At 36.1% G+C, this 72,089-nt stretch overlaps 2 non-coding genes across 2 annotated transcripts; both read left to right on the forward strand.

The window, feature by feature from the left end:
- The first annotated feature begins 70,087 nt into the window (after positions 1-70,087).
- Positions 70,088-70,161, forward strand: TRNAP-UGG (transfer RNA proline (anticodon UGG)). Its single transcript has one exon. It is a non-coding gene; the product is annotated as a tRNA-Pro (tRNA).
- Positions 70,162-70,311: 150 nt separating this feature from the next.
- On the forward strand, positions 70,312-70,385 carry TRNAW-CCA (transfer RNA tryptophan (anticodon CCA)). The gene has a single exon. It is a non-coding gene; the product is annotated as a tRNA-Trp (tRNA).
- Positions 70,386-72,089: the final 1,704 nt, after the last annotated feature.

Genomic DNA, 72,089 nt, shown 5'->3' on the forward strand with positions numbered 1-72,089 from the left:
CAAACTTACATGGGTCTGACAATTACAATGGCGCTGAAGCAAGATTTTAGATTTTTCACTAGCCATGTCTTCAATTTAAGAGATCACAATGATTTAGAGCAATCTATTAAGCGTATGAGATATAGTAATCAAAAGATGTTGGTACCAAGATACGATAAGTGATTCTTTTCTAGACAATTACAATGGCGCTGAAGCAAGATTTTAGATTTTTCACTAGCCATGTCTTCAATTTAAGAGATCACAATGATTTAGAGCAATCTATTAAGCTTATGAGATATAGTAATCAAAAGATGTTGGTACCAAGATACGATAAGTGATTCTTTTCTAGATTGAGTGTGTATCCCAACCAAAAGAAAATGTTAAAGAGGAACAACCTCGGATTCTAAAGCATTTAATGAATAGATATCTAGGAAAAGGACTGAACATGAGATTTGAGCATAGGAAAGCATGTGACAAAATGACACAAATGCCCATTTTACAGATGAAAGATTTATGCAAAGGATTGAATGATAGGGATTGAAGGATAGAAAAGAGGTGTTGGATAATAGATAGAATGTTTGAAGATTTGTGTGAGGATAGATGGAAATGTATTCAGGATGAGAGTTGGTACACAACTCAAGAAGTGATGAAGAGATAGAGGAAAATCAAATTTTGGGACATAAGGACCCAAAATAGATAGAGGAAATGATGGAAGAATGGTTTTGGAAAGATGTTTAGATAAAGGGTTGAAAGAAGTTCAAAGATGTGTTCCTTTGTTGATCTTTCTTATGGATCATTTGAGGTGATGGATTGGTGATGGAGGGAGGTAAGGACCCAAGATGGTTGGAAGGGATGAAGAGTTTGATTGTGGAATGAAAGGACCTAAGATACATTTAGAAGAAGAAGAGTTTGACTTTGGAATGAAAGGACCTAAGATAGATTTGGAGGAAGAAGGGTCTGACTTTGGAATTCAAGGACCTAAGATGGATTTGGAGGATGAATAGATTGATTTTTGAATGAAAGGACCTAAGATAGATTTGGAGGATGAAAGGACTCCTTGATCTTGACTTGGAGTAGGATCATTTGTGTTTTTTTCTTGATTTTCAATTAGATCGATGAAGGAGATGGAAGGGATATCATGCTTTTGCTTAGAAGAAGGATGTTGAATGGGAATCTGCTCTTGAGAAGAAAGGGATTCATCATGTATGGAATACCAAAAGATTAGGGGATCATCATAAGATTCTTGATAGGTGGGATCTTCATAAAAAATGGGATTAGATTGGAGAGCCATAATATCTTGATCTTGATTTACGCTAGGAGTCATTTCCTTTGACTGAGTTTCCTTTTTCTTGGTGTGATAATGAATGGTCATATGAATGATCAAAGTTGATGTTTTTGATAGGTTTACGTAGAGAAATTTACTCCTTTTGATAAGGGCCCTAGGACTAGGTTGTCTCTTCTTCAACGTAGTTTTGTGATGAAGACTTGTTCTTCTCAAAATATGAGGAGTGGTCATACACGAATGATCAATGGTTTCCTTCGATGTTTGGATTGAGATACTTCATTTGAAATACTCAAGCTCACTTTATCAAGTAGAGGTTTAGATTCGCCCCCACGACAAAGTGTGTCAAATGATATGGATAAAGTCTTATGATATGGAAACTTGATTTGACAACTTAAGGTTTAAACTTAGTATGTTGTTTGTTTGATAGAATCCATTTAGATGGTGGACCTTTTGATTAATGTGATGGTACTACCTGATTTTGGTTGGATGAAGTCTTACCTTTAGCTAGTTTAAGATTGACAAATTTATTTTCAGGATGCTTTCTTGATTTGGAATTGTTTTCTCTGATAATTGGATTCGGATTCTGACTGTTAAGTTTGACAGAAGACCTAAAAGGGTACTCAAGACTATTGATGAAAATTTCCTTAAAGACCTGATTTGCTCTCTAGTTTTCTTGGTTTTTACCATGCGCTAAAACAGAGACTGGATGTGCTAACGAATGTTCCAGATGCACCACAGAAGGCTCTCTATGCGCTAACGAATGTTCCAGATGCACCACAGAAGGCTCTCTATGCGCTAAGCTACCTCTCCTATGCACTGACTTAGATTGTTTGAAAATGACTGCTCTGGATGGGTTATGCGCTAATATGTCCTAATTACACACTTTTGTTTGGACTGAAAGCGTTATGATATGTCTCGAATGTGCTATACTGATGTCTAAATGTGCTAGACTGGTGTTGACAAGCGTTACCTAAAATTTTACCAGTATGATACTGGTTATGCGCTATTTTAACTGATGAAAGTGCTAAGATTTAGCTCGTATGTGCTAGATAATGTTCCAGAGGTGCTAGGAAGTTGCTCCTACGCGCTAAACTGCCATGATTGCTCTATTTTTTTTTGTTTTTGAATTTTAACACTTGTGATTTTGATGGATGATTTTGTTTTGGACACTCAAGCTTACTAAGTCGAATAGATAAACTCTTGATCACTTGGTTTGATATTCCCCTAATCTTGCTGGATGAAAGTCTTTCCTAAAGATAATTGAAATGTTGATAACCATCTCAAAAGATGCTTTGTTGGATTTGGAAATCTTCTCCACTTTATGATTTTTCCTAGTTTGAACTGACTTTTGAGTTTGATTGTTGGATACTTTGCAAGATATTTTAACATTTGTGACAAGAATACATAGCACACATGAAGACAATGGTCATCCTAATGCTAAACATTGAGTGTATGTTCTGTTGAGGATGTGTTCGAATCCCCGATGTTATCACTAGTTTGATTTACAACAAAAGACACATCAGATAGACTCTTTATTCAAGGTCATTGACAATATCATAGCCCACTAGTCTCGATACTCCGTCAGCTCAAATAGCCTTGTCACCCCCTAGGGGGCGCCCATTTTTTTGCCTTTTCCCAGAAATTAACCCAAAGTGAATTACTTCACAATTGAGTAGTTATCTTGGGAGATATATGGCGAGTAATCTTGGGGGTGAATTCTTCCCCACCCTTGCACTATGATATTGCTAATGTTTGGCGACTGACTCAGCTCAAAGTTTCTAATACTAAGATTCGTAATCAGGCTTCATGTTTGATCGTCAATGATAAACTCCCTTAGGAGGCTTCCCAACCTTTAGAACAAAGGATTTACATATCGTAAAGATATTGGGGGAAGGCTAATCGCTGCACGAAACCATTGAAAAGGACTTTCGTCACTTTCCACTTTTAATTATAGTGGGTTGGAACACTTGGCGTCAAAGTCATTTCCCACTTAGGTTGTTCCCTTCACACCGGCCAAAGAATGGCTTTAAGATTTTTTCAACCCCTCGGGAAGGCAGGCCTGCTAAAGGATTTAATGCTTGAAATACGAAAAGCGTAAGAGTGGTTTGGCTTTTTGATCACCCAGTTAAGGGGAGAGCATATGCCTTCCACTTTTGAAACAAGGCAAACAAGGTTCTTTTTAGCCTTCAAGACAATGATTTGCTAACTTTTAATTGGAGATGTTGCTCCAAAAAGTATGGTGTTCCTTTTAACCCTTCATAGAAAAGTGTGTATTTCCGAAAACCTTTGAAAAATAAGCCTGGTTACAAAGTAAATCGTGATTTTAGTCAACAAAATTAAAGTTGACAGGGGAAAGTTTTCCCTCTTTTCTTTGCATAAAATGAAGATGAGGTTCTTTTTCCTTTTGCAAAATAAAGTGAATCCTTTTAAACACCAAAGGATGGTTGGGTTCTTTTTAAAACTTTTGCCAAAGTAAAGATTGTTGGTTCTTTTTATAGCTTCCAAAATGAAGTGTTTTTCCTCTAATCTTGCAAGAAAGCAAATATGAAGTTGTTGTTCTTTTTACCTTGCAATAAAGAAAGATGAATTTTCTTTTAAAACACCAAAAAGGAAGGCATGAAGTTCATTTTATGCATCCAAATGAAATGATGAGGTTTATTTTAACTTTTGCAAAAAGGAGAGTGGGTTCCTTTTAACCAACTTTTGTTGAAAGAAAGTAAAAAAAAAAGAAACTTAAAGCCTCTAAACTAACTCCTTCCCTTGCACAAAGAAAAAGATTATAACCTGCACACAGTCAATGATCAAATGTTAGTGTGGGCTTACACAAGCCTAAATTCTGATTTTGATTACAAATTTTACAATCCTGATTCTAAAATGCCCTGAAATTTGACTAAGTCTGAAATTTGGAGGATCTTCCAAAAACTAGATTTTGCATTATAACTCCTAGAGGTCTGAAACCCCTCTCAAACATCCTGACAATATATATGGAATATAACTTAAAGTATAAGAAAGAGAAAATACAAGAGGAAATGTCACTTATACTTAAATATTATATTTCATATATATTATGCCTCCCACAAGCCTAATTTTTGACTTTGTCATAACTTTTTGCCTCTGCCAACTCTATGCGCTAAGAAATAATGTCTATGCGCTAAGAAAAAGCACCTATGTGCTATTATGTGGCTTGAATGCACTAAAATAGTGTTCCTATGCATTTGACAAGCATTAGATGCATTGAAAGATGGTTTCTATGCACTAAAATGTGCCATGGATGTGCTAAATTTTAGCACAAATGCGCTACAGAAAGTTTCGGATGCGCTATTCTCTTATTTTGGCATGATTGTTGTCTTCTACCTACATAAAAAATGATGTTATTTTTGGGGACGAGCTCCACGGTGAGCACCAGAAATGTATGTCGAAAATGTGGTGTCAACCTATAGGAGGAGAAAACAATTCAAACACACACATGAAACATTGCATTAGAGGTTAGAAATCCAAACAAAGCAAGTTAAAAAGAATCTAAACTCTTAAAATCATTCCATGTTCCTCTATCTCCAAGGATCTTCAAGATTCAAGGTGTCTCTCAGCTTGGAAGAGCACTTGATTCTTTAAGATGACAACCTAAAGAATGAGATTTATGATTCTAAGATCTAACTAAAATGCAACCAAGATCCTAGTGATGAATTAGATATGAAACTAGATGATGATAGGATGCAAGATATTGATATGAAGCTTGAACTAGTAAAAATGATACTAAGATGAAGCTAACATGATATGAGATTAACATGATATATCTAATATTAGAATGTTATCAAAATGATCTAAAATATACTATTCCATCAAAGAGAGATAATATGCTTAATGTTATGAGACTATAAGTTTGATGCACAAAGACTTGATTGTTTTGAAGAAGAAATGGGCTCTATTTATAGGGAAAATAGGGCAATGGATGGTCAAGACTGGATAATCTTATCAAGGGTCAGGATTGAAAGCTATCAATCCATGTTTACAATTCTCACCAATGAAATGGTGACAATTGTCAACAAGAGACTGCTTGAGAGGAGATGTAAGAAGCATTAAATGCTTGAGAAGACCTCATGGTTACCTCAGAAGGTAAGAGTTAAGATTAGGTTAAGATTACCCATTGGATAAAGATTTTACCCAGAGGGTAAACTCTTGTGCAAGGATCAAAGGAATAACCATGGTCAAAGCAATGAATGTTTGATGAGACCCTTGGGTTAGATGAGGGTTGAGTTAGGCAAAAAGTCTCTAACCATGTAAGAAGGTTGAGTTAACCATTAATGGTTTGGAAGACTTTCAAGGTTAACTTGTTGAGGACATAAAGCCTTTAATGGTTTTCAAAGACTTTGAGGGTTTGAGAAGTGACTTCCCTTTGCTTAGGGATGTCATAATATTTAGGAGATGGGTTAGGCTAATTTAGAAGTGACTAGAAGAATCTAGAAGGGGGTTTAGAAGGCAAGTGGGAGATGTAGGATTTTGCAAGTGGGTGGGGAAAATAGAATTTAATTAAAATAAAATTAATTTATTTCAATTATGGTTGCAACTTGCATTTGTAGGATTTTGCCAGTGGGGGGATTTTTAAATAAATTTAGATTTATTTAAATGCAAATGAGATTTTAATTAAATGTAGATTTAATTAAAATGGGAAAGGGGATAAATTGATATTTTTAATTAAATGTAAATTTAATTAAAATGGATAGAGGGGGGGTATTTAATTAAATGTGAATTTAATTAAATGGCTTAGATAGAAGAAGGGTATATTAATTAAATCTTAATTTAATTAATTGGAAGAATTAAGAATAATTAAATGAATAAAATTCACTTAATTCATTGTGCAACTTTTAGGTGTCTACAGTATTCATCTATCACTTTCGTACAAAATAATTAACAAAGAAAAAATCACAACAATCTTCAAGTAGAGACAAGTAGGTATATATGCAACAATTCAATTGACAACACAATATTAGAATAGTAGTGTACATGAAATTGAAAGGTGGTTTTGGCCACTTTTTGAATGTCTCTTCATGAAATGGGCCACACAATATTAATATAGTACTATTTCCAATCGAATCTCTCATTTTTATACACAAATTTTAAATGTGAGTTCATTGTCATATGTTGGAATTAAGGTGTTTTAACCTTAGATTTAAATGTCTTGAAAGACAAAGGAGGACATTTTTTCTATATTTCTCAATGTAAACCATGACAACAAAAGCAAGATATGCCTCTAGACCCTCTATCTTATAATGTTGCATTCCCTAGAGTCAATTCTAATGCTGCAAACTGGAATCATCAACCTCAAAAATAAATGAATAATCAACCATTGCAAGGTATTTCATTGGATGACATAAAAAGTGGCATGGCCACAATAACCCAATATCATTTTTTTGACTATAAGCAGCAATGGTATTCCCCTCAAAATCCATGGTCACAACTATGGAGAGGAAACTAATGAATGAACCAACCAAATATGTCTTAATCACAACAAAAACAATATTTAACCCAGTATATTGTGCTCATGCCTAACACATTACCTCATCAACAAGCCATTATGTGCAATCAGTGAAGGAATACTAGTGTCACTGAGAGAGGGGGGGAGAGGGTGAATCAATGACAAGTTATGTTAACTTTCAATTTTTGAAGGTAAAGAATAGTTGTATATCTCTTAAGAAAAAGCTTTAATTTAAAAAATTCAAGAAGTAGTGTTCTACTTCTGTCAAGACCAAACTATAATTGAGAACTAATCTACAAAGGGAAGCACAAGGGCAATTGTCATGGATAAGACAACAACATAATATTTAGAACTAGAAAACCCTTAAAGGGTGAAAAAACACTTATAACTTATTCACTATAAAGATGAATCTCACTTATTAAAAAATGCCTCATTGACATCACAAGAGATGAAGTCTCATAGAGTAAAGAAGTAAATCTTCAATTGAAAAAACAAGTTATATACAGAGATAGACCTCTATTTTCTATAGAAAACAACTTTCTCCCTCACTCTGAATAGAAACTTCACTTCAACATCTATCTAGGAATCACTACTCCAACATTATATCTTCATAAAAATTCATAACAATCTTAAAGTCTAGTACAAAGCCTCTTTTGATAGATACCCTCAAAAAATTATAAACTAATCATCTCACACTTTTCTCAAGATGCCTATAACATTATATATTCAGTAGCTAACATCAAGAACATTTGCACCTTTTATACTACACCAAAAATGATCGCTTCTCTCAATTGCAATGTCCTTCACATGAATCATCGATTAGTTACCAAACTACCTACTTCATTTCTCAGACCAATTAACTATCTTTGAACTATTCTTCTCCAACTGAAAAATATCAGTTGATAATGGACACAAAGATTTCATTTAAAATCATTTGTTTGGCAATGTGCACAAAGAAGACAAAGAGGAATAGTGCATGTAGTGTCTTCTGATGAAAGGTTACACCGAAATATAGCTTTTCACCATAGCACATTAACTATCTTATTGATATCATATTCTGTCGATAAGAAGAGTGACTTTGACTACCAGCCTGAAGCAACTAACCAAACTCTAATGTCACACCAAAATCCCTAACATTGTCAATACCACTCAAATATCCTACCGATATGGTAACTCATTAGAGAAAGATGATACTTTGGCTGATTGCTTGGTGTCTTGCCAAACTTTGAAGTTACATTGAAATCCCTTTTCGCCAAGATCACTCTGACGTCTCACTAAAACATAAGATCATTACTAAGAAATGTGACTTCAACTAACTACTCAACACAAATTAGAGAAAACCAAAGTCACACTAAAATAGGTCGTCACCAAGATTCAGAAATGTCTCATCAACAATGACCCATCAGAGTATATCATGCCTTTTATGATCGACTTTGCCAAGACACAAAAGAGTTATAAAAAATGATCACTGTAGAAACCAAATGCAATCTACGTAGTCATGCTCATGGGCTTGGTCAATGCACATAGAGCACGCATATCTTCTCCCAATCTCAAAAAACCAACTACCAAGAGTTCTCATACACAACAGATGCAAACCTAAAACTGGAACTAAACTCCATGATATATCACACTGATTCAACATGTTTTTGACATCACAATGCCATTATGCCAACAATCTCCCCCTGGCATTGATGAAAAAAAAACTTGTATTGTAGGAGCTCTTCTCCCCCTATTTTGGCAACAATGATAGGGATGAAGAAACACAAACCCGAGAGCCTAGTTAGAAAAAATATTTGCAAAATGAGTGGAGTCCATGGGCAAGATCCATCACAACTTTACCTCCTTGATGATAGAAAGAGTTGTCATCAGAAAACACTAGATGATACAGAGTGCCAAATGTACATGTCCTTGTGAACGAAGTTGAATAATCTTGTCTGCTCTCAGGATATGTCAAAGATATCTAAAAAACACATTTAATCAAAAGAAAAACATGCCTATGCATCTTATCTTTTAGGATAGAGAAGACACATACTCCCCCTGAAAGAGAGATTCGTTAAATTTTAAGACAAGGTTGAAAATGAGACAAGACCTAATCTTTATCGCAAACTCTCAAAAATTGCTTTTGACAAAGGTTTGGTAAATATGTCCACCACTTGATCCTCGTTTTTGACATAATTTAAACATACCTCATCTTTTTGGACTTTTTCTTTTAGAAAGTGATATCTTCTGTCAATGTTGTTGGAAATTGACACTCATCTGGTAAGGTAAATTGCATTCAGGGTTGTCATTGATGGCAACTCATCTTCAAGTGTTGATAATTCTTATCAGGATTTATTGTCTTATCATTTTGTATTTTTTGGGCCAACTGGTATACACTATACACAACCGGTATATTCACACTTCACTTTATCCTTGATAACCAGTTAGTCTTGGTACCAATAACGTGTAATTTGGAACCCGGTTAAGATATTTTGGGACCCTAGAAATATCCTTAAAGGAATTTATGGTAGCATGTGAAGGCTGACATCAACATGATCATCAGATAATGCATATCCCACATTATGATTCGGTAGCTGACAAGATAATTTTTCTCATTGAGGCTGACATGGTGAAAAGTTAAAGGGAATTTAAGGGAGATCTCTTAGCGATGGATTCAAGGTTAGTAGTAATATGATTTTGGATGTGAATCAGTGAGAGATTGATGGTATATGATTTGATCAGTGAGTAAAAAAAATTGTGTGCAATTTCACGTGCAACCGGTAGCAGAACAGAGTATTAGTAAACTGGTTCATAGAGGGTTGACAGAGCATAAACCAGAACTTATTCAGTATGGTCAAATGCAATCTATAAGTTCATTTTTGTTTGTAATCATTGTATAATGTTGTGTAAGTCAGTGAGACTTCTATTTGAGGAATGAGCTCTAGGCGGTGAGCTTGATTGCATGTACAATCCCCTCTATGTAATATTTGTATACCTTGATCAAGTATATAGATATTGTGGGTATCAGCCCCGCCGTGGTTTTTCCCTTTACAGGGTTTTTCATGTATAAATATTGGTGTTATGGTTGTGCTTCTTTATGTGTTATTTGGCTTATGCACTTTAATTATATTTATTGTTAACCAGTTCAAATGCAATAAGTTTATAAATTCGTTTATTGGTAGAACATTGACTCACCCCCCCTCTTAGTGTTCTTGGATTACAATAATTGGTATCATATATTAGTTCCTCAAAAGAAGGTTAACCACTTGAGGAAGATCCAGAACTTGGAATCAATGGAAACCGATCTGCAACAACAACTTCAACTTTCTCTTGAGGATCTTGATAATGAAGAGATGGAAAATAGTAAATTGAAGAATGAATTGATGCAATCCAAAAGACACATTATTTCATTGCAAGGAAATCTTTCAGTTGTTCAAGCCAAGAGGAAGGAACTCTATGATCAACTACAAAATAAGAGTAGTGATGAAGAAGATTCCTTGAAAGATCAATGTCAAAAACTCACCTAGGAGAACACTATCTTGAAGAGTGAGATGCAAGCTCTAACCATGAGAATGTGTAAGGAAATTGAGGAAAGGAAGAAGAATGAAGAAAACCAAGCTCAAGCATTGAAGGACGGATCTAAGGAATGCAATAGACTGACACATGAGAATGACATGTTGAAACTTGAGTTGATTCAGTCTCGGAATAATGAACAAGAACTTGAGAGATAGATCATAATCATCAGAGATGATTTCATCACTGCAAATGAGTACAAAGACAAGTTCAAAGCCACCTTTGCAAAAATTTATGAACTACTGAAGAGTCAGAGAGATGCTAATGACAAGAGAGGTTTTGGTTATGAAGAAGGAGAAAGCTCTGGTACTACAAAACAAGATCAATCATCTAGTCTGAAGCATAATCATGCCAACAATCAAAACCAGAAAACACTGGTAAGACAACCTAATGCTCACAAATTCAACGGTACATGCTTTCTTCACAACAAATATGGTCATATAGCAAGTCAGTGCAGAAATAGGAACAATCAGAACAATGCATTATTCACCGGTCTTGGAAATGTCAGATGTCATGCATGTAGTATATTTGGTCATATGGCTAATCAATGCAGATTAAAAGGAAATCAAGGAAATCAAGGGTACAACAAAGCAATTCAGAAGAACAATATTGTATGTTATGCATGCAACAAGATTGGACATATTGCTAAGTATTGAAGGAGTAAGCACCCACCAGTAGCTAATAGAAATGCAAATGAGAAGGGAAAGGCAAAGGTTAAAGATATTAGAAAACAACATGAGAGAAGATAGGTTAGGAGATTAGATACTCAATCAATAGAACAATCGGTAGAACCATCAAGTCCTGCAATGGAAGCAGGAACAATCTGTAACTAAGGCACTCTACCTTAGGGGTAGGCAAATCATTGAAGATCATGCAAACACCCCAGATTAGATCTATAGTCAGAGAATTCTGGTTGCGAATGGATACTTAGGAATTCAAGCATTTACCAGAACATGTATGCAGAATTTGTGATCTAGTCAGTTTCTTAGGTAGCATTTATGACAGTGAAAAATTAGGGTTAATGGTAATAAAAGGGAAAAAGTTAAGTCATTTCCTCACACAACGATTGAGCATTTTGAAGAGCAATTTCCAAAGCATTTCAAGATCCCAAAAGCAATTTGTGTGAGCATCTACACTCGAAGGTGATTTCATCATCTAATAGAATCTTAAGGTATTTACCATTTGCAAAAACCCTAGATATTTATCATGGCTTCTCCATCGAATGTTGATACTCCTTTGGTGGTGGAAATCAAGAATTGCCCCCATCAGGAATTTAAGAAGCATCCTTTCAAATCTCTTTTGGATGATCCTTTGGGAGCATTTTCGAGTGTTTGCCATGGTGTTCTTCATACTGAAGACATTAGGGCCTACATCCATTGTGACATTAAGGAGCTTGGGATCTATGAGTTTTTCTTCGTGTTCACCAAAAATATGATCACCGACAACTAGTTGAAGTTAGAATTTTCCCATTTGCAGAGGAAGGGTTTTACCCAGTTTATGGACTTTCTGATATTTGACGAAGTTGAATGGGTCCGATATATTCTCACACGCATTCATGGAGAATTAATTTAGTTGGATCTACCTTACAAAATCACTAAAGATGTCATAAAAAAATATCACATGTCTTCATAAGGTTGGAGGTCTTCTCGGCTCTAGGTCAAAACTCTCCAACGCCGAACTCTGCAAACTCACTGGCATCACCTTCGATGGTCAATCGATGAGAGTTGATGACATAAGAGATATTGATATGAAATTTGTAGCAATGATAATCAGATACAAAGTCTATAAGTCAAACTGACTGAGCTCTGTCTCTATTAACAACATCCTTATTGCACATCAAATGGTGAAGGAGGACACACACTATGACCTATGCAGTGTGACGCTGAAGGAGTTAATGACTAATCTTGAAAAAAAAAAGCAAGATAAGAAAAACGCTTTTCGGTATGGATCTTTTGTCATATGTATGGCATTTTACTTTTTGAATATAAGTATTGGTTATGGTAAAATACAGTGGGATTTTGATAGACCGGTAGCCACCCAGATAGCACATATATTAGATAGTCAAGGTGATCAACAAAAAAAGGCTAATTTATGGGAATTTTTCAAAACCTTCCAAGAAGAGATGAAAAACAGGGCTAGAATCGATAAAGCAATTATAGAAAAATATAAAGATACTATTTGTTTTATGGTAAATAAAAATTAATGCATGATGGAGGCATTCCAACCTAGAACAGTCTGGATCATGCCTATGGGCTATGAAGTGGGTGAGGCCACACTGGACGCTTATGCTCAACACTTATTGCAAGCTTTAGTTGATGAAAAAGAAGAAATATTCGGCACAACTTAGGAGAAAGGTTTAAAGGTTCATTAGGAACAAGTTGCACCAACAATATGAAAGAAAATGACAAGGGTTGTAGCTGAGACTTTAATCGGTGAGTGTCGTGAAAGGGCTGATATTGAAGAAAAGGTTAAAATCCTTGAAGCCTAATGGAAGGAAGAGATGAAGCAGAAGAGAAAGGAGGAAAGAGAAGCAAAGAAGGAAGCTCAAACCACTCCTAATGTGGTTCCAGTTTCTACACAATCATTCAAACAACTGAAAGCACTATTCGGTGAGCCTTCCAGTCCTAAGCCAAAAGAATCAATGAAAAGAAAACAAAAAGTGACTAAGCAATATATGTTTCTTTCGAGGAGACAAAATCTGATGTAGAAATCAAGAAAGCTCCAAAGAAGAAAGGTGTTTTTGTAAGGCTTGTAAGGGAGAAGGAAGAAGAACATAAGAAAGAACCAACTAAGGAGCCTCCCTGGAAAACACCCAAATTCACCATTGTGTTGGATTGTTGGCATTGACAAAACCGATCAATCTAGAAAACTAGTTTATGTACTAAGGTTTGTCATTGATGTCCAACACTTACCGGTGAAGACACTAACTATTGAAGTAGTATAAGGTAAAGTGGTGTTGCCTTTTAGTAAGCAATAGTGAATGGAAACATTGGTATTGAATGATCAAAGGTTACTTCAGCTCAATGTAAAATAAATTAAGTCAACTCATCTATCATTCAGAAAGATCGGTCACTTTGGTGATGGTAAAGTTACAAAAGGTGACTCAGGCAAGAAAACTTGTTTGCTCCAACCAACCGGTAACTCACTGGAAAACAAGGGAGAGACATGATGCTAGCACAACAAACTGGCAGTCAAAGAATGAACCAGTAAAGTAAGAAGTGTAGTTACATACTGGTACACCAGTATGACAAAAGGAAGATAGGTGATCACCATAAATCTCAGAGCAGTGATCGACCATTTAGTTGCGGTGGCAAAGAATGAGTTGGTAAGCTTGTGTCTATACCAAATCATTTTTTGGTAAAGTTAACTTTCAGTTATCATGCAGTCAAGCATGATTACATGCAGATTCTTTGGTTCACATTTATTTGACTGAACTTGACTCAGAAGTTTCTATCCTTGGGAGATGCGGTGGCATAACTGGTTAAAGACTTGGTGGAATTGTTGAAAGGCACGCAGAGAAAGAGTGGGAGATTTTTAATTTGAAATCTTCTAAAATCCTTGATTGATCTGATTGAGGATATGCCTGAAGGTGTCAACAAAAAATGTATAAAGAGTTCTGGAGCTCTTTCTGAAAGTTTTGATCGTGAAATTTGAAACAAGTAAACCTTGCTAAAAGTGGTCCAAGGTGAAGAATAGAGTGAGAGGAAGTGCTAAGTGGTGTTAGCACAATTGAGTGTGTATGTGAAGAAGATCGGCTAAGTGCAAAGTTGACTGATAGAAAATCAGCTGAGTGTAGAGCCAAAGGACAGACAACTGACTGAGAGCAGAGCCAAAGAACAGTGAACAAGCAGAGTGTAGAGCTGAAGAACAGAAGATCGGCAGAGTGTAGTGCAGAGGGACAAGTGAGAGGCAAAGTGAATAAAAAAAGAAACCAATGTTGTGCAAAGAAGTCACAATCGGTGTGTATTGAGTGACATGCATATTGAGATCTGATCAAGCTATTAGTAGCTAATTTAGCAAATCATCCAACTATTGCTTTTTAACAACTGCAACATAAATCCCTTAACTTGGTGGACTTTGATAGGTCCCATTGTATAAATCCCTTTACTGAGTAAAATATTAACTGATGTTTTAAGTCCTCTAACCAGGCTACCTTTAACAGGGTAAAGGCACTAACTGGCCTTGATCAATATCCCTTAACCGGGTGGCACCTAGCAGTGTCATTGTAATCTCCTAACAGTGATGGCTCTTAACTAGGCGTACTCCAGAAGAGTACAAATTTTGTGGGTTCCTACTCACACCATGGTTTTCTCTCTATTGGGTTTCCATGAGATAACTCCTTGGTGTCACTATCAACTTTTCATTCTTGCATATTTTACTTCAATATTTAAGTACATTGTTGGATTTTAGATGAATCAAGATTTAAGATTGTAGCGTCCTAAAATTGCGACACTTGCAATTTCGACCGCATTTGGGTCTTCACGATGGCGACGCAACACGCAACCTAAATGGAGACCCCGAAACCTGATTATGACACTGAAAACTGCATTTTCTTGCACCCTGGCCTAAACCTCCTTTGCACCCTGTTGTCCCGGGAGGTGGGACCGGAGCGCCCAACGCCCTGGTCCTTCAGGACCAGGGCGCCCAGCGCCCTGGTCCCTGGGTCCTATTTTGGGCCCGATCTCTTTTGGACTTCGGGTCTTTATGTTTGCAAATTGGAAAATTATCTTTCCTGGTCGGCCTAAGGTCGGGAAAATCAGTCTATCAGCCCTAATTGACAAGTATATAAACTACATTTTCCTCTTTCATTCGATATGATGGAAAAAGCGTGGAAACTATACTCAAGCATTCAAGCATTTAAGCATTCCTTCAAGCAATTGATCATTTCAAGTCTCCATTCAAGGCTAAGTGTTGCATTCAAGACAAGGATTCAACCATTGAAGAGGAGATCACTTACAACATACTACTACAACATACAACATCTATACCTTCGCACATAAGGATACAAACATCCTTACAACAAGGTATTAGTACTTGTTTTACGTTACAGACATTTACATTTACAGCATTGCTCATTTCTTGGTTAATTCCAAAATCGGGGTTTGACCTAAAGGCAAACCCCTAATCCCTAACCCCCCAATCGTCTTCACTTTTCTGTGTGTAGGTTGCAGGTACGCGGCTGAAATTGAAGATCTGGAATCCTTGTGCAGAGACGAACAGATCCCCCTTCGTTTCGCGGATTTTTCGGAGGACCGTGGCGCTCGGGCGCCATCGTCCCGACAACTTTTGCTCAAATTTGCAGGACAGCGCCGTATCGACATTTTACTGCTAATTCCAGGTCCGCAGCTTCATACTGTATTCCTATCTCAGTTTATAAGTGAATCTTTCTCACTTTCTATGCATTCCTAGCTTAATTCTTCTATGCACATTCTTTACAAAAGAGGGTAGCCTTGCTGTCATAACCCTTGAAACTCATTTAGCATCCAATCTTGCATTGCGTGGGATTGGATCTTGTGGGTTTCAACCCCTCTTTTGAATGTAAAGTCTCTCCCCTAAGTGAAAACCATCAACCCTAGTGAATCTCCCTTCTCTCTCCTTGGAGTTGGAAGAGGGGAGAGCAACTAGGGTTCGATCATGATTTTCCGCTTTACATTTTGGTGAACCCGACATGAACATCCTTTCTGATTATTCATGGTTAGATCTGAAAATTGGATTCCTTGATTACATTTCCATGTTTGATCTTGTGCAAATTTTAGAGGTTGATTGCATAAAAACCCTAAATTTTCTTTTTAGTAATTAAGCTTGTGAAATGTCTAAATGTTAATGCTTGTTTCAGATCTACCCTTCTATTACAAATTATCAATTCATATTTGTGCCTTAATTTTGAAAATTAAGTGGTTAAGTGTTAAAACCCTAATTTTTAAAACCCTCTTGATTCAACCTTTGTCCGACAATTTCACTGATCAAAACATCTCCAAATCAGCTGTAACTTTGGATTCCGCAATAAAATCACAATATCTTTCATCCCTGAAAATTTGGAAAAAAGTTGCGAGGACCGTGTGCACTCCGAGCACCATCGTCCTCGACATTTTTTTTGAAATTTTGGGAGCTGGATCTTACTGTATTTTCCTGCTAAAATCCAGAATTTTGGCTGATTTTATCAATTATAACACTTTCAAAATTAAAGTCAAAGTTGGTCTAGGGATTGCTTGGATTAACGCTTCTAATCATTCAAAAATCATTGAAACTGAAATTTTGTGTCAAAATTGTGTTCTTACTGTCCTAAATCTGAAAAGTGTGTTTGCATTCATTCGAAATTTCAGTGCTTTATTCAAATTCTTACAATTTGTGACTTTTGAAATTAAGTGCTTAATTACAACAACTTTGATTTCCGCTTTCAAAATTGAATTTTGCGTGAAATTGAGTCAACTTTTGAATTTCAAAACTTGCATTGCTTTCGGTATTCCCTCTAAAATCATAAAATTCAAAATTTTAGTTTCCCTCTCTTTTTCAAAATTCAAATTTTGCATTTTTCGACAATCTTGGTAGGGTTCAATTTCGAGATTGCAACTTTAATTTGGCCTATCTACAGATCGTAAAACCACTCAATTTTTTCAGATTAGCTCTAAAATCATCATAACTTTCATCCCTGCAAATTTCGAAAAAAGTTGTCGGGACCGTGTGCACTCTGAAGCGCCACGGTCCCTGACATTTTTTCTGAAATTTCGGGAGATTGTCCTAATTGTATTTAACAACTTAAATCTGGAAGATTGGCTGATTTTACTGAAAATTGCTACCTCTAAAATTCAAAATTTTCTCTCCCTCTCTAGTGCATGAGTTTCACAACAATAAGCCCTACTTACACTATTCCCGTTAGACGAAGCCTGAGAATTAAGTCTTTCCAAGGTTTAATTACTGAGGAGATGGAACCTAATTTGAATGGTCTTTTTAACGAGGACATGGGTAATTCCTCTAATCCTCTTAATGATGAAGAAGCTCTCCATGAGGTTTCTGTAGAACAACTTTCGAAATTGGATAACCAATTTGACGATTTTCGATAATGGATGTCTCAAGAATACCCCGATAGTCAAGCTCTTCCTTTAATTGAGGGTCTAAAACGTATGCTTCAAAGTGAGAAGAATGGAATTGATATTTTGCGTGGTATTGCACACATTGTGGATTCGAATGTGATGCCTATGAAGAGTTGTGCTGAAAATTTGGGTTATACACAACCTCCTACTCAAGTCAATCATTCTATTCCTTTGACGACTTCTATTGCTAGCATACCTACCTTTACATCAAACATAATGGCTACTTCTACACAAGACATTCCTCCTGTGATCACCAGTCATGGGGGCAATCCTTCTTCTTCAATTAACCCTCTTCCTTCATTTAATCTGACTTCTTCATTCATTCCTTCAATGAGTGTCCCTATTATATCTCCACAAATGAACATGATGCAAGGGGGCAATTCATTCAATCATTCCATTCCTCCTTGTAGTGTTCCTCCTATCCAATCATCTCCTATGACTAATTATCATAGGGTCCCACCACCTTACTCTTTACCTTCTTTCAATAACATAACACCTCCATCACAATCTAACACGTCTAATATGAACTCTTCGACTGAAGCGACCATTAACAATCTTGCACAAACTATCTCTTCTTTACAGCAACAAATTGCCTCTATGAATCAATCTAAGTTTAGTGTGCCCACATTTGATGTTGCGAGTCCACTTTCTCTTGACATTGTTCGAGCTATTCCTCCTAAACATGTTGAAATTCCGCATTTGGAGCTTTATAATGGTAAAGGTGATCCTCTAACACATGTTAAGACTTTTCAAACAATCTGTACTGATTTTGCTTATGACCAAAGGTTGCTTGCAAAACTGTTCACTAGAACATTAAGAGACAAAGCCCTACAATGGTATTGCTCGTTGCCTTCCTATTCTATTACTTCTTTCGAACAACTTGCAAATGCTTTCATTCAACAATTTCAAAACAATATAAGTCCTAAAGTTACTTTGATTGATTTAATGCATTGTAAACAAGGTGTTAAAGAAAAAGTGACTGATTTCATTGGTAGATATAAGCATTTGTATGCTCAAATTTCTTTTCCAGTGCCTGACAATGATATTCAAAGAATCTTTATTTATAATTTACAAAAAGATATTCGAGACAAACTTCTGTTTTCTGAGTTTACTTCTTTCCAATAGTTGTGTGCAACTCTTCACAATTATCAACTGACTGTGAGTCAAATGGAACAATCACATCCTATGACTCCGAGTGATAAGGGTGATAGCAGTCAACAACCATTTGGGAAGTTTAAACCGAACAGAGATTCCATCAAATTCAATGAAAACATCATCAACAACAATGTAAATGCAGCATCAGGTGTGCCTCCTATTTCTAAATTTTTCAAGAAAGAAAGAAAGTATACTCCTTTGAATGAATCATTGCATAGTATTATGAATAAGTTATTGGAACAAAATGTGCTTACTCTTCCTCCTATAAGGCAAATTGATCCTGCAAAGATTACTTCACCTTATTTTGATAACAAAGCTTTTTGTCAATTTCATCGTCAGCCTGGGCATGATACTGAAAAATGTTTTGCTTTAAAGGGGAAAATTCAAGATTTGATTGATAATAATACTATTTCTGTTTCTGGAGTGAATGATAAAGGCAATACATCTGTAGCTCCTCCTAATCAAAATCTTCAGATTTTCACTGATCCATTACCTTCCCATACCTCTAATGCGATTGAGACTAATGATTCCTCTCTTTCATCTGATGGTCTTGTGTCTATGACTCCGAATGTGATTAACTTTGTAGAGCAGCAAGAAAACCCTAAAGAACCTTCCATCACATTTGATTCCAGTGAAACCATGAGGGCACCTGATGGTCCTTTATACATAGTTGCAAAAGTCAAGAATACACCTTGCCATGGAGTGCTTATTGATCCTTCGTGCATGGTTAATGTTATTACTGAAGAATTTCTTTTTACTTTGCAATTGAATCAAGTGATATATGACAAAACAGATGTGATTGTGAAACTATTTGATGCATTTTCTTCTCCTGCAATTGGTTCTATTACATTGCCTATTGAGGTCCATAACAAATCCCTTGATGTGAACTTTGCTATTATTCCATCTTACGAACAATTTCGTGTGAAGCTTGGCTATCCTTGGCTATCTTCCATGAAAGCTATTGCTTCTCCTATTCACAAATGTTTGAAATTTCCCCATAATGGTGAAGTTGTTACTGTCAATCATAGTCTCTTTAAACCAGCTGAAAGAACTTCTAGCATTCCTATTGATTATTTTTGGCCTAAACAATTCCAATCCCTTCCTCCACGAAGTGGTCATCTTTTTAAATCTTATCAAAAGTGGAAAACAAATATGATCCTATCTCTAAGTGAACCTAGAACACCCAAACTTGACATTCCTATCGTTCTTGAGAAGGAAGTTCTTCCTTTGAAAGATAAAACTAATGTCTTTCCTCAAGAAGATTCCCAACCCATCCCTATGGATGTGACTATGTCTATATCTAATAAACTTCCTAAAAGTAGACCTATCCCTCCTCGTCATGATGGACTTGGTCTCCTTCCTAATATTCCTCCCTTATATGGAGCAGTTCCTCCTCCTTCCTCTTATGGAGAGAAGAGATCTTCCTCTTCTCCTATTATCCAGCCTAAGAGACCACAACCTAAACACCCAAGTGATAAGGATGAGAACATTCCTCCTCCTCAATCTTCTTCACTTCCTACTAAGACTAGACGAAATCGTTCTGCACGTGAACGCCGACGAAAGCGTCGTCTTAGAGCTCAAGCAGCTGCTTCTCAAACTTTGCAATCTCCAAAAACACCTTCAACAAGCATTATTCCATTTTCTCCAAAATCTCCTAAACATAAGATGCATGATGGTCTTGATCCTGTGCGAATTAAAGACCCTATTTTTATAAATCTTGATGATGCTATAGATGAAAATGTTACTTCTCTTGCTTCTGATAGTGAATATGAACTTGTTGATATTGATAACCATTTATCTAATGAATTTTCTAAAACACTTATCCTAGCTCCTAGACAAGAACAACGTGGCTTGGAACATGAACATAGCCTTTGTTTGGATCTTGTGATAGCTCCATCTGCTGTGTTGAATGTTCCTCCTCTAGCGTGTTCCCTGCCTTCCCGAAACATTGATCAGCAAGATCGGGGGGTAGATGACGTGCTAGACTAGTTACATTAGCATAGCAGATTCTCTCCTCCTCTCTTGTGTTACTTCCTCTATACGTTATTCTCATTCTTCTATTTGTTGTCCTTAGTGTTGTCTACTTGAGGATGATGCAAAGCATTGAGATCTCTCGATCTCTCTCATGTTGACTCAAAAAACACATGTGTTCCCTTCTTCTAGGTGACCTTCCTTGATTGGGGAATGAAGAACAATTATGCATACATACATATGATATATATACATGAATTATCATACAGCATACTGACCCCAAGGAAAGCGAAGTCACCTTATGCTTTGTGTTTTGTGTCTATTATCCTTGGGCTTATCTCACACTTGGGGGGCTAAATCCTTGTGATAACGTGCTCCTTTCTCATTTCTTATATGTATCACTACCTTAAAGCAATCACCCCCAGTGAGGCATGTGCGATCGCTTTAACGTAGGGGGCATACATCCCGTTCATATCTTTTCAAGATACTTGAAAATTTCTTGACAAATTTAGCTTTGCCTTGAAAATTTTTGATATCTTTCTTGCATGACTCATAGTGAGGGAACCTTACTACTGACAGTCATGGTTCTCTCTCGTGATCTTCCCTTTTACTTTGTCAATCGAAGTCGTAAGATCCTTAGTCCACTGGGGGCTTGGTGTATCTTGCCTCCTTGACGTGGTGAAAGTCTTTCAATGTTGTTTCCTTGTACTTTACCGGAAGTATGAGCATACATACTCCCGCTAAAGTGGGGGCTAAATGTAGCATCCTAAAATTGTGACACTTGCAATTTCGACTGCATTTGGGTCTTCACGATGGCGACGCAACACGCAACCTGAATGGAGACCCCGAAACCTGATTATGACACTGAAAACTGCATTTTCTTGCACCCTGGCCTGAACCTCCTTTGCACCCTGTTGTCCCGGGAGGTGGGACCGGAGCGCCCAACGCCCTGGTCCTTCAGGACCAGGGCGCCCAGCGCCCTGGTCCCTGGGTCCTATTTTGGGCCCGATCTCTTTTGGACTTCGGGTCTTTATGTTTGCAAATTGGAAAATTATCTTTCCTGGTCGGCCTAAGGTCGGGAAAATCAGTCTATCAGCCCTAATTGACAAGTATATAAACTACATTTTCCTCTTTCATTCGATATGATGGAAAAAGCGTGGAAACTATACTCAAGCATTCAAGCATTTAAGCATTCCTTCAAGCAATTGATCATTTCAAGTCTCCATTCAAGGCTAAGTGTTGCATTCAAGACAAGGATTCAACCATTGAAGAGGAGATCACTTACAACATACTACTACAACATACAACATCTATACCTTCGCACATAAGGATACAAACATCCTTACAACAAGGTATTAGTACTTGTTTTACGTTACAGACATTTACATTTACAGCATTGCTCATTTCTTGGTTAATTCCAAAACCGGGGTTTGACCTAAAGGGAAACCCCTAATCCCTAACCCCCCAATCGTCTTCGCTTTTCTGTGTGTAGGTTGCAGGTACGTGGCTGAAATTGAAGATCTGGAATCCTTGTGCAGAGACGAACAGATCCCCCTTCGTTTCGCGGATTTTTCGGAGGACCGTGGCGCTCGGGCGCCATCGTCCTGACAACTTTTGCTCAAATTTGCAGGACAGCACCGTATCGACATTTTACTGCTAATTCCAGGTCCGCAGCTTCATACTGTATTCCTATCTCAGTTTATAAGCGAATCTTTCTCACTTTCTATGCATTCCTAGCTTAATTCTTCTATGCACATTCTTTACAAAAGAGGGTAGCCTTGCTGTCATAACCCTTGAAACTCATTTAGCATCCAATCTTGCATTGCGTGGGATTGGATCTTGTGGGTTTCAACCCCTCTTTTGAATGTAAAGTCTCTCCCCTAAGTGAAAACCATCAACCCTAGTGAATCTCCCTTCTCTCTCCTTGGAGTTGGAAGAGGGGAGAGCAACTAGGGTTCGATCGCGATTTTCCGCTTTACAAAGATAAACGTTAAATTGTGAGAATTTGATTAAGTGTTGATTCACCCTGTTAGGACCCGGAGGAAACTGAGAGTGGGGGGGTGAATCAGTTGTCAATTAATTTCAACCCAAATATAACTTAACCAAACTTAATGCATAATATCGATAAACCAAACTTTATGTCGGTTAACAGTTTAACAGTTAATTGCAATACCGGTAAAGTTAAATACATCAAACAGAAAGACAAATAACATCCACAACACATGACATAGATATTTGTACGTGGAAACCCTATAAGGGGAAAAACCACGGTGGGAAATATTACCCACAATCAGATGATACTACTGCAGATAGTATGTGTGTACAATATGGTGTCTGCATGTGCAGAAAGGCCAACTTCCTAGAGCTCACTGCTCAATCACAAAATGGGAGTCACATTGACTACAATTGGATAGTTAAATCCAATGATAATGTATTGTTCAAAATAGCATCTTCATATGCTGGATTCAGTACCGGTTAAGCTCTAATTTGCCTTCTTCAAAACCTTGCTTGAATCTTTGAATGATGTCTACATGTATAGCTTTGCTTATATTCGCATAAACTAAAATACCCTATGCTCTACCACTTATTACCTTCCCATATTAATCTCACAAATGAGATCTTACATATATATACCAAAACCTAAGACCAAATGTGTAGGCCGGCTCACTAAGATTATTACAATAAAATCAATTACAAATGAATCAATATGCGATGCATCATGTCAGCTTAATGTATTTACAATAATAATAAATCATCTCCATAATGTGTCGTGTTGATCTGGAATAGATAACGCTTGTCGGTCCATAACCTAGACCTCTTTGCGGGTAACAACAAATATGCAAACTCGATTAGACCAATAACCAAATTGACCAAAACAAAGTTTATAAACAATGTCTTCAACATAACCAAGTAATCTCCAGGTCATCCTTAGTGTTGGTGAACCAGATGCCGGTGACTGTGCATGAGTCATTGAACATGTCGGTGAACAAAACCAAAGATCTCCAAGTGCTGATAGGTGTTGGAAAGTGTTGACATCAATGGAAAAACTAGTGCAACACATCCAAAATACCAACACACCCCTCCCCTCTTAGCACCGATTGGGACTAACACATTGTACATAAGCGGAAGCCAAAGTTTGATGAGCAATCTAAACCGAAAGCAAAAATGAGAACCGGTAAGAAGAAATTAGACGTTCAAGATATTATAGATCAAATCATTAATGATGGTAATTAGGATAACATTTCCACATTCTCTTATGATTTTGATGATAAAGATAAGAAGCAGTTAGAGGAAGCTATTGTTTTATATCTTGATTCTTTCAGTAGACATTGATTGAGTTAGAGAAAATTTTGCCTAAGGAACTGTATGATAAATTGAAGGTTGGAAAATTACATGCTCAAACTTTGGACCGAAAAATAAAAGAGATGGAATTAGTTAATCTCTATTCATCAATAACCCCACTAGAGATAGCAGATTTAATCAATAAGATAGGTTCATCAAAATTCAATTCTAGACACCAAATAAATAACTTGATGTTAGAGAAATTTGAGGAAACCCAGAAAGAAACAACTGATATTTGGGTCATCATTCTCTTAAGTCTTGGATATGAATTGAGTCCTAGTTTTTTACAGTCATAGAATATTCAATTACCAGGGGATAAGGAACCAACAAAAGAAGATGAACAAAATGTAAATATAAATCCACTGGTTACTACTGAATTGGTTAGTGAGTCCAATTTTGAAACTGAGGATACTCGGAATCCTCCTACCGGAAATGTACAAGATGCAAAGGTAGATATTGTAAAAGATAAGGATAATGAGGATAAAGATACTGATAATAAGGTTTCTGAGGATGCACCAGAATAGAATAAGGTACCAAGTGGTGAAGCCACTGATACATAGGAGATAAAGGTTACAGAGGTTAAGTCACTGGAAGACAAAGGAAAGCAAATAGTGATGGACTTCCCTTCCAACTTGGCAATTGACACATCATCATTAGCCAAAGGGAAAGTGCCACAACTTCCTATCAGTTTTGACAAGCCATATCACATGATGTCTCTAGCAGAGAAAATTTTGGCCACTGTAGCACTCCAGGAACAAGCAACATAGGAATTGGCCCAGGAGGAATCAAAGGATAGACAAATGATTCACAATAATTTTGAATTCTTGAATCGGTTAGTACCAAATTTACAGGAACAGGAGGGCACAAGCTCATCCGGTAAACTATAGGAGATCATTAAATTCATTCCTAGTCAATATGATTCTTTGGTTAAGCTTTCAATAACTGAGGCAAAGAATAAATTTGTAGAAGCCCAGAAGTAGACATTTCTGCAGATGACTGCATTTAAGAAGGTTAAGCTTCAAACATGTTTACAGTCCATTGATGCAACATTGGCAGAAGGCAGAAAGGTTTATAAGACTTGTCTAGATTTTTCAAAGCTTACTGATCACTTAGACAAGCAAATTTCATACTGTAAGGATAATTTGATTCAAATCTCTAATTATTATTACCTAACAGTGAACCTAACAAGTTCTTTAGATGGTCCAATTTTGGTGGTCATGGATCAAATTTTAAAGTTAGAGAAGGCAAGGGACAACACAATAAGGAGAGCAACATAGATAAAAAAAATTATTGGTCCCTGACTTCATAATTTATTATTTCAAAAGACTGAGTGTATATCCAACATGAAGAAGGAGGATCCCACGGAATCTAAGGCTTTTGAATACTATGCTAGTCTCTTGAATGGATTCACGTCGATTCTTGATTCTCTCAAGAAAGGTTGGGACAAGTACTTCTCATTTTTGAAAACTATGTATGCTGACATTTTGAAACTTGTATATAACCGATATGTATATATATCTGTACAACACTTTTGGTGGGCACCTCTCTTTTTCATTGATGTCAAAGGGGGAGGAGTACAGTGAAAAATGTATCTATAGCTCAGGGGGAGTATATCAGATGTATATAGCATGAGTGTACAGGTTAGGGGAGAAGATTTAGAGATGGTATCATTTTTCACATGAGTGTTTCCATCAATGCCAAAGAGGGAGATTGTTGGCAATTAACACTCATCTAGTAAGGTAAATTGCATTCAAGGTTGTCATTGATAGAAACTCATCTTCAGTTGTTGATAATTATTATTTGCATTCATTTTCTTATCATTTTATATTGTTTGGGCCAACTGGTATACACTATACACAATCGGTATATTCACACTTCACTTTATCCTTGATAACCGGTTAGTCTTGGTATCGATAATGTGTAATTTAGAACCTGGTTAAGATATTTTGGGACCCCAATAATATCCTTGAAAGAATTTATGGTAGTGTGTGAAGGCTAACATAAACATGATTATTGGATAATGCATACCTCACGTTATGATCTGACAGTCGACGAGATTATTTTTCTCATTAAGGCCGACATGGTGATAAGTTAAAGGTTATTTAAGGGAGATCTCTTAGCAATGGATTCAAGGCTAGTAGTAATGTGATTTTGGATGTGAATCAGTCAAAGATTGATGGTATGTGATTTGATCAGCGATTAAAAAATTTTGTGTGTAGTTTCACGTGCAACCGGTAGCAGAACATAGTATTAGTAAACCGGTTCATAGAGGGTTGACAAAGCATAAACTGAAACTTATTCGGCATGGTCAGATGCAATCTATAAGTTTATTTTTGTTTGTAATCATTGTATATAGTTGTGGAAGTTAGTGAGACTTTTGTTTGAGCAATGAGCTCTAGGCGGTGAGCCTGATTGCATGTGAAATCCCCTCTATGTAATATTTTCATACCTTGAACAAGTATATAGATATTGTGGGTATTAGCCCCACCATATTTTTTCCCTTTACAGGGTTTTCCACATATAAATATTGGTGTTATGTTTGTGCTTCTTTATGTGTTATTTGGATTATACACTTTAATTATATTTACTGTTAACCAGTTCATATGCAATTTTAGAAATTCGTTTACTGGTAGAACATTGATGCACCCCCCCCCCCTCTTAGTGTTCTTGGATTCCAACAAATGTGTGTTGTTCGAGCATGCATCACTGGATTTTTGGAAATACTAATGGCACTTGTGTTGTCACAAAGAATAGAGATGGGTTTTGACACTTCTATCTTCATGTCAGATAATGTTTGTGACATCCATAGGGCATGAGTACAATAAGAGACATCAACTATGTACTTTGCTTCTTGTATTGACAACAAGATTGAATCCTTTCTTTTGCTATGCCAGGCTAAAATCTTTGAATTCAATAAGATGACTGATCCACCAGTGCTTTTTATATCATCCAAACAACCTGCCTAGTTACCATCTATAAATGTAGTGAGATTAAAATTGTTATCTCGAGGGTACCGTAATCCATAGTCAAATGTTTCTTTTATGTATTTGAAAATTATTTTAAGAGCAGTGAAATGTGACTCTCTGGATGAAGCCTAAAAATGTGCAACTAGGCATACTACATGCATTATGTCAATTCTTGATGTTGTAAGATATAAGAGACTCCCTATCATAGACCTATGCTTAGTTTGATCAACACAAGGAGAATTGTCTTCTTTTCCCAATTTACAACTTGTTGCCATAGGAGTACTTACTAAGTTGCATTCACCCATATGAAATATTTTTAGCATCTCTTTTTCATATTTGGTCTGGAGACAAATATGCCTTTGGGAAGTTGTGTAACCTGCAACCCAAGAAAGATGGAAAGTTCTCCTAACATATACATTTCAAATTTTGATTGCATTATGGTAGAGAATATGATATACATATCATCATCTGTACAACTAAAAATTATGTCATCTACATAGACTTCTACAATGAGCACATCATCACTTTCAACCTTGATATAAATATTACTATAAACTCCTCCGTTGAAGAACCCATTTTTCAAGAGATGACTATCCAATCTATTTTTTAAGCTATATAATGCCTTCTTTAACCTATAAACATGGTCAATTTTATCCAAACACTTAAACCCTTCAAATTTCTCTATATACACTTCTTCCTCAAGATATCCATTTAGAAAGGTAGTTTTAACATCCATTTGATAAATTTTGAAGTTTTTATAAATAAATAATTTACTAAAAAGATCCTTATTGCTTCTAGTCTAGCTACTAGAGCAAAGGTATCACCAAAGTCTATTCCCTCAATTTGTAAATAGCTCTTGCAGACTAGCATTGCTTTATTTCTTTCCAACTTTCCATTTTCATTAAGCTTATTTCTAAAGACCCATTTTGCTCCTATGACATTCTTGTTTTCATGTCTAGGAACTAATTCCCATGTTTTATTCTTTTCTATTTGACTTATTTCTTCTTCCATGGACTTAACCCAACACTCATCTCTACTTGCCTCAACATGTGTTTTAGGTTCTAATTTTGATAGTAAACAAAGATTAATTTGTTCACCTGACAAGGATTCTCTTCTTCTAGTCAAGACACTATTGGCATTTGCATGAAGATTGCATTAATCATATGTTTTGTTGTCATTGATGTCAATTAAACCGGTGATGATATTGTTGATATTGTTGTAATATTGTTAATTTAACTGGTAGGAATAATTTGTGAGGAGAACCGGTAACCAGTGTAATGGTGTAAACCTTATATATTGTTGTAACCAATAAACCCTACTTGTTATTTTTTATAAACCCTAACCGATTAAGTTTGGTGAATTGGTTATATTGGTTTATGATCTGATGTTGAGTGCTAATGATGATGACACACATGATTATTGTCTGAAAATAATTCCAAGATATTTTAGCAAGTTGTTGTAATGGTTTTTGTCTAGGGAATGAGAAAATGTATTGCATCGAACTAAGTTCAATGAAGTGGTGATAAAGGAGCGATCAAGGTTTTCTTGATTGATGTGTAGAGATTGTTATGTAATCTAATGGTCATACTTGAACCAAATTTGTTTGTAATCTCAATGAGAGTTAAGTTTTTGTTGTGTTACCAACCTGATTGATTTGTATTTAAGGTTGATGAAGTTGTTTAGTTTTGAGAGAGTTGGCAAAGAGATAGACATAATTCAGTTGAGTATGTGGTTGCCGAACCGGATGATGTATCTATAGTTTGAGTAAAGGTAGATAGGAGCATGAAATGGGTCTGATCAAGCAAGTGTAGTGCTATTCAGATAGATCAACAAACTCCTGTTGTTTGCTAACAATTACAGTAGAATTGAAATCCTCTAGCTGAGTAAGCTCTAACAAGATTGATGTTATTCAAATCCTCTCACAATGTAGTCCATTAGATTATATTTTTAAATCCTCTACCGAAGTTACTCCTTACAGGGTATTGCTTATAACAAGGCATTTGTAGTCAATCCCTTAACCGAGTGATTCCTAACAGGATCAGTTCTTAACAGGACATTTTGTAAAGCTTTAACAGGCTAGGCTACTAACGGGGCAAACTTCAGAAGAGTTCAATTATTATCTTGTGAGTCTCATCTCACCGTGGTTTTTACCTATTTGGGTTTCTACTTCAAAAATATTTGTGTCAAGTGGTGAATTGTTTTGTGGTTATGTTTTCATGGTTGATTTACCTAACTACTTAATTTTTTTTTGATAAGTCATGATAACTGGAAGTATTGAGATATGAAGAAGTTGTTTACTATTAATTTGTTGTAACAAACAACCGGTTTATCTTATGAGTTTTTATCTTGACAGAGTTATTATTCTAAGTTTACTTTGAGAGATTGATTGGTGAAATTTATTATCAGTTTTTCTATCTACTGATTCACCCCCCCGTCTCAGTAGTTGAACGGATACTTATTCTTTCATCATACCATCAATTGGTATCAGGGCCTTATAGGTCCTCTAAGGTCTAACCCTAACATCTTGAGGTAGAGATCTATTGATCATGATGAAGAAGAAAGGTCTAAAGTTTAATAGAGAGAACTACAGGATATGGATTGACAGAATGAAAATTTATATCAAGAGTCTAGGAAGTCAGTATTGGGAACATGTCGATACTAAGTATGTTGCACCTACTAGGATGTTGACTGATGATCAGAAGAAAGACCAACAAGAAAATCATCAAGCATTAGAGGCTATTATCAATTCATTGTCTGAGTATGTAGATGTTCATGGTCTTGAAACTGCATATGAGGTATGGATAAAACTTGAAAAGATTTATAGCGGTGATGAACATGTTAAGATTGCTAAAGAGGAGAGTCTAAGAGGAATTTTTGATGACATGTGGATGGTTGAAGGTGATAATATCCAGCAATATGGTCAAAGGATAAAAGAGATAGTCGGTGAAATTAAGAGTGCAGGAGGTAAAGTGAAAGATTCCACAGTGATTAGTAAGGTACTTAGAACCCTGCTACTGGTCTACACTATCAGAGTTACAGCTATTCAGGAGCTGAAGTCCATTGACAAAACTAAGGTAACTCTTGACTCCATCATTGGAAAGCTTACTGCTTTTGAATTAAATGGTTATAATGGTAGTGTACAAAAATTTGAGTATGCATTTAGAGCTTTTGCTTCTAACCCATCTATGAGGAAAAGTAGAGATGCCAGTCACAATTATGAATCCAGATCTAGTGGAGAAGCTGATGATGAAGACAGTTTAGTTGAGCTTGAAGCATTGTTGGCCAAGTGGTTTCCTAGAGGTACATGTAAATATAGAGGTAAATTGCCTTTGAAATGTTTTGCATGCAACAAGATTGGACACATTGCGGCTAATTGTCCTAATGGTGATAATGAGCACAAATGAGAGAAATTCAAGAAGTACAAGGGTAAAGGCAAAAGAGATTGTCTTATTGTTGTTGATGGTGGTATCACTGATGAGGAATCTAATGGTGATTCTAATGAAGACATTGTGTTTGTAACCATTAAAGAAGAGATGTAAGACCAGAAGGCATTAGTATCCAGGATGGATATCTCTGATGATTGGATCATTAATAGTGGTTTTTCACATCACATGACCGGTGATCGAAGCAAATTTCTTTCTCTGAAGGAATTTGATGGAAGAGTTCTAAGATTTGGTAAGGAATCACCCTGCATGGTTAAAGGTAAGGGAACTATTTCTCTTAATGGAAAGAGTAGTGAAGATGATGTCTATTGGGTTGAAGGTCTAAAGCATAATCTTTTGAGTGTGGTACAACTCAATGACAGAGGATACCCATTAGAATTTTAAAATGGTATGTACAAGATCTATGACAATAAAGGTGAACTGATTGCAACCGAGAAGCAAACTAAAGGTAACTTGTTTCATCTTAATCCTAAAGTCAGCAACTATTTAATTGCAAAGATAGATGATAGTTGGCTTTGCCATAGAATATTTTGTCATATAAACTTTGATAACATTGTTAAAGTGAGTAAGTCCAAGACAGTGAGAGGTTTGCCTTAGTTAGAAAAACCGGTTAATGCTCTATGCAAAGAATGTGCGTTGGGAAAGATGACATCCTCAACTTTCAAGAGAAAATATTTTTCAATGGAACATTTGTTAGATTTGGTTCATACAGATCTTTGTGGACCAATAAGAACAAAAAGTATTCAAGGTGACAAATATTTCATGATCTTCACTAATGATTATGTGGGTCACATTCTTGAAGGATAAGAGTAAATATTTTGGTAAGTTCAAGGCATTCAAGGCCTTAGCTGAGAAAGAGAGTGGTAAGAAGATAAAGTGTCTGAGAATAGATGAGGGTGGTGAATTTACTTTTGTGGAACTCACTAGGTATTGTGAAGGAAATGGTATCAAGTGGTAGCTTTCTGCACCAAGGACACCATAGCAGAATGGTATTGCAGAGAGAAACAACTGGTCAATTGTTGAAGCTGCTAGGACGATGTTGATACAATGAGGTGTAACGAAAACTTTCTGGAGAGAAGTTGTTAGCACAGTTGTCTACACTATGAATCGGATTCTGGTAAAGAGAGGTAAGGACAAGACTCCTTATGAATATTGGTATGGTAGATCACCTGATGTTAGTTATTTTAAAATATTTGGAAACAAATGTTTTATTAAGAGAGGTGATTATATTAGCAAATTTGAGGCTAAAAGTGATGAAGGTATATTTCTTGGTTATTCCACCAAGAGTAAGGCCTACAAGTGTTTTAACAACCAGACACACAGAATTGTTGAGAGTGTTAATGTTTGAGTGGATGAATTTCTTGAAGTCTCAAAGGAAACTAGTTCAAAGAAAAAGGATGAAGATCCTTGCATTTTGTTTTTGGAACCAGAAACCATGAAATCTGAAATCGGCAAAGCAAATATTGATGTACCAGTCCAACTGGAACAGATAAATTAAGATGAATATGATGATAATGAAGAAGTTGAACCTAGAGATAATGATCATTTCATTCCAAGATATGTGATATTGAATCACAATCCTGAACACATTATTGGGGATAAGGATGTTGGAGTACTAACCAAAAGAAGAATCAGAGAAAATTCTTGCATGATCTTCACTATTGAACCAAGAACTGCTAAGGAAGCATTTGGTGATGATCATTGGGTTAAAGCTATGGAGGAGGAATTAGATCAAATTGAGAAGAACAACACATGGACCCTGGTACCCCTACCGGTAAATAAAAATGTGATTAGAACTAAGTGGGTTTTCAGGAACAAGTTGAATGGAGATGGTGTTGTGGTTCACAATAAAGCTAGGTTGGTTTGCAAAGGTTATGCATAAGAGGAAGGAGAAGACTATGGTGAGACTTTTGCACCAGTGGCAAGATTGAATGGTGTCAAAACTTTACTTGCATTTGCAGCACACAAGAAATTCAAGGTATACCAGATGGATGTTAAGTCAGCGTTTTTGAATGGGATACTTCAAGAAGAAGTATACATTGAGTAGCCATATGGTTATGCTTTGATTGATAAGGAAGACATGGTATGAAAAATGCATAAAGCTTTATATGGATTAAAGTAGGCACCTAGGGCATGGTGTGAAAGGCTTCATACACATCTGATGAAGATAGGATTTCTAAGAACAAGTGATGATAGTAACATGTATCTCCAATCTAAAGGAGATAAAATACTAGTCAGCGAAGTATTTGTTGATGATATCATATTTGGAGGTAATGATGACATGAGCAACAGTTTTGTAGATGAAATGAAAAATGGGTTTGAAATGTCTTTAGTGGGGGGAATAAAAAAAATTCATAGGCTTGCAAATACAACAAATGAAGAATGGTATTTTCATCTCAAAGTCTAAGTATGTGAAAGAGGTCTTGAAGATATTTGGCATGAGTGAATGTAAACCAGTTGGGACACCTGTGGTTACAGGTTGTAAGTTGTCTAAGGAAGATGGGTCCAAATTTGTTGATGAGAAGGAATACAAGTCAATGATTGGAAAATTGCACTATGTTGTTCATAGCAGACTGGACATAGCTCATGCAATTTGCATAGTTTCTAGATTTCAGAAGAATCCTAAGGAAACACATCTGATAGCAACCAAAAGAATTTTTAGATACTTGAAAGGTACTGTTGAGTATGGGTTATGGTATCCATATGGAGGAAATTTTGACTTGAAGGTGTACACAAATGCAGATTGGGTAGGAAATGTTGATGACCAGAAAAGCACAACTGGTGGAGCATTTTTTCTTGGAGGAAGGCTTGTTTCATGGAGTAGTAAGAAGCAGAGTTGTACTTCACAATCTATTCCTGAAGCTAAGTATGTTGCAGCTTACATGAATTGCACATAGGCTATATGGATGAGGCACATTTTGGAAGGTTTTAAGATGAAGATTTCAGAACCTATAAAGATTTTATGTGATAACATAAGTGCCATAAATATTTCCAAGAATCTTGTTTTTCACACACGAACCAAGCATATTGAATTGAAGTATCATTTCTTGAGGGAAAAATTTCAGTGTAAAGATGTTATCTTGGAGCATGTTTCTCCCAAGGAGCAGGTTGCGGATATTTTTACTAAACCTTTGCCTAAGACTACTTTTGAATATCTTAGATGTCAGTTAGGGGTTGTCTCTCTTCGTGAAGTTAGTTAAGTATGGTGTAGATTACATCAGTCCTAGAGCTACTTGCAGAATTTTACAGGAGGATTGGTGTAGAAGTGGATGTATTCCATAGAGGGAGCATCTAGTTGTAGATTGTTGATGATGTGCAGTGAAATTTGATATTGCATGTTTTACTTTCCATTTGGCATTGTTGTCAAAGGGGGAGAAGAATTATGTGATTATGGGAAGGAGAACCAGCGACAAGTTGAAGACACAGTGAGAATGGTGAATACTTGGTAATGTAAACTAGGGTTCCTATTCACAATCACGTAGCAATAAATGGTGTTGATATTTGTATTTCCATCAATGCCAAAGGGGGAGATTGTTGGTATTTGCATGAAGATAGCATTAATGATATGTTATATTGTCATTTATGTCAATTAAACCAGTAATGATATTGTTGATATTGTTATAATATGGTTACTGTAACCGGTAGAAATAATTTGTGATGAGAATCGGTAACCGGTCTAACGGTGTAAACCTTATCTATTGTTGTAACCAGTAAACCCTACCTGTTGTTTTTTATAAACCCTAACCGATTAAGTTTGGTGAACTAGTTATATTGGTTTATGATCTGATGTTGAGCAGTAATGATGATGACACGCATGATTATTGTATGAAGACAATTCCAAGATATTTTGGTGAGTTGTTGTAATGGTTTTTGTCTAGGGAATGAGAAAATGTATTGCATCTAATGCAAAGCATGTGATGAGTTACTAAGTTCAATGAAGCGGTGATCAAGGAGTGGTCAAGGTTTTCTTGATTGATGTGCAGATATTGCTATGTAATCCAATGGTCATACTTGAACCGAATTTGTTTGTAATCTTGATGAGAGTTAGGTTTTTGTTGTGTTACCGACCTAATTGATTTGTATTTAATGTCGATGAAGTTGTTTAGTTTTGAGAGAGTTGGAAAAGAGATAGACATAGTTCACTTGAGTGTGTGGTTGCCAAACCAGATGATGTATCTGTAGTTTGAGTAAAGGCAGATAGGAGCATGAAATGGATCTGAGCAAGCAAGTGTAGTGTTATTAAGACAGATCAGCAAACTCCTATTTTTTTCTGACAATTACAGCAAAATTGAAATCCCCTAACTAGGTAAGCTCTAAAAATATTGGTTCTATTCAAATCCTCTAACAAGGTAGTCCATTAGATTATATTTTCAAATCTTCTACCGTTACTCCTTACAGGGTATTGCTTCTAACAAGGCATTTGTAGTTGTAGACACCTAAAATTGTCCTATCTAATTAAATAAATATTTTATTTATTTAATTATCTAAGCCTAATTCTTCTATTAATTAAATAAATCTTTATTTATTTAATTAATTCATTTATCCTCTTCTAGCCTTATTTCTCATTTAAATAAATACATTTATTTATTTACATTCCCCTTTTCCTAAATTAAATAAATACTTTTATTTATTTAATTATCCCACTTCTTCTATTAATTAAATAAATCTTTATTTATTTAATTAATTCATTAACCTTTTCTACCCATGACACATGTCATTCATCTCTTAATTCATACACTACCTACCCTCTCATTATTTTATTATTTCCTCTACCTACCCTTTAATCATAGCCAACCATTTATCTTTTACACCTCTCAATCTTATCCCTCCATTTCATATAGTGTCTTCTATATAAGGAGATGCTTTCTTCATTATCAAACCCTCAAATATGCATCATGATCAATTGACTACACTCTTTCATATGTGATCAAGCCTACTTGCAACCACACTTCTGTTCTTTGTTGAGCTCTTGTGCACATATAAAATATGAGAGCAAATATATCAAGCAAGATCAATGGAGATAGGAAGAATGGAGATCCAAACCTTATTGGACATGTGATGGTATAATCTTTGTGATTTCTTTTGATTTGCATTGTCTTAAGTAATCTTCATATGTTATGGTGGATCTTTGTTGTTGTTAGGCTAGGGTTTTGTGGTTGAATTCATTATAGCCTTTCAATATTATTTTTTCCACTTTCACCATATACATTTTGGCACACTCAGTGGGACCCTTGTCCCTTTTGCATTTAACATCTTTTGTTGCAAATTTTGTGTTTTGAAGTTGCAGATCTGACATTTTCGACAAACTTTGATATTTTCGCGTCTGCGTGCTTTTGGATCACGTTTTTGGTTTTCTGTCGCATTTGTGACATCTGGAATCATGTTTGCGCCCTTGACAGTATTTTATTTTTTTTGCAGATTCTGGGAAACGCGTTTGTGTTCCCTAGTCGCGTTTGTGAAGTCTTCAAGCACGTCTGTGTCCAGGAGCCGCGTCTGTGTTCTGGAACCGCGTCTGTGTCAGATCTAAGCGCATCTGTGAAGTTATATAGCATTTGTGTTTCTGATAACCGCGTCTTTGTGAGGTTGTTACATTTTGGGTTTCTTTGATTTGGTTTTTCGTCATTCAGATTTTCAGATCTGGTTTATTTTTGAGCTAACATCTTCAGATCTAGCTAATGAATTGCTGCATCTTGTCTTGAAAGCAAAATCATTTTGTTGAAGGCCCCTATTTTCACAAAGTCTTTTGGATCTAAAATTTACCTAACTTGTGTGCTTGCAGGAAGGGGTGATCATTTGAAACAATCCAAACTACTAACAAATCTTTGTTAGGATCTTAGCAAGGTTTTTTGATCCTTATTGTGTGCCTTATTTTCATAGACTAGCAAACACTTCAATTGGTGCACTAAAATTGAACCATTGTCTTTTGTGTCTTGGGCAATAGGCTCTTTTTGTTTCATCTTTAGAGGGCTTGTCTCCCCGTGTGATCATTAGGACTACTAGTGAAGGGAGAACGACCCAAGTGGTAGCGAGGAAAACCCACCTCTTCTGAACCACTATAAATAAATATATTCATGGTGAAAACTATGGATAACATATGCTAATTAGTTCATACCGACACTATGTCTCCCCATAAACCCGTTTGATCAAATTTATTTGATCAGTTGTAGGGCGTAACCCCTACCGGCTAGGAGCCTTCTGTATTTACAGAGCTGAAAGTGTCGCATGTATGGCCACACGAGTAGATGCCCTTACTAGCACCTTTTTGTTTTACAAGCCAAAATCCGTCTAGTTGTTGGGGCAGGAGGTCGGACCTCTGGAGCAGCCCACACACATATGGTTCTTAGTAGAGATACAAAGTTCACCACGAGGATTTTTCGTGGGGACTGATGCTTGGCTACCTCGAGAAGTGAGTGCTGAGGGTGGAGCCAGTGGGGTCAAGCATCTAAGTATCTGCTCTGAATAGCGTAGCCTCATGTGGGAATCAACAACTATTGTCCTGGCCAGCCATAAGAATTGTGCTTGACTTATTTTTAAACATTCAAACATTCAAGACAAAACTTCAAAATATTGTGTCTTTTGTGTCTTCAAGTGTATGCAAAACAATTTTACATCAAACAACACACTTTTCTTTGAGTCATTTTGAGTCTAATCACTTGCAAACATTGAGTCTTCATCAACACTATGTCCTCTTGTCACGAAAAATAGTCAAACATTTAGATTTGGTCACAACAAGCAACTTCACATATTGAAAAAATTGCACAAAGTTTGCAAAAATGCGTCTGTGTCGTTTAACTGCGTCTATGAAGGAAAGAAACATGTCTGTGTCTTTCGAGCAACATCGCACTTACAACATCTCAAAAACGTGTCTGTCTCATTTAAGCATGTCTGTGAAGCATACAGGCACGTCTGTGTTCAGAATTGAAAAACTTTCATAGTCCAGCAAACAAGAAACAATCAGTTTCAGACTTATTGAGCTTCCTAGGTATCTCTTTGGGTTTTCATCTAGCATTCAACTTGTCTTTGGGTCTCACAAAGTCCATCATTGCTTTACACCTTGCATTACATTCACATTTATCTAAACTTGAGTCAAAAGGTCACTTGCTTGTCCTCATCATACTTTGTCAACACTCTACATACAACAACATTTTACTAAGTGGTCCCTCATCAAGGTCTATCACCTTTGTGTCTCATTTGGTCTTACTTAGATTCAAGGTCAACTTACCTCATCAAGAGAAACTATCATCTCTTTAGAAGCCACACCTACTCTACCACATACATACTTGGTCTTACACTTTGGACATTGCAAGTAAACTTCAGATTCATTTACATTCCATCCAACTCTTGGTCTTCCATACTCTTTCCATTTTCATCTAGTCTCATACATCTTGGTAAATACCTAGTTCATGGTTGAAACCCATTCCCAAAAATCTAGGAGAGAAACTAAAAAGGCTCAAGAGTCTGCAAACATGAGTTCCTATGAGTATGACAATGATATCTTTTTCAATTCTGATTGTACTACATTACCTAACATGGATGCTTATAGAAAAATTCCAAATGTTGAGAACATGGACACTACAAACAACAATGATACACACAATGACAATATGGACAACTTTTCCATACATTCAGCAGAAGTGGAAGACACCATTATGGATCCTCGTTTCAATAGATTGGTTGAGGAAATAATGAGGAGAGATAGATAATATTTCTTACAAGTGATGGCACAAAGCGGAGCCAAGATACCTCATGATTTTGACATGTCTTAAATAATGGAAAATTGACCTTTGCAATAACCTCACCTCAACATGGCTCAAAGGAGGCCTACTAGTGGAGGCAATAGAGGACCACATCTTGTGCCTGAATCACCATCATCTTTGTTTCAAAAACCAAAAATCCCATACACACATGGTCAAGCATATGATACTCACCTTCGCAGACCATTATGGAGGTGTTATGCAGAAAAATATACTCAATCACATACCAATGCTAAGAATCAACCACCAAAGCAATTGGATATTCAAAGGCATGATCAAAATTTGGACACAAGGAAACCCCGCATCAAATTTGGGGGCAACACACTAGAACAAACTCATGACGTGCCTATAGAGTATGGTATACATGGACAAAGCAGATATTCCATTCCTCACCATGACTCTATACCAAGTGGTCCTTATACGCATACGCGGCATCATTATAGACCTCCTCCATATGAACATGTGTATGATCAATACCATCCATATATGCAACATACTCCTCCTCCACCCGATGGTTCAGGCATGGGGTATGGTCCAAGAAGTTAGTCTCCACCTAAGAATAATTTGGAACAGCAAAACAAGGACTTACAAAAGAAAATGGAGGACATAAATACACCGAAACCAACTTACACAATGAGAGACATATGTCCCTATCCATTTGACAAAATCATTCCAATGCCTCCATTTCCTACACACTTTCTAACACCTAAGTTTGATAAGTATAGAGGCAAAGGAGATCCTAAGGCACATATAAGATAGTTTTTCATAGCTTGCATTGAGGTAGCAGCAGAAGAGACATATTTGATTAGATTATTCCCACAAAGCTTAGGTGATCAAGCTATGGAATGGTTCTCCCAACTTCCACCTGGAATTAAGTCATGGGGTGACTTAGCTTAGGCATTTATACAACATTTCTCATACAACATAGAGATAGACATATCAGTCACTACTTTGTGCAACACCAAGAAAAAGGATGGAGAATCTTTTTCATCATTTTAACAAAGATGGAGGAATCTAGCCAGCAGATGCTCTTGTGAAATTCCACAAAAACAAATGGTAGAGATGTTCACTCAGAATGTTAACAAAGACATTGGTTATGACCTAAGAAAAGCTTGTTTGTCCACCTTCAAGGACATCATTGAAAAAGGCTTAGCAACAAAGAAGGTCCTAATTGAACAAGGAGTCATCAAGATATTCAAGGAAAACAAAGATGACTTTAAAGGAAAAGATAAGCCAAGATTTTGGAATAAAAATAAGAACACAGTCAATGATGGTGTTGTGGATGCCAATACAGTACGACCCAAAATCATTTTTTTCGGATCAAGTTCTACAAACAATCAAGTGAATACCCAAACAACTTCCAAATCATGAAGGAAGTACACCCCATTGGGAGAACCACTTGAATCATTTTTCAAAAAGCTAGTGGCAAACAAGATAATCACAAATCTAGATTTTCCTCCATATGAGCCAAAGGTTAAACCAAATTGGTGGAATGATGATGAGTATTGTGAATTTCATAACAGCAAAGGAGATAAAACAGGAAATTGCCATCGAGTGAAGAACATCATACAAGATCTTATTGATAGAGGTGACATTGATATTGAAGGACACTCATCCAATCAAGAACATTAAATGTTTAAAGAACCATTCCCAAAACATGACAAGGGAAAAGCTAAAGCCACATATGACCAAACCAACTATACTAGAGCATCCTACAACTATGATTCCACTATCAGTCACATTTCGTTTCACAATTATGTCTCTACCATTATCATCAAGGACAAAATGCCTAAGAATTCTACCCAAAGACCCAAGATTGTCCTGAAAGGAATTGGATCTTCTTTCAAACCTACCTCTAAATGTAATGTTACAACTCGTCGAGGTAAATTCACTCTTCAAGGTGCTCCAGCTAAAAACACTGCTTCCTCATCAACCAAACCTGAATATGACCTTGTAGAATAGTTGGGGAAGACACCCGCACTCATCTCCATCCTTGAGCTCTTATGCATATCCCCCACACATAAAGCTATTCTTGACAAAATCTTGAGAGACACTATTGTCCCTAATGATCTGAACGTGGACTAGTTTCAAGCCATGGTGGGATACCTTTCTGTTCCACACTCCCTTACATTCATAGAAGCCAATGACGCCTCCGTAAGTCAGCCACATAATGCACCATTATACATTGAAGCCTTCATACACAAACATCAAATAAAACAAGTCCTGATAGATGGAGGAGCAGGTCTAAACATTTGTACATTGAGCACTATTAAACAATTGGGATATTCTCATAAAGTTGTGAATTCTACAAACAAAAGTACCATCAAGGCATATGATGATGAAGAGCGTTCATCCAAAGGCACAGTCACCTTACATCTTAGAGTTGGGCTAGTTACAAAAGATGTGGTTTGTCAAGTCCTTGAACTTGATCTCACATACAATATATTGCTAGGACATCCATGGATTCATGAGATGAACATAGTCCCATCTACATATCGTCGATGTATCAAGTTTCCACACAATGGAGTTGAAGTGACCATCAAAGCTGACCCAAATCCATTCATATATTGCAACAATCTATAACCTAGATCAGAAATAACAATCCCAGTCAATCGAGAAGGTATTCCTTTATCAGTATATGTGGATCCAGAATCATTGAAAGCTTCTACATCCAAACAAACAGAGCTAAAAGAAAAGTTCAAGTTTAAAGACATGGGATGTGGTGAGTATATCTTTCATGTTGATCAAATCCCACTATCTCTTAAGACATTTAGTCAACAAGAACAACCTACAAAAAATTTTCAAGGAATTGGGGGTTAACCACCTAGTGTTGTGGCTACTAAGTCTGAATGCAAATCTCCTCTAGTGGTGCAAGAATCTCTTGATATCAATAGTCCTAAGAGTGGTTCCAGTGAAGAATCTATTAAGCATATCACCAGCCCTTTTGAGAACTCCTATAGCCTTAGCATTTCATCCACTCATTCCATTTCCACTCCTCTCCTAGACTTGGATCAACAAGAATTACAAAAGCCCTTACTTATTGGGGATCAAAAAAGAATCTTTGAAAGGAAAAATCTAAGAGTCAAAAATAAAGAAAAGGCTTTCAGTCCATATCAAAATCAAAAGCTTTTAGACTCTACAAAAATCAAATTCAAGGATAAAAATCCTATAAAGAAAAAAGAACAAGAGTTGATCTCCCCTAATACCAAAATAACTGGGGGCAAAAGTTCTAAAATTTTAAGTCAAAAAGCACACTTGTTGATCCTAAGTCTCCATCATGCTATCCTTTTTTCACTTCTTTTCACAATCATAAGCCTTCATCACTCATCCACTTGTTCCACACATCCTTTCCCTTCTGGCGATACATCATGGACCTTTAATGGAGCTTCCTCAAAGGACTTTGCTATCAGGGATGCCCAAACTTCTTTAGGTGACATGCATATGGGCCTGTGTAGTCCACACGCTAGTAATTCTATCTCAGTTCCTTTATCAAGGAAGACAGTCACTCGAGCTATACATAATTCAGTCAAGGAACAACACAACTACAATCATAAAGTCAAGCCTCGCACATTTGAGGTAGGTGACTTAGTTCTCAAGGAAAATCCTAAAAATCAGCAAGACAGAGAGAAGAAGGGCAAGTTTGAACCAAATTGGCTTGGTCCTTACATCATTACAACAACATATGGATCTAGTGCATATCAGCTTTCAACTCCAGGTGACAAACCTTTGGAGGATCCTATCAACAACATGCACCTTCACAGGTTTTACACATAGCTCTTCAAAGTATCCTAATTTAAAAATACAAAAAAAAAAATTCAAAAATTAAAAAAAAACAAACACAAAAAAATCATAAAACATAAAAATCGTTACCTGGTGAAAGCCTGGCAAATAGGCTCCTTGTGACAACAAAAAAATCAAAAAATTAAAGAAAAAACATTTCGTCCAACAGTGAAAACCACTTCAGTGGCGCCCTGAGCAAGTACCATGGTGAAAACTGGGTCACCAGTGCCATGCGTAGAGACATTGCTCCTCTCTCCTTCAGGATTCCATCTCATCCTTTCACTTTGCACACACTCACAGCCTATCTATCCATAATAAACTTTACACATTCCCATCATGGCTTGTTATTGATCTACCCAAGATTGGTTAGCCATTCATAATAAACATTCCTTTCACCCCTTTCCATCCATAATAAATCAGCTCCTATTTGTGGCTAAGGCAAATCATACATCTAGTAATGGGTGTGGAACTAAGAGCATCACATGTTTTGAGGAGTACAGTTTCTTCCACTTTTCTTCAGTCTATCCAAGCACAATTAGCAATAAAGCAACACTTGCATTGCCAATCTGCAATAAAGTTCTGCCTTCTTCGTAATACAGTATTAGTTGCATGGATTTAGTCAGTTGCAGATGAGGTATAGTAGCAACAATGGGCATCAACAAATCAAATCTTTCAATAGACTCAGACAACATACGGTTCAGTGCTATCTATCCTTTTTGTGAAAGTAAACATTGTGACCACAATCAAATAGACTTATACAAGTGACAAGAGACACTAAAACTTGAGGACTATAGTGGATGTTGGTGTCGAGTCTTGGTTTTCTTTTTTGATTTTATCTTTTGGTGACATGTCTTTTAGCTTTTCTAGGATGTCTTTGACTAGAGATTCTATCTCCAGGATGTCTTTGACTATAAAAGTGAAGATGGGGTATCGTCACCTATTTTTATTTGATGTCTGTGAATTGTCTCTTAGTAATGCTATGACTTGTCCAAGGATATGTGGACACTATGAGTCTAGTATGAACTCAGGCATTCCTTGTTTGTGACTATCTTATCTCCATGCAAACAGGTACAATGACTTTCTGGGTCGAACATATGCCTTGATTGTCATAACCTACTTGCCATAATAAAGCTCAATGATGATAACGCACAAGAAGATCTTTTCACTTTCATATCTTCTATCTTCCATCCCCCGTTCTTGTTTGACTTCCATCGTCCTTCCTGAGTTTGTGTAGCCTTCTATCACATGACTGAGTATAACTACACACCAAAAATATTTGCATTTCATGTAGTTTGCACCTGCATTACCACATATTAAGCATACATACATATAGATATCACAATTGCATCACATCCTGCACACAACACATATTAGCACATTTTACATTTGCATTATCATATTCATCTACATTTCATGCATTCACAATTGCATATGCATAACATATTATAAACATAAAAAATAAAAAATATTGCATTGCATCATATTTGCATCCATAACATAAGCATCACATAGAAACATACATCATGAAACATCTCATCACATGGGTACGCATATAGCTGCCGCAACAATGAATCATCTCATATATATACATATAATCATAAGTGTCATGATACAATGATGTCAAAATCATATGGCTACAATCACCCGAAGGTGTCATCATACAAAATGGTACAAAACTGATACAAAGGGAGCCCTCTAAGGCTATGATGAACTCCCTCCCTCAGAGCCGCTTGGCCTCAACAGAGTCTGAGCCCTGGAAGGACCCACCCCAGGATCATCTCTCCTATGGTTTCCCATGTCCAGCACTCATCTCCAGTTCTGGATCCTGAAACACTTGCCTCAGTGCATCCCTATCTCCATCTCGATCGTAAGGAACTAACTCCCCGTCGATCGGTATCCTCAAAATCCTGTATACATCCTCTAAGGTGACTGTCATCTCACCCATCGGATAATGGAATGTGCATGTCTCAGAGTGCCACCTCTCAGCAAGTGCAGTCAGCAAACCCATGTTCACCCGAAACTCAGGCACATACAGAATGAATCGCAAACCCATAACCTCAATTGTGGCTCTATCCTCAAATGTCAGCTCTGGTCGTAACCTCTGAGTCGATGGGAATCTCTCCCATGACTACAGCATAGGTAGGTACTCCTGTAGTCAAGCAAATCAACTATGTCAATCAAAGTGGCATTCCTTGTTCATCACAGAATGCTGCTTTTTATCTTAAGTGATTATGATACTATATCCTAGTGACACTCATTGCTCATCACAAAGTGTTGCTTCTATCCTAGTGGCACTCACTGTTCATCACAAAGTGTTGCTTCTATCCTAGTGGTACTCCCTGTTCATCACAAAGTACTACGTGTTTTGCACTCCCTGTTCATCACAAAGTGTTGCTCATATTTTAGTACTCCCTGTTCATCACAAAGTACTATGTCTTGTTACTCCCTATTCATCACAAAGTTCCTCGATCTATCCTAGTCTTCCCTAGAGGACCTTCTTGAGTGTATTCTCTCAGCAGCTTATCCAATCAACAGCTTATGTTCATCACAGAACTGTCGATTTGCCCTAGAAGACATAAATGCACATTTTTGACACAAACGCGCCTTCATGACATAAATGCGCTTACATATTGCACAAATGCACCTGCTCTACATAGACACGCCTGAAATACACAGACGTGCCTATGCTCTGCACAGACGTGCCTTCTCTACATAGACATGCCCACATTGCACAAACGCACCTGCACAACATAGATGTGCTCGCATTTTACACAAACACTTTTTTTGGCACAAACGCACCTGGCACAAACACAGACTCACCTAGCCAACCTAGACACGCCTAGCACCAGCACAGACGCGCCTCGACATTTTTTGAAATTTTTTGACATTACCTAAAAGTGCATGTATTGCACTACTTGAGATGCATTAATGACAACATTTATTGCGACAAAGTACAAAGAGGTTTTGTGGTACTTATCGGCTCTCCTATGTCGATTGGCCTCTGAAATCGGCGAATGCGATCGAATCTATGCACCAATGCCATCGCCATTGACTGTTGCTGCTTTATTCTCTCTCTGCACTCTGATCTCTTGGATGTGTGGATGACAATGAGGATGTATTCCCCTCGTGGTCTATCTTATAGACTGCCCTCGCCCTAGCCCTAGCCCTCATTTCCCGAGTCAGTCTTCTTTATCCCGTGACTCTATCACTCTATCCTATTTGGTCAATCCATTCTACCCTTTATTTCTTATCGAGAGATTGTCTATGATCTTTTCAAACCTTTTCATCCAATCTCTCAAGGGGGCATATTATTCCCATCTTGGGGCAACTTTGTATCAGTTCATATTATCTTCTTTGAAACAACATGACAAGTTGCATTGTCTCAAAGAGGGGCAAAATGGAGACACCTAAAATTGTCCTATCTAGTTAAATAAATATTTTATTTATTTAATTATCTAAGCCTAATTCTTCTATTAATTAAATAAATCTTTATTTATTTAATTAATTCATTTATCCTCTTCTAGCCTTATTTCTCATTTAAATAAATACATTTATTTATTTAAATTCCCCTTTTCCTAAATTAAATAAATACTTTTATTTATTTAATTATCCCACTTCTTCTATTAATTAAATAAATCTTTATTTATTTAATTAATTCATTAACCTTTTCTACCCATGACACATGTCATTCATCTCTTAATTCATACACCACCTACCCTCTCATTATTTTATTATTTCCTTTACCTACCCTCTAATCATAGCCGACCATTTATCTTTTACACCTCTCAATATTATCCCTCTATTTCATATAGTGTCTTCTATATAAGGAGATTCTTTCTTCATTATCAAACCCTCAACTATGCATCCTAGTTGATTGACTACACTCTTTCATATGCGATCAAGCCTACTTGCAACCACACTTCCGTTCTTTGTTGAGCTCTTGTGCACATATAAAATATGAGAGCAAATATATCAAGCAAGATAAATGGAGATAGGAAGAATGGAGATCCAAACCCTATTGGACATGTGATGGTATAATCTTTGTGATTTCATTTGATTTGCATTGTCTTAAGTAATCTTCATATGTTATGGTGGATCTTTGTTGTTGTTAGGCTAGGGTTTTGTGGTTGAATTCATTATAGCCTTTCAATATTGTTGTTTCCACTTTCACCATATACAATAGTCAATCCCTTAACCGGGTGATTCCTATCAGGATCAGTCCTTAACAGGACTTTTTGTAAAGCTTTAACAGGCTAGGCTCCTAACAGGATGAACTTCAGAAGAGTTTAGATATTATCCTATGAGTCTCATCTCACCATGGTTTTTACCTATTTCGGTTTCCACGTAAAAAATATTTGTGTCAAGTGGTGAATGTTTTTGTGGTTATGTTTTCATGGTTGATTTACCTAACTACTTAGCTTTTTTTTTATAAGTCATGATAACCGTAAGTATTGAGATATGAAGAAGTTGTTTATTGTTAATTTGGTGTAACAGACAACTGGTTTATCTTATGAGTTTTTATCTTGATAGAGTTATTATTCTAAGTTTACTTTGAGAGATTGATTGGTGAAATTTATTATCATTTTTTCTATCTACTGATTCACCCCCCCCATGCTCAGTAGTTGACAAGATACTTATTCTTTCATCATACCATCAGACACCTACATCCTTGTCTCCAATGTTCTTCTCTTGTGGATGATTTTTTAAGGGTGTCTTGCTTGGTGTCTTTGATAGTGTCTTTGGTGGTGCTTCTGGAGGTTGATTTTTTGTCTCTTCTACCTTTGGTTCCATCTCTATTTCTGATTCAAATTTTGCTTCCACATTATTCAAATAATTTATATCAACCCGCAACTTCTCATCAACTTTGACATTAGCACTCTCAACAATTCTTTTCAAATGTTTATTAAAACATCTGTATGCTTTACTGTAAGAAGAATAGCCAAGAAAGATGCCTTCATCACGCCTTGACTCAAAACTACCCAAATTTGCATCATCTTTCTTTTTGTAACATTTACTACCAAAAATTCTAAAATACTTTATAGAGGTAGGTTTACAATACCATAGTTCATAGGGTGTATAGTTTTTTTTTACCCTTAGTTGTACTCTATTTAGAATTTATATAGCTATATGAAAAACTTGCTTCCAATATGTATGATGAATACTAAGAGGGGGGGTGAATTAGTATGACAAAAATCAATGTAATAAAACACTTTGCTAGACTAACAGTAAACCAGTAAAATAGTTTAGCAGACAAACCAGTTAGCACACATGCAAACCAAATAGTAAATAATGCATTCACCCACAGAAACACAAACACCATAACATGATATTTTGACGTGGAAACCCAAATGGGAAAAACCACAGTGAGATGGAACTCACAAGTAACTATCTGCAGAATAGGAACCAGACCGGTTAAGGTCATACAATGTTCTTTACCAGAACAGATCCTATTAGGAATCTCAATCTCTGTTAGGAGATAAGTCCGATTAAAGACTACCTTGCTAGAGGATTTTAGATCCACAAATGTGAACCACCTTGTTAGAGGATTTACAAAAGGCTTTTTGGGCCTACCCGGTTAAGGGCTTCAGACTTGTCAAAGATGTGAGTAATCAACAAGTGAGTGATCTAGCTAATAGCACAGATTGCTTAGTTAGATCCTTGATAGCTCATTCCTAATGCATTCCAGCATTACTTTAGTCTTCTACACATTCATACTCTCTCTAACTCATCAACCACCTTAAACCCTAGCAACAACCTAAAACCCTAGACATGATGTCCTTTTAAAGGAATCTGATTTCATGTTGGTCCAATAGGATTACAATACAATTTCCTAGGTTCAATGCATCTAGACATATTTCGTAACATCACACAAAAAGCACCGTTGAAGTGTCGGCACCATCAAACAATCAGTGGATGGTAACTCATCACAAAATGCCAGTTTGACAAAATGAAGATTGGGAAATATGTGTTATGCCACCTTGATCCTTCGTACCGCTTGAGATCCTCGAACTGCTTGGGGTCTACATACCGCTTCAGATCGGTAATCACTTTCTACAAAACACCAATAGTCTAAGGACTATAATGCATCATATCGGTTAGAACAAGTACCGGTTGAGCTTTAACTTATACATACAAAAGTGATCTCAATGCAAGTGTGTGTCCATCAATGACAATCACAACATAATCATCAAAAATGCCAACAATCTCCCCCTTTGGCATTGATGGCAACACTTAGGATATTTTGACATCTAAGTGTTTTACAACAAGAATATGCCAGAATCAAAATTACCCCCCCTAAGCATATAGACTATCCCTTTTGCAGAAAATACAATGTATACTACTTCTTAACAGAAATAACATGAAAGTATACATCAAAACTTTCAAAATTTATACTTTTCCCCCTTTGCCAACAATGACAACAAAATATTACAGACTAACACCTGTGTCATTAGTATTAAAAGAATAAGAGTTTATGACAATAAAGAATAAAACTTGTCAAAAACTGATTTGAAGTCCTGCAAAAATTGTTTCATCAATAAGGACCAAGACTCCAGTAGGGAGGTAGCCACTTCTTTCTCTGTCTGCATCTGGGAGACTTGCTCTTCCATGGCGTCAATTGTGCTCATCTCTTGAGTCATCGTTAAGGCATCCAGATTTAGATAACATATTTGAAGTATCTACAGGCATGGGAGTAGAACCAGTTGGAGTTTCTACAAATCTCAAGTCCAATTACTGATTTCCAACTCTGTTTTGGTAGACTGGATGTGAAACCACTAAACGGTTTGCCCAGAAGTTGTAAAAGAGTCATACAGCATCTTGAAGGTGCTCATATATAACTGCAAGTCAGTTTGTAGCTTTTGCTTCTATATAAGCATATCATAATAGAAGAGATGGGGTTGGCAAATCTTACTCAGTAGTGGATTCCCCTCATCTAGAGCATTCCTCATGTCTTTTTGTGCTTTTTGCAGATTGGACCGAAGCTCATTTAGCTTCTTCACCAGGGAAATGTTGAGAGATTTTTGATGCTCTTTCTTGGCATTTGCCTCTGCTACCTCTTCTAGGCTCTGCACCTAATCATCCACTATGGTGCATAAGAGCTTCAATTGTGCCAAAGATGAATCAGTATTAGGGAGGTTTGTGTCGGGTAACAGACCAGTAAGAGTGTCCACTGCAACTTGGATCACATCCTGCTCCTTCCTCCTTAACCCTTCAAGGCATTCTTGAGCAACCTTAATGCTCTGTAGTAGCTCCATTTCTTTGTTGACTGGAGGTCAATAGGACTGGTGAGGTCAGCCAATTTGGCTTGACTGTCGGTTGCCTTTGGAGTCTCCATCTGAGTGCTTTTTGCCGCTTCTACTTTCTCTGTAGCTCTTAATTTTTCTTCTTCTGTCTTTTTCTTTTCCTCTTATTTCCTCTGCTTCTCTTCTTCTTTGTCCTTTTTCTTCTGCTCCTCTTCCTGCTACTTCTTCTCCTCTTCCTTCTTCCTCTTCTCCTTTTCATCCTTCTTCTTTACCTCTTCTTTCTCTTCTCTTCTTCATCCTTCTTCTTCTCCTCTTCCTTTTTCCTCTTCTCCTCTTCATCCTTCTTCTTCTTCTCCTCTTTCTTTTTCTTCTTCTCCTCTTCATCCTTCTTCTTCTTCTCCTCTTCCTTTTTCTTCTTCTCCTCTTCATCCTTCTTTTTCTCCTTCTCCGCTTCCTTTCTCTTCTCCTCTTCTTTATCCTCCTCTGCTTTCTTCTTTTCCACTTGCTTCTTTTCTTCCTCCTTTTTGTCCTCTGCATCCTTTTTCTTATCTACCTATTCTGCCTATTTCTCCTATTATGTTGCTTCTGATGGTGTACCCTAAGCAAAAACCTCTTCATCCAAAGCATCGACATCAATAGTGTCTATGGGTTTAGTAACCGGGTTTCCTTCATTATCAAACACTTCATCTAGTTTTGTTATTGTCGGTTCTTGCTCAGCCTTCTTGTTGGCTTCAACCACTTGATGCATCTTAAGAGCTTCTAGAGAAAGAGTATGTGTACTCTTGAGCACTTCTTGACCCTTTCCTTCTAGTAATAGGAGTCTTCTTCTTCTCATGAAGTAGAGGCCTTTGTATTTATTCATAACTTCAAACAGTTCTGAATTTGATACATCAGGAAAATGTTGAGCAAAAATTTTCTCTCTCATTTCCTGTTGCTTTTCTATGGCAATGCGCCATTTATTGTCTAAGGAATTATACAAAGAATCTTGTGTCTCAGATCTAATTTCTGAAGGCGACCGATCATTAACACATAAATACTTAATGATTTCTTCTTCAACTGCTTCTTTTTCATCATCATTGAAATCATCAAAACAATCAATCAAATCATTCAGCACTTTTCTCCTAATATTTTTGATAGTTCTTTGACAATGTGTCAAAGGTTTGTAGGAAGAAATGTCAATATTTACTGGTGTCGATGATGCTGGTTCATTCTTTGTCTTTTTCTTTGCTTGTCTTGTCTTCTTATGTTTTTCCTTAAACATAGTTTCTTCTGAGTCCGATGAGTTATTCCTTGTCTTCCTCTTTCTCTTGAAGACTTTGGCAGGTGTCGCTTCTGGTTTCTTCTTTGCAAGTGACCGCTTGGTCACTTTGGGACTGGTTGCAGTAACCGATGCCGATGCTAAAGGCACTGCCTTTCCTTTCTTTTCGGGAGGTTCTACAACTGGTACAACCCTTTCCAAATAGGTGTCGGTTCTCTTTGCCTTAGGATTAAGGGGTGAGGTGATTAGGGTAGAAGCATACCCGTCCAGCATATCATACATCACCTCATAGCCCATAGGCTCTACTTCTTCCTGTCTGGGCTCAACAACCTCCATTATGCATTCATCCACATTGATGATAAAGCAGATATCCTCTTCATATTTCTTGACAATATCACCAGATATCCTTATCCTTTGGCTCATCTTGCACCTGAACTCATCAAAGTACTTGTTAAGAACTTCAGGGTAACCGGTTCCAACTGCTTGCAGGCTCTCTTTGATCTGCTTGGTCACCAGTTGGTTGACAGACCACTAAATATCTCCAACTCCTGCGAAATAACCTTGGAAGTAGAAGAATAACCCTACCAGTAGTTGTCCAAACTTGAATCTTAGTGCATTATCCTGTTTGATTGACTTAAGATTCAACATAAGTTGTCTTTGCATACAGGTGCACAGATCAAACAATGCATCTTCTTTGATCATCCGTTAAGCGGCATTTACCGCTGTAGCAGAGACAGAATTAATTATGCTGGTAGAGAACATCTGGTAGCCTATCACCTGCAAGCATACTTGACTAGATCATCCTTGATTGAGTTGACAGTCATGCCACATGTGTCACTCACTGAACCGGTGAGCTTGGACATTTCAGTCTTGCGAACCTTCCTTAGGGCTGGCACTTCCCCTGTATTGCAGAAACCGGTGACAGCATGAATAGCTTGCAGTGTGATATCATGCGTCCGCTCTAGGTACATCTTGTCACCATGAACTATGCTTAGAATGATTCTAATGTGGTCATCTGTGAAATCCTCTAGGAATTAAACCACATTGTGAAGCTTTTTCTTCTCCAAGATGCTATACTCCAGTTTGATCTTTTAATCCTTCTCAGAGAATAAACCTAGCTGAGAATGGATCACAAGAGACCCTAGGTCTTTGATCTTGCAGTTTATGTAATCTAAAATCCCTTCTTTTACTATAATCCCAGCCAGTACTTGAGACAAGGCATTATATTTCGATTTTCTTTGAATGAAATCCATAGAATCGACAGTTGCACTAGAACTATCATGAGATGCAGAAGCCATGACAAAACAGAAAACTCGAGAAGTACCTTATAGAAATTGAGAATTTAGGGCTTGCAAATTCCAATTCGCCTTCCACTTCGTCGGTTGCTGAATCACCGCTTTGAGTTCTTCTTTTGACCATTTGAAATTTTCTTCTAAATCTTCTTCAGGGTTTCAAAATTTCTTTGAATCGCAACACAAATCATTTTTTCTTCGCTCTGCACTTGAAAAACTTCTTCGCTTGAAAAATGATTTGAAAATTCCTTTTTAAACATATTCCTCACCTACTGTAATAAATGCTCCACCATTAGGGCGTAAACCCTAATTTGCTTGTTACTATTTTCGGTCTTCTGCCAAGTGACAGGTATCACATACCAGTTAAGGTCTTTTACCAGTGTAAACCGGGGGTTCGTAGTGTTTCACTGTTTGCTCCCCCTAAGCTTTTTTTATGCTTAGTTTGTCGGTTCCAATATTTCCACACTAGGTGCAGAAATTGGTTCTTCTTGCAGCACTGTTGGTTTCTTCTTCCAGGTTTTGTTCATATTTGCTTGAACAGTGTCAATATCAATCTTTCCTTCCAGAGTGATCGGTATGTCATCCGATATGTTCTTTCCTGATCTGCAGAATCTGACAATGTGACCCAGTTTGTTGCAATGATAGCAGACCATTCCAGGTGCTCTCCAAGGTCCATTATTCATGTTGTCATTCTTCCTCCTGCATGTTGCACCAGTGTGACCATGATCATGACAGATCAAACAGTTTTCTCTCCATCTGGTTGTCGCTTGATAGCCACCACTTCTTGACTGATGATTGAAGGCATTAAACCGGTTGTGATTCTGGTTCACAAAAGGTTCAGGACCAACTCCTTGAGTCCTTTGAGGATATCTTACAGCATTGTTCATAACAGACCTACATTCAGATGCTCTATGCCCAAAATTTTTGCATGCATAACAATTACCATTGAATTTATAGGATCTAGGCTTATCATTTAGAAAATAAGGAAAATTATTATAAGCCTTACTCCTACACACATTGGTAGTATGTCCTTCTTTACGACAGTTAAAGCAAATAGGTTTAAACTTTTTCTTACCTTTATCCTTTGATGCCAGTTGTTTCTTTGATGCCCCAGAATTTGTACCAGAGGTCTTACCTTCCTCATGATCATAATAACCAAGTCCATCAGTATTCTTGACAAGTTTGGCAGATTCAAGCTTTTGCTCTAGCTTGACAGTACTCTTGTTGAACTTAGCAAGTATTTTCTTTGACTTAGAGAGTTCTTTGGAAATAGCAGCATTTGTTTCCATCAGGTTTTCATTTTCAGAGATGGCAATGTTCAGTTCTCCTTGCATGTCTTCCTTTTCCACTTTGCTCGCATGGAGTTGAGCAGTTAGGGCACTGATCTCTTGCTTCAGCTTGGATTTTTCATGATCTTTGTCTTTGACCAGATCTTCAACTTTCCTTCAGTTCTCAAGCTCTTGACACATTCAAATAGTTAGTCCTTCCAATTCTTTTCTTAGGTTGGAATTGGATTAATTCAGCTTTTCTACTTCTTGAATTAAGGCTTCCATGTCCGCTTCATCAGAAGAACTATTTTTAGATAGCTCCATCATCTTTTCAGCATGTTCTCTCCTCTTTGCTTGAGATGCCTTATATTTGACCATAAGATCATCGTAGGCTTTCTCAAACTGAGTGAGCCAATGAGCAAGTTCCCTCAATGTGTATTCCCCCATATCTCTTTCCAAGTGGTTAAACCTATAGAAAGGTAGGCTCTGATACCAAGTGATGAATACTAAGAGGGGGGGGTGAATTAGTATGCCAAAAATCAATGTACTTAAACACTTTTCTAGACTAACAGTAAACCGGTAAAATAGTTTAGCAGACAAACCGGTTAGCACACATGCAAACCAAATAGTAAATAATGTATTCACCCACAGAAGCACAAACACTATAATACAAGAGATTTTGATGTGGAAACCCAAATGGGAAAAACCACAGTGAGATGGAACTCACAAGTAACTATCTGCAGAATAGGAACCAGACCGATTAAGGTCATACAATGTTCTTTACCAGAACAGATCCTGTTAGGAATCTCAATCTCTGTTAGGAGATAAGTCTGATTAAAGACTACCTTGCTAGAGGATTTTAGATCCACAAATGTGAACCACCTTGTTAGAGGATTTACAAAAGGCTTTTTGGGCCTACCTGGTTAAGGGCTTCAGACTTGTCGAAGATGTGAGTAATCAACAAGTGAGTGATCTAGCTAATAGCACAAATTGCTTGGTTAGATCCTTGATAGCTTGTTCCTAATGCATTATAGGATTACTTTAGTCTTCTACACATTCATACTCTCTCTAACTCATCAACCACCTTAAACCCTAGCAACAACCTAAAACCCTAGACATGATGTCCTTTTAAAGGAATCTGATTTCATGTCGGTCCAATAGGATTACAATACAATTTCCTAGGTTCAATGCATCTAGACATATTCTGTAACATGACACAAAAAGCACCGTTGAAGTGTCAGCACCATCAAAAAATCGGTGGATGGTAACTCATCACAAAATGTCGGTTTGAAAAAATGAAGACTAGGAAATATGTGTTTTGTCGCTTTGATCCTTCATACCACATGAGATCCTTGAACTGCTTGGGGTTTACATACCACTTCAGATCGGTAATCACTTTCTGCAAAATGCCAATAGTCTAAGGACTATAATGCATCATACCGGTTGGAACAAGTACCAGTGAGCTTTAACTTATACATACAAAAGTGATCTCAATGCAAGTGTGTGTCCATCAATGACAATCACAACATAATCATCAAAAATGCCAACAATGTATCGGCTATCCTTGCTCCATCAAGAATTGTCCTAACCATTTCCTTAATAGTCCTATTTTTCCTTTCTACCACCCCATTTGGTTAAGGTGTCCTTAAGGAAACATACTGCCTTTTTCTACCATGCGGCTCACTATACTCTTCAAATTAACTTGAGGTGTTTTCACCTCCTTGATCAGACCTTAGACATTTGATCTTCAACTTTGACTCTTTTTCTACCATCTTCCTAAATAGATTGAACCTGTGAAAAGCCTCCGACTTATGTTTAAGAAAGGTTACCCATGTCATTCTAGTATAATCATCTATGAAAAGCATAAAATATATTTCCCCATTTATATATCTTGTCCTTGTAGGATCACACAAGTCAGTATGCATAAGTTTTAAAGGCTTAGTAGTCACATGTTCTTTTGTTTTATGACTAACCTTTCTTTTCTTACCATTCTGACACTCTTTGCAAATTGTGTTTTTTAGGTTTATTTAAAGGAGGCATGTATCTAGCATTCCAATTTTTGCTAACCTTGACAAGGTTATCAAAGTTTAGATGTCCTAACCTTGTGTACCAAAGCCAAATTTCTTCAATCTAACTCATAAGAAAAATGTGACTATCATAGTCACCATTAGAGACATTTTGTAAATGATAAACATTTCCCTTGGTTCTCTTGCCTACTGCAATAAGTCTCCCTGATTTCATTTTTACTTCACAACCCTAAGAATGAAAATAAACTTCATAACCACTGTCGCAAATTTGAATTGTGCTTAGAAGATTATGGTTCAACCCATCAACATAGTAGAAATCATGGATAGGAGTTTTATCATTTAACATAAAAGTTCTAATACCTTTGATTTGAATAGAAGATTTATCACCAAACCTGATAAATCCTTCTATATAGTCCTCAAGCTTTGTAAATTTGGTCTTGTCCCCTATCATGTGGTGAGAGAAACCACTAGATCAATAATCCACACATTCTTGTTTTTGGCATGATAAGTAACTTGTACTATCATTGAGTTCTCAATATTTGTAATTGCCTTAGGTCTCCAAATAGCCTTGCTCTTGTCTTTCACTTTTGAATCAGATTTTGAACAATCTCTTTTTGATTATGCAACTTCAATCTACTTCTTCTAATCTTGAAGAGAAAACCTGCAAAATCTATTAGTATGTCCAAATCTATGACATTTGAAACATCATATATTATGATAATCAAAATATGATGTACTTATTTGTATAAACTAGTAGTTAGAAGATTTGTGTCCAAATCTACTACAACAGAAGAAATAACCAAAGAAATGTGACTTTGACCTCCATGGATATCTTGGTTTTTTTAACCATGATGACCTAGATTTGAAACTTTTATTGTTGAGCTTTAAAATTCATGTGACACTATTGTGTGAGCTTGTAAAGTCTGATTTTTTACTAAATTATTTATCCTTTTCTATATTAGAAACCTCTAGGTCTTGAAATTCTAATCTGAAAATATCATACAAAGTTTTGTTACTACTAGCATTATAATTTTGTCCAATTTCAAACCCTAGACCAAAAATGTTTTTACCTTTCCTTTGTTTTCTCAAAATATCTTCTAGTCTAGTGTTGTCATATTTTTCAAGTTTCCTTTTCAAACTGACTATCATTGCTTCAAGTTTTTGACAAGTCTCATTTTTTAATGCTAATTCAACTTCTTAAGTATATCTTCAATTCTTTTATGCTCCTCAACTTGTCTTGTCAAATCAGCCACTAATAATTCTAAAGCATTGATTTTATAAGTTAAGGTAGTTGTTTGACCTTCTTGATCACCAAGATCCCTTTTTAACCTTTTGACTTCTTTAAGAGCACAAATCATCTCTCCCTCAAAATCAAAATTATTTTCATTCTCATAATTTGACAAAACATAGCCATCACTCTGCTGATTTTCTGCAGAATATTCAGTGGCCATGAATAGACATTCTTCCTCACCATCAATGGATTCTTCAGAGTTGCTATCAGTAATATCACCTTTAAGAGAAATTTCTTATGGTATTGAAAGGCTTGTTTTTATGGGATGTTCCTATGTTTTCTTTTTCATTGTCACCATAAGGGCATTTAGCAGCAAAATGACCTATTTTGCCACAATTAAAACACTTGAAAGGAAGATTTCCTTTGTATTTTCCTGACCCTTTTTTGAGTTTTCTAACAAAGTTTTCTTCCTCCCTCTCATTTTCAAATTCAGACTTAATCTCCTTGTTTTTATTTTTAGTTTTGAATGCACTTTCTCTATGAGGAGTTTCTTCATTACAAGTTCTCATCTCTTAAGCAGTAAGAGTTCCATGAAGATCATCCATTGTCAAGGTAATTAAGTCTTTTATTTATTTTATTGTAGACAATTTAAAGTCATACTTATTAGGGAGAGATCTCATAACCTTTTTGACAACATCCTTATCATCAATAGTTTCTCCTAGACCTCTAATGACATTGACTGTTTCATCTACTCTAAGAAAGTAGTCTACAACTTTTTCTTCATCAGTCATTTTCATACCTTCAATTTTTTCCCTAAGAGTTTGTATCTTTGCTTTCTTTACCTTATCATTACCATAATATATGTTATTAATTTTGTCCCATACTTCTTTGGCAGAACTACAATGCATGATCTTCACAGACACTTATTTTAACAATCCACATAAAATGGCATGTTTAGCTTTAGTATCAATCTCATAATCCTTTTTACCATCTGGATCAGTGGGTATGGTTTTAGGCATAGTGTATCCATTGACAATTGAATCCCACACACCAACTCCCAAATAAATTAAGTAGGTTTGCATTCTTACCTTCCAAAAGGCATAGTTAGTTCCATCAAACAGAGGGGCTTTTGATGCAGAAGAACCTTCTTGAGCCATTATTGCAGTATTCCAAAGATAGGATCAACCTTAGGTTGTTAGACCCAGTACAAGGCACTTGGCTTTGATACCAATTGAAGGAATTCTAGTGTCACTAAGAGGGGGGGGAGGGGTGAATCGGTGACAAGTTATGTTAACTTTTAATTTTTGAAGGTAAAGTATAGTCATATATCTCTTAAGAAAAAGCTTTATTTAAAAAAATCAAAGAGCACTGTTCTACTTTTGTCAAGACCAAACTGTAATTGAGAACAGATCTTCAAAGGAAAGCACAAGGACAATTATGGTGAATAAGACAACAACACAATTTTTAGAAGTGGAAAACCCTTAAAGGGTGAAAAAACACTTACAACTTATTCACTATATAGATGAATCTCACTTATTACAAAATGCCTCATTGACATCACAAGAGATGAAGTCTCACTGACTTACAAGTACATCTTGAATTGACAAAACAAGCTATATACAGAGACAAATCTCTATTTTCTATACAAAGCAACTTTATCCCTCACTCTAAACAAAAAGTTCGCTTCAAAATCTATCCAAGAATCACTACTCAAAAATTATATCTTCACAAAAATTCATAACAATCTTAAAGTCTAGTACTTAGCCTCTTTTGATAGATACCCTCAAAAATATATAAACTAATCTTCTCACACCTTTCTCAGGATGCCTAAAACATTATAAATTCAGCACCCAGCATCAAGAATATTTGCACCTTTTATACTACACCAAAAATGATCGCTTCTCTCAACTGCATTGTCCTTGACATCACTCGTCGACTAGTTACCAAATTGCCTACTTCGTTTCTTAGACCAAGTAACTATCTTCGAATTGTTCTTCTCAAACTAAAAAAATCTCAGTTGATCACAAACACAAAGATTCCATTTAAAATCACTTGTCTGACAATGTACCCAAAGAAGATGAAGAGGAATAGTGCTTGTAGTGTAATCTGGTGAAAGGTTACACCCAAATCTATCTTTTTGCCATAACACATTAACTATCTTATCAATATCATAGCTTGTCAGTAAGAAGAGTGACTTTGACTACTGACCTAGAGCATCTAATCGAACTCTAATGTCACACCAAAATATTTGACATCGCTAAGACAACTCAAATGTCCTATCGATATGGTAACTCATCGGAGAAAGATGTTACTTTGACTAACTACTTGGAGATTCTTATTGAACTCTGAAGTCACATTAAAATCCCTTTTTACCAAGACCACTCCCATGTCTCACCGAAATGGAAGCTCATTACCAAAAATGTGACTTCGACTAACTGCTCAACATGACTTAGTGAAAACCAAAGTCACACCGAAACAAGTTGTTGCCAAGATTTAAAAATGACTCATTGACACTGACCCATCAAATTATATCATGCCTTCTATGCTTGACTTCACCAAGACACTGAATAGTCTTAAGAAAAATGATCCTTGCAGAAACCAAATGACATCTATGTAGTTGTGCTCATAGGCTTGGTCAATGCATATAGAGCACATATATCCTCTCCCAATCTCAACAAACCAACTACCAAGCATGTTAGGAACTAAACTCCATGACATATCACACTAATTCAACATGTTTTTGACATCACAATTCCATTACCAAAAACTCCATGACATATCATATTGATTAAACAAGTTTTTGACATCACAATATCATTATACCAACAATCAAAACACGCCTTCTCCCACACAACCAACAACACCACAATTTCCTACCTAATCTATGTACACCCAATCCTAATAACAAGCCTATTCTATAGGCATATTCTAATGAGACTACACAATATTCAACCTATCTGATTACAATCAATGATGTCCATCTCCACTTAGAAAAGACTTTTCCTAGTGCTACATCTCATCAAATTACAAAGTTAAATGATGATAAACTCATCATAGACATTACTAGCAATGCACATTATAAACATACCCCAACTGTACATGTGTAAATTACAAATTGTGAATCCCCTTTCTAGAGAGACTAGCTACCCAAAAATACCATCCTGAACCTAAGTTTGAGATTATAGGGTAGTTGAATAATTTCTATGTAAAAACTCCCCTCATCCAATTTATCAAAGATGTACCAATTTATACCAAATCCATTAGGGAAATATTTATTAAACATCCAGGGAGAAAGAAGAAAGATCCTCAATATGTAGAAAGAGAAATAGTAATCATTATGCATCTTTCTATCATTGTTGATCCTATCAAATAACACATTTTGTTAAAGGGCATTGATCTTGACGTCCTTTGCAACATCCTTCTTATCCAACCATAGATTCATGCCATGTAAGTCATCCCATCAACCTCCCACCAATGCATAAAATTTGTGTTTACATGGATAGAAGTAACTATCTCTAATGATTCTCAACCTTTTTAATATTATAAAATATTGGAGGAGGGATCCCACCAAACTAATTTCTACCATATCACCCAAGGATTCTTTAAAATGAGTAGAACCACAATACTATAAATGACAAATATTTCATCCTACATACATCTATATGGTGTCTAATCCACATAAAAAATCTCATCTTTTACATAGCGTTTCAAGATCCTTGACTTCTTGAGAGTATGAAATCTATAAATTTTTCCATCAAGTCACTTGGGGTAATCTCTTTCACCTATTCCTTTTCTCCATTTTTATATTATTTAAAAAAATATTATTTCTTGTATTCATAATACCCTTTCAAATACAAGCAAAGTTGGGCACCTTAACTTTAACACCTTAGTATCATCATAGTCCTTTTATAATCTAATCACTATAATATCACATGACCTCAAAGTCATCGAGAGATAAACAGTTAATTACATTAGATGACATAAACTAATTAATTATTCTTAACTTATTCCTAATTTGTAAATTCATATTGATTAATCACATTTAGCATGATTAATTGATCCCATGTAACTTAATTAGCATCACCTCTATTGAAATTAAGTAGTCATTACTAATTAGCTAACTTGCTTTGAGTCAATCCATATTCATGTAATTAATTCAAGTAAATAAATATAAAGTTAATTATTCTCACCCATATTCCACTCTATGTCATTACATGTCATTATTTACTCAACTCATGATTAGAAAGAGAACTATTCAACCAATCAAGTTAACTCAATCTTCAAAAGGTAAATGCTAAGTTAGCTCCAAATCAAGTGTCTAGTTTCCAAATTTGATCAAACTAATCTTGTCCATTCATTTTCTTATCCATAAAAGTATAAATCCACATCTTTTTGCCCAATCTAGAGATAGAAAAATATGTGGACAATAACATAACATGATTGTCACAAGGAAATATGAGAGAAAATCATCATCATCTCATAGGAATCTAGCTTGATCATTGACCAATTACACTCCATCACAAGAATGAGAAACTATTCTTGAAGAGGAGTTCATCAAACTAAATTTCAGCTTTGCATTTAGTTTAGATTATGAATTTAAGACTGTGTTTTGATTTCTTTAATTGCTCTAAATTTCTTGCTTAAACTAACAATTTACCTAATGACACAAGAATTGTCATAATAATGGTTCTTTAGATGTTTTATAGATATCACCATCATATTCCAACTACAACACCATGCATCAACACGATCAATTGTCATCAAGAACTCCTTACTTGTGAAATAGTGATCAAAACAACACAACAACTACAATGTGCACAAAACCATCGACACTCATAGTTTTAAAATATCCAATTTACACATGGTAGCAGTGAGTAGATTTGGAGAAACACAAAACTAATATGATTTTTCCATAGAAGGTGAAAGAAGAAAGTTGAGGGATTAAAATAGAAATAAAAAAATTAAGAAAAAGATGAGAGTAGTAAATATCAAGGCAATGTAAATGAGACTAAAGGGAGCTCTAGGAATTGCAACTAATCATCACTTTTATGTCGTAGTGATATTTTAAATAACATTAGTCATTATTAGACTCCAATTTAGCCCATTTCAATATGCACAAAAATATATATGTACATGATCAAGATTCATTTAATTCTAAAATTGCTCACTTGAGATTTTAAAAATATCATCAAAGTTGCATGATCACCAAAAAACTACACTACATTCCAAGCATGAGAAAATCTTCTCATAGATAGGAGAGTCGCACTCAATATGAGGTTCACATTTAGTGTAAAGTTTGAATTTAATATTGTGTTTTTTATTTCTTTTATTGCTCTAAATTTCTTTCTTATACTAATAATGCACATAACCACACAAAAATTGTTATAATAGTATCTCTTTAGAGGTTTTTTAGAAATCACACTTACACTCCAACTACAACACTATGTATGAACATCATAAATTACCATCAAACACTCCTTCCTTGTGAAGTGAGTGAGCAAATCAACATAATAACTATGCCATGCACAATTATCATTGACACTCATAGGACTCTCCTTCTTTACAAAGAGGGTAGTCCTTTAGAATACTGCTTATTCCACTAGGTTTTTCCATGTGAGAAAAAAATATTATCCATACATACACCACACATGTGTTGTCCCATGTACAACTCACACATTGTGGTAATGAGTGGATTTATAGTAACACAAAATGAATAATTTTCCCATAGTACATGAAATAAGAAATTCGAGGGGTGAACATAATGAAAATACAAATTTAAACAAAATATGAATGGAGTAAATATCAAGACAAAGTAAATGAGACTAAAAGGGGTTCTAGGTGTTGCAACTAATAATTGATTTTCTGTCATAGTGATATTTTTTATGGCTTTAGACATATTACTCTAATTTAACCTATTTGTAAATGTATAAAAAATGTGATAAAGATCCATTTAATTCTAAAAATTATTTAAGACTTTACTAAATGTCATTAAGAATTTGTAATATTTTTTTCCTAAGAAATGACTTGTTTTTTATTAAGGGAAAAATGGTTTTTACAGGAACCTGAAACCGCAGAGTTTATAGACAAGATAAAATATCAAATAAGTCCACTAAGACTGGAAAGCTCCCAAACAGACACAAAAGGACAACAACAAGAAGACAAAATTTAACAAAAGACCAGCAACAGAAAAAACAAGCTAACCTAAGGACTTTAGTGTTTTGGCAATATCTGTTTCTAGGTTATTCATCTCCTGAGCCATCTTCTTTAGCTCCTCAATGTCCTAAGGTCTAGAATCCACTTTTCTTTTCAAGTTGGCTCTAGTCCTCTTCGAAGGTTTGGAATCCTCTTTCCATCTTTTATCTTTATCAGCTTTCAAGTCCACAACTTGGGTCCCCTATTGAGTGTTTTCTAGCTTCTCCACCAAGGTTTTCATAGTAGTGGTAGAATTCTTCACAATTCTGTGGCTTTGCTTCATCATGGAATTCATGGTAACTCAGATTTTGCTGACTTCCTCTTCCAAATGTTTTATGTTTTCCTTATTATCCTTCTTCCTCTTATCCATTAGCTCAATAGTTTTTTGAATGCATTCGACCATTGACATCTTCTCTTCTTCGATCCATGAGACCCCAATAGCCTTCTGAGACACCCCTATAGCTTCCATTTCATGCAGCCTACTAAAAACAACCCTATCCTTAATACTGAGGTCCTTAATTTCATGAAAAACCCACTTAACAATTTTGAAGTAGTCAACCGCCCCGTTTCTAGCTATAGCCAAAATATCATTAGGGAATTCTTGATTTGGCTTGAAGTAGTGGTCTTCAGGTCTGCGATCACCAGGGAATTTGGGCATGTTATCTCTATCAATTTGAGGGTGAGAGGAATGAGAGCCATCCATAGAATCTAGAGCAGAAAAAGAGTCCTCAAGGGATTCCTTAGAGTAGGAAACCATTTTTTTCTTGGGAAGGGCTTGCTCTTTGATTTTAGCTTTTTGGGATGACCCAGTGAGGTTTTTCATAGAGGAGCCTTTTTTTTTCAAGGGCTTGGTTTGTGATGCAGGAGCATCTAAGTAGTTCATCCGGTTGGAGCAGTTAGCAATGGAATTGCTTGGAGATTGTTGCTTGCATTTCTTCATGTTTATGAACTTAGATTTGCAGATTTGGATTTAGCATCTTGAGATCATTGTCTTAATCATATTCAAGATTCATGGCATTTGGATTTGATTCTGGTGAGATGTCGATTCCGGTATTGGTCCGATGTTGGTTTGTTCTTACTAGTTGGTCTTACAGTGTGTGGAGGGAAGTAGAATTGGGTTGCAGATGGTTTCTGTAACTTGTGGATCATTGGGAGATGTTGTTTTAGACCTGACCGATATTTTTGGAGGTCCGTGCGAATTTCTATGCATTGTTGGAGATGTTCTTGGTGATTTGGGTTGAGATATTATTGTTTGCACATTTCATTATGAACTGGTGGATCTTTGGCCAACTTGATCGAGGTTTTGTTGCTTGTGGATGGTATAAAGAGGAAGGTAGGAGATTGATTTGAGATGATAGAGGTCCGACGAAGGAAAGATTCAGAACAGATGTAGTTTTTAGAGAGATTCTAGTCTGGGGGGACTAGAGTCTGGAGGGACTAAGGTCCAGATTAGTGGAGTCAGTGTAGACTATTATCGAAGGCCGAATTGTTGAGAATATGATCTGTGGTTCATAGATTGAGTTGTAATAATTTTTTTATAATCCTGGGCTATGGTCCAGCATGTGTAAAGCCTGAGGGTATATGTAATTCATTAAAGTATTACAAGGATTGCTCTTATTATGTTTTCCCCGATTATACCTTATGTTGTGTAAACCAGTTATTGGTATCTTTCATGGTGATTGTGTTATAGGATGCAAGGCGGGTTTGTCCTTCATTGGACCTCCCTACCTTGTTTGCATTAAGTGGTATCAGAGCTAGTTATGAACTTGTTGATGGAGGAAGAGCTAGTTGTGAACCAGTTGGATGAAATGAACTTGAGGCAGCTTGAAGACTTGTTCAAATCATTGAATGTTGAGGTAGTTCAAGGCTTGCAAGAAGACCATTGAACCTAGGAGCATGAACTTGAGGAATTTGATAGGTGGACTTGAATAGATTGCTGAATTGAGGCAAGCTACAAATTTGTCTGATAGATCGCTAAGGAGAGGCAAATGGAACTTGTAGTCAAATCTCTGAACTTGAGGCAGTTGCAAGTATCTATGAACAGATCACCGAAATAGATTTGATGTATCATTGGTTATCAAGTGATGGGACTCAATTTTAAATTAACCTTGAGAGCCTGATGTAGGAGCATCTGAGTAGTTCATTCGGTTGGAGCAGTTAGTTGTGGAATTGCTTGGAGATTGTTGCATTTTTTCATGTTTGTGAACTTAGAGTTGCAGATTTGGATTTAGCATCTGAAGATCATTGTCTTAATCATATTTTAGATTCATGGCATTTTGATTTGATTCTAGTGAGATATAGATTCTTGTATTGGTCTCATGTTGGTGTTTTCCTACAGGTTGGTCTTGCAGTGTGTGGAGCGAAGCAAAATTGGGTTGCAGCTGGTTTTTGTAACTTGTGGATCATGGGAGATGTTTTTTTGGACCTGGCAATGTTCTTTGAGGTCTGTGTGAAGTTCTATGCATTGTTGGAGATGTTCTTGGTGATTTGGGCTGACATATTATTGTTTGCCCCTTTCATTATGAATCGGTGGATCTTTGCCTGACTTGATTGAGTTGTTGTTGCTTGCGAATGGTATAAAGAGGAAGATAGGAGATTGATTTGAGATGACAGAGGTCCGACAAAGGAAATATTTAGAAAAAATATAGTTTATCGAGATATTTTGGTCTGGGGGACTGAAGTCCAGAGGGACCAAGGTCTAGATTAGTGCAGTCAGTGTAGATTGTTACCGGAGGCTGAATTGTTGAGCAAATGATCTGGGAATCATATTTTGATTTGTAAGAATTGTTTTGTAATCTTGGGTTGTGGTCCAACATGTGTAAATCCTAAGGGAATATGTAATTCATTTAAGTATTATATGGATTGCTCTTTTTATGTTTTCCTTAGTTATACCTTGTGCTGTGTAAACTAGTCACCGATATCTTTCATGTTGATTGTGTTGTAGGTTGCAAGGAGAGTTTGTCTTTCATTGGACCTCCCTACCTTGTCTGCATTATTTTTAAGGATTTATTTGGCTCGGACTTAGGGGGGAGTCTCTTCCTCTTCCCAATCAGAGTCACATTCGCCTTCATCCTCAAACAGACTTATATCAGTATTATAACCTTCTGAATCTGAAGGCGAAATGGGGTTAGACGGGGCCTACATGTTAACAAAATTCTCATGGATTAACAGGATAAGGCCTGCATGCAAGACAGGATATTTCTCAGGGCTTTTACGATGTTTCTTAATACTATGTTTTAGAGAGAAAAACAAGTAGTGAGGAAAATAAATCCTTACCTTGTGTCAAAAATGATTGAGGAGGATAAATGGTAGCCATAGACTCTGGTAAATCTGTCATCCACCATGATATATTCCATAATAACTCTGAGCACCTCCCTCAAAATCGTCTTAACCTTCCTAGTATTAAAATAACTATTAGAGATTTTGACCAACACCTCCCTTTCCTCATCAGTTTTGGGGAAATTGATGACCTCTTCATCCAATAATTTTCTATCATGAAAGAACTTCATCCCCTCTGTGGAGAGCCCAGTAATTTCCCCAATGAGATTCACATCAATTTTAACCTTTCTCCCAAAGAGGACAATCCCATCCTCCTTCTAGTTCCTGGAAAAATACTCTATAATTTTAGGGTTAGCACCATGGATCTTCTCAAGAAAAGGACTCAATCCCCCCCCTCTCAATATGCCTCCAGACCTTCCTATTTTTCTTGTGCTTCTCACAATTGTTCGGCTCAACCCTCTTCCTGCTTCCCCCCATTTTCTTGCAAGAAAATATTTTGTTGTTTGCAGAGAAAATAACCTGAACAAAGAGCCAATTGTGATACCAAAGCACCCACAATACATGCCAGCCCTCACCACCCGTAGGAGATAATTAAGGCACCGCCACCATATCAAATGATAACACTGTACCAAAATCTACTCCACTTCATCATTATTTAAAATGTCATCTTTCCCATGAATTATATTATAATCAATTTAGGTTCTGACCTTAGCACCCAATTCACTATAATCTTGCCATGTCTATTGACCCATATGCGTAACCCCTTCATTGGCGAATTAGTTGGCCACCATATTAGCTTCCCTAAAGAAATGGGAAATTTACCTTCTCAAAGTTGGATAAGATGGATTTAGCTTCTTTTATCCAGATTTTAATAGTTAATGAGGGGGGTGATTTTCCTAGAAGGCATTCAATAATATTTTTTGAATCCCCTTTAATTTAGATATTTTTAAAATTCATTTTACTTGCAAGATAAATTACCTGGAAAGATCATATGGCTTCGGCTATGTGATTAGACTGTGAGCCCAAGGAGAGTGCTACAGTCAAAACGAATCTGCCATTATGATCTCTTAACACTCCCCCACTCCCAACTGACCCAGGATTACCCTTGGTTTCCCCATCAAAATTATCTTTTATCCAACCCCCTGGGGGGTGAATCCAACAAACTCCTTTGTGATTCTTTTTCCCAGGTTTAGAAGCCTTAGAAACATCACCTTTGATATGCCACTCTTTTGCCACCTTGACGACATAGCTAGTGCACATCACAGTCTCCATCTTCTCCTCATTACATGGGATACAATTAATATTTTCCACAATAAGCCTATATATTCTCTTGAACACAATATTCTCTACAGCCTCATTGTCCCTGAAGATTGTATTGTTGCGCTCTTTCCACACACCCCAGGTAATGTGGGGAAAAATAAAAGACCATAACCTGCAAATGGTGGGATTCAGAGAGGGGTATTCCGCTGGATAAAAAGGTCCTCTATGGTGCCAGGAAAAAACTAAGAAAGGTTCCATAGAGAAAGAAATCTTCCCCAAATAGTAGTTGCATATTGATGGTGGAGGAAAAGATGATTCACCATTTCATCATCTTCCTTACACAGGTAGCATTGATTGGGAATCTGAAAGCCACGTTTGCAGAGATTATCCATCATGAGCACTTTGTTCTAAAGAATAATCTTGAATAAAAGATTAACCTTAGTAATAAGATGTTTAATTCAGGCTTTATCCCAAAGGGGAGGAGGTGATGAAGAATAGGACATCAGCGAGACAGTCAATGAGACCGAGAAGCTCTCAAACGGATTAGGAGTCCAAACTAAGAAATGACTTGTTAATACTAATTCTAACCCTTTTAATTATTAATAATAGTATGATACTATTAAATTTTGTATGATTTACAATCTCTAAATGTATACATTTTAAATACATATTTTGAAATTAGAGAGTTAATTAATTTACTTATACGAAATGACATAAAATAATAAATAGGAGCAATTTCTCCAACCTTTTCATTTTTTAATATATTTATTCCATTTGATATGATGCTCGAGTCCCAAGGTAAACAAATATTATCTCAACAAAGAAACACTGCTTTGAGACTTATAAAAGGTCCATAAATATCAAAGCAAGATTAGACTGGAACTTATGTTTTTAATAAATTTATGGTTGATTTCAGGAAAAGAAATTGCAATAGGATAAAACACAATATATTTTATATACCGATGGAGACGAACAATAAATTTGATGGTCCTGGAATTAGAAAATGTGAAACTTTGAAATATATCCCATTCCAAAGTATTTTTTACATAGGCAAGTGGTCCAATCAACGCCCCTCTAAAACTTGTAAATCATTAGGTCAATTGAATTTAAAGTCGATTCTATAATTTTTAATACATTGAAGAAATAGTTGAGAGAAAAATTTAAGGCAATTTAATGCATATAGAAACAAAAAGCAGTTTGAAGTTTCTCAACCAGTTATGATCTGATGTTAGGATCTATGACTATTGAACGTGAGATGTTAACTTTTATGAGGATTAAATTAAAGGTCTTGAAATTGAAATAAATATGCTTAAATAAACATAACAACAATTAAATAATAAATTATCAATAGAGAGAAAGAAGAGAAGACAAGGAAACACGAGTTGATAACGGAGTTCACCAAATGGCTACATCTCTGGGTCCCTCTCCAATAGAGTGACCGATCCTTGATTATGCTCTAGAAAAAGGTTATAAGGTTTTCAACTCGTTATAAATTCTCCTCAAGTCTCCTCGGATGATAATTAATTACAAAATGTCCTTCTCCAACAAGTACAACAAGCTTGACTTCAAGCTCCCAATGCATAGAGATGAACAATTCACTATCACAAGCTAACTCTCCAAATTTCTTAGCTCTCCAAAACTTCTCTCACAATACTCTCCAATCTCCAATGTCTTACATAACAACAATCACCCCCCTTTGATTCAATTCCAAATATGCTAAAATGGGGTTAAAACAATAATATTTTATAATATCCCATATCTCCCAAATTTACATGTAATATTTGAAAATTCCCCTAATTTTAAAATAATATTCTTAAAATAAACCTAACCCTTTTAATTTATGGCCCTTATAATTTTGAGCCTTACAAAATAATCCTTTGAAAACCCAATCCCCTAGATATATGAATATATATATATATGTATGTATGTATGTATGTATGTATGTATGTATGTATGTATGTATGTATGTATGTATGTATGTATATCTTTCAAGTTTATTTTCTTTGGTTTGTATTTATCAGGTTTATTGTAATTAGTTTATGGTTGCAAATGGGAGAGGGCTCAGGTTTTCCTCAATCCCTAAACTCTCGGCTTATCATTAACAAAAACCAAGAATCGCCAACACGTATCCCAAAATCCATGTAGGTGTAGTAGTGGAGAGGAGTTAAGGTGTCGATGGTTCAAACCATCGACATCTCCCTTTAACTTATTTCTCGGGCTGGTCTTCTTTAAATAAAATACACGCCACATTTAGCTTTTCACGAATCACATGGTGTAGTGGTGGAGAGTGAAATGTGGAATGGAGAGGTTGAGGGTTTGAATCCACCAATCTCTATTTTAACAAACACGCCAAAGCTCATCTAACCAATGTCGTCCACAGGTGTGCCATGTGGCACTATTTCCCTTGGTTTTGGTTTGAAATGTGGCATTTGCAGAGTACAACTAGTACATTCTAAAGTAATTGTTACTCTTACATTTCCACCCTTGGCCATATAACTTACTTTGGATATTGTATCTACTTCTTTTCTTTTCAATTCGGAAAAAAGAGAAGAAAGAGAAGAAAGAGAAAGGAATAGAAGTTTTCTAAGAATGATTAAAGATTTTATTACTTAATTCATTCTCGTAATAAAATCTTTAATTAAAAGTTTTCAGTAGTTTACTATTTGAGGAACTTTTGGATCTATATTTTTTTTTATTATTCTAACTTCCCCCCCTTGAATTCTAAAGAGATTGAATCTAATTTATTTTCTTTATCCAAGAAGAAAAGGAAATGAATCTAACATCATTTTTTTTTCTTTCGGGTTCGCGGGAGAGGAAAATGAAAGTCAAAAAAAGGGAAAAATAAGGGCATCCGGGAAAAAACGATTTATCTCAATTAATAAACCGGCTAAAAATCCCAACGATAAAGCAGCTAACACAGGCGCTATGGAAAGATATGTTTTTATATCTTGCATTGTTCGTAAGTTCTCCTTCTCAATCGTGATGGATATATTATATGGTCAACTACATCCGTAGTTTATGAGTAACTGCAAACAGATATTTGCACAAGTTGGTTTTTTTTTTTTTTTTTTTAACAGAACATGAACATGTGATAGTAATCAAGTAGTACTGTCAATAAATAGACATCTTATAGATCCGTGTATACAGTCTATTCACGAAATCAAATGGGAATCAAGGCGGATAAATGTGGAAAACAAAATTGATTTTTTTTTAATATGAAATATTGAATGAAAATACTCACGATTAAAAGGGATGTAGCGCAGCTTGGTAGCGCGTTTGTTTTGGGTACAAAATGTCGCAGGTTCAAATCCTGTCATCCCTACCTAGTATTCTTTCTTTTTTTATATAAAAGAAAAGAAAAAAAATCGAGCGATTTTTATTCAAAGGAACATCAATAATCGGTGATTGAGGCATACCACATGCAAAAATGTTTTAAGAGTCAAAAAGGCCCTTCTTTGCTTAAAAAAAAAAAGCGCTCTTAGTTCAGTTTGGTAGAACGCAGGTCTCCAAAACCTGATGTCGTAGGTTCAAATCCTACAGAGCGTGATTCTGCTTTTTTTCCGATCTTCTTGTCACTTAAACTGAAAAAGCTAATGGAATCTGATCCTTCAGAATCAGTAGGAGACCCCTTCATAATATGGTCCTAAATCAAATATCCAATTGATCACCGCGTCGGTACTGTAAATATGCAGTTACAAATAATCCAGCCAAAGTTATAGGAATTAGACCTAACACAATTCCGGATAACAAAACTTCAATCATATTTTTTTTTATTAAAAAAGAATAGGTAAGGATTAATAGCTAATCTACATAGTACCTCAAATTGACTTGGAATCTCAATCCCTATTGAGGGTTTTATTTTATTTCAAATAAGTCGTATACTGCTTAACCCGATGAATAGGACTGAGGTGAAAATAAGCAAAGCTAATAAAAAACCAAAATAACTAATTATAGTAAGCATGGAAGAGATCGATGAAAAAAAGCAATGATTGATACGTATTTTTGTCAGGCAATTACCTCAATTTTTTTATCTAGGAGCAGAAAAAAGAGTTGATAATAAATACATACAAAGTTAGAATGGAATATCTAACAATTGTTAATTGTTATGAACAAACATAGAGAGAATAGACAATAAAAAGGTATTCTGTTCTAAAAAAAGTGAAGATGAAATCTCCCACTCATAAATAAAATAAATACCAATTGTGGTAGTAATTTTACAATTTATCCTACGTAATAGTCTAATACCAAGTATTAGATGAATGAATTTGACAATGATTCTGATTAAATCACCTTACATTATCTCTACTAGTCTTTAGAACGAAAAAAAATTTTGCTACAGCCAAGCATAGTAAAAACACCGTACGCTATAAATGTATTCACTTTTTCCATATGCTCCTTTAATTTTAAGGGCAGGTTTTTTTAGTAAAACCTGAAATCCTTTTTTTCTAAAAGAACTTCTAAAGGAAAATAGGAATAGAATAACATAGTTACAATTCGATCAAGATAATTTCCACTATTCATCGATTTCTTTTTATTCATAAGAGGAATAACACTTCGGTCGTTGACACTTCGAAGTGCTATCTACAGAAGTCATTAAGTTCATATAGTATTATAAACACACAATATAAATAACATAAAAATAAAATAGAAAAAGAAAGTATAATATTTTCAATGAGTTGTATTTATAGTGAATGATACTCCTTAATCTTCTTAAAACGACATGCGTGTATTCGAGTGATAAAGTAACCTGTGGAAGTGAGAGCCATTACAATTATAACCAGATACAGACAAGTAAATCCCTTATGAATTTCAAATGAATTGAAGGTCTTTCACAAAGAAATGTATCGTTCAAAAGGGAGGAGACTGCTCACTAATTCCATATTTATGTCATAATACGAATCGTAAACCAATAATCGAATTCACTTGGAACTTGAGCAAAGAGTAACTATTTAGTTTGAATAGAGAGCAAAAAACATTTTTTTGCATAATGATACATAATCACTTTCCATTTCGGTATAGTTACTTGAGCCGGATGAGAGGAAACTTTCATGTCCGATTCTGAGGGGGGGGAACAGATTAGAAAAACCTATCCAAATGTTTGTATTACTAGGCCCACAGCTAAAAAGCCAACTTTATTGCGATTTCAGGGTTTACGTCCATCTAAGTATGAATCCTGGGCAGAAAAGATTGCTTATTATCTCTCTTGGGATTTTGGGCTAGTTCAAGAGCGAGAAATTGCCACTGGAGGAA

Source organism: Cryptomeria japonica, unplaced genomic scaffold, assembly GCF_030272615.1.
Source record: "Cryptomeria japonica unplaced genomic scaffold, Sugi_1.0 HiC_scaffold_404, whole genome shotgun sequence".
NCBI lineage: Eukaryota > Viridiplantae > Streptophyta > Pinopsida > Cupressales > Cupressaceae > Cryptomeria > Cryptomeria japonica.